Source organism: Phyllobates terribilis, unplaced genomic scaffold (assembly GCF_046119375.1).
Source record: "Phyllobates terribilis strain yellow unplaced genomic scaffold, ASM4611937v1 Scaffold_3__8_contigs__length_932513732, whole genome shotgun sequence".
Classification (NCBI taxonomy): domain Eukaryota; kingdom Metazoa; phylum Chordata; class Amphibia; order Anura; family Dendrobatidae; genus Phyllobates; species Phyllobates terribilis.
Window position 1 is genome coordinate 725,162,096 of NW_027362763.1, and position 72,089 is coordinate 725,234,184.

The 72,089-nt window shown below is 43.4% G+C and overlaps 2 protein-coding genes across 10 annotated transcripts; one reads left to right on the forward strand and one right to left on the reverse strand.

The window, feature by feature from the left end:
- Positions 1-1,273: 1,273 nt before the first annotated feature.
- Positions 1,274-9,498, forward strand: LOC141258311 (homeobox protein prophet of Pit-1-like). The gene is made up of 3 exons (XM_073673320.1): positions 1,274-1,439; positions 6,728-6,969; positions 9,103-9,498. The coding sequence occupies exons 1-3, from the start codon at positions 1,286-1,288 to the stop codon at positions 9,496-9,498; spliced, it is 792 nt and encodes a 263-aa protein (XP_073529421.1). The 5' UTR covers positions 1,274-1,285.
- Positions 9,499-18,367: 8,869 nt separating this feature from the next.
- On the reverse strand, positions 18,368-59,669 carry MCFD2 (multiple coagulation factor deficiency 2, ER cargo receptor complex subunit). Of its 9 annotated transcripts, none has more exons than XM_073672067.1 (5): positions 59,552-59,669; positions 59,376-59,417; positions 22,789-22,953; positions 22,214-22,373; positions 18,368-18,514 (listed from the first exon to the last, which is right to left on the reverse strand). In XM_073672067.1, the coding sequence occupies exons 2-5, from the start codon at positions 59,399-59,401 to the stop codon at positions 18,383-18,385; spliced, it is 483 nt and encodes a 160-aa protein (XP_073528168.1). In that variant the 5' UTR covers positions 59,402-59,417; positions 59,552-59,669; the 3' UTR covers positions 18,368-18,382. The 9 variants fall into 9 exon arrangements, with proteins under 9 accessions (XP_073528168.1, XP_073528167.1, XP_073528175.1 ...); XM_073672066.1 differs by lacking the exons at positions 59,376-59,417; positions 59,552-59,669 and adding exons at positions 29,532-29,637; positions 44,073-44,159; XM_073672074.1 differs by lacking the exons at positions 59,376-59,417; positions 59,552-59,669 and adding exons at positions 29,532-29,637; positions 42,194-42,303.
- Between the last annotated feature and the right edge of the window lie 12,420 nt (positions 59,670-72,089).

Genomic DNA, 72,089 nt, shown 5'->3' on the forward strand with positions numbered 1-72,089 from the left:
TCATGGCCCTAAAGCAAAAGCTTGAACAGGGCCCCAAATTATTACAAGTCTTTAATAGTAATGGTCTTTTCATATGGGCCAAAAGGAGCATTTGTGCCCCCTATGCTCCAGGGCCCGGGTGCGATTGCAACCCCTGCACCTATTACAGTAATGCCCCTGCCCTTGCGCACTGACCACTCAGAGAAGGTTTCCACAAACAAGTGCAACAGAACAAATATATCAAGTCCCTAAATAAAGAGCCCAAAAAAAGCCCACCAAAATGGTCACTATCTGAGAGACACTACGGTCAGTGGTCAGTCCATACTAGTAGGGGGCAGCAGAGTGCAATGTCACCCCCAAATTGTCATTCTGTGTATATCTACAGTGTAATTATTTTTTGCCTGGAGATTAAACAGATAATTGCAGAAATCAATATTTCAGATAAGCAGTGACTTATAGCGCCATTAGACATTGCGTGCAATCATGATTTGGTCATTGTACCCCAACATGGTATTTTTTGTACATTTTTTATCTGCAACATGAGAAATCTTGAAACTCTTCAAATAATATTCTCTTGACTAATTATTTAATAATTCATGGGTGGTATCACGGCTTTTACGTGAATTGTGGCCAAGCTGCAATACCACCTGCTCCATAAGGCATTTCTGACCGTTACACTGGGCGCTTCTTTCTTTATATATCCCCATACACCAGCAATCCGTGTCTGATGAAGGTCGTAGTTTGACGACCGAAACGTTACATTGTATGGATTGCAATTTTTGAAAATTACTCTAAGAACAGTGAATATTTCATTAAAGAATTTATTTCATATCACTATATGAGTGCCGGATTATATTCTTATATTAAGCTGCAATACCAGACACAACCACAGACAAAAGTGGAGCTGTTTGCAGAATAAACTTTTGAGTACCATTTTATCTCAATAAATGTGATTATAATGGTTGTATAAGGTCTGTGTTAGGTCAGGCTCTTCTAACATTTCCAAAATGTGAAAAAAAAGGCACAATCTTCGTTTAGACTTTTCTTTGTCCACCTTCCTCATACCACCCACAGTCTGTTATCTCAACTGTGTGCACCTTACAATGGGGAGAGCCTCCCAGCGGGCTGCAGTCAATGTCTCTGTCAGGTCAGAGGTTGCGCAGAGCCTGTTCTCTCCCTCCCTGATTAGTTTGGAGCTCCATGTAATTAGCAGGGGATGGATAGGATTGGTGGACTCATCAGACGAGGCTTGGGATGACATCACACCTGATAACTTAAAATTGTGGAAAAAAAAAGCAAAAGCTCCATGAGTGCCACAACTGAACCTCCAGCGACCGGACCACAAGCACATGAGATTAGCCAGGGTAAGATGGAGGATGCGAGAATTAAAGTCCCCAAGAAGAAATGCTCAGAATACCACGAAGTCTACACGGAGATCGCAGCAGTGACATCAACAGAGGGTGAGTGCAGGTTAATCGCCAGGTACCAAGATGGCACCGGAAATTTATTATCTATCACATATCTATCTATCAGGATTGCCAACTTGATTTTTAATTTTTTTCTGGACAGCTTCTCAAAAAATCACAGACAGACAGCATTTTTTTTACTGACACATTGGGAAACCATATATTTGGATATGAAGACATCAGCTGCATTCACCTGTCAACCGTAAAATTATAACTACAAGCGTTACTTCGTACGGACTGTCCAGAAAATTCTGGACAGCTGGCAACCCATCTAACTATCTATCTATCCATCCATCTAAACTATGCTTGTATCTATCATTATCGAATCTATGTTTCAATCAATCATCCTCCTATAATGTATATCTATCTTATCTTTGTATCTATACTATCTATCTATCATCTATTATCTATCATCTCTCTATACTATCCATGTTTCTATCTATCTATCCATTGTCTAATCTATGTATCTATCTATCTATCTATACTTGCTATCTATATTATCTATCAATTTATCTACAAAAAACAAAAAGCCTGACCAGCACCTCCATGTAGTGTCTACAATGACTACATAACATACAAAAAAAGAACACAGCAGCACTCTGCAAGGGCCAAGATATATGCAAACTCTGAATACATGAGATCTAAGCTGAATTGTTGCTAAATAAAATGCACTAACAAAGAATAAAATATAAAATGAAGGTTCTTAGCCCATAAATTGGCCAATTCATGTATGCCCATCAACCACGGCAAGGTGACCTCCTTTTGATGGGTACCTATTCTACTTTTTTGTATCTATCAATCTATCTATGATCATGTATCTATCTGTCTTATCTTACCTTTCTATCTATCTATATTATCTTTCTATCATCTACGTATCTTTTATCTATCATCTCTCTATACTATTTATCTATCTATCATTATCAAATCTATATTATGTATATTATTTATCTATCACCTATCTTATCTATCTATATTAGCTATCTACCTGTATCCATCTAATCTATCTTTATATATTAGCTATCTATCTATGAATGCTAATCTCACATATATCTAATATAGATTTAATTATCTATAATTGTCTGTCCGTAAAATCTTTCATTCTGCCTTAGATCTATCATGTATTGCTTCATTATTTTATTCCTTCCTTTCCCTTCTTTATTTTTTGGATTCCATATGAATCAGTGAGAAAAGACCTTTATGACCTTTCATATAAGGGTGAACTATGGTGCAGTTTCATGGATCCCTTTAATACGTATCTGTCATACAGTTGTGTGAACGAGACCTTACACAATCATTCTGTTGCTCTGTTCACTTTTCCGGTTGCTGCATTTTACTAGAATTTACATTGAAATAAACGGGAATAAAAAAGTTTTGACTTCTGACCAGTGAACTTTTAGCAACGCTGTTATGCACTATTTAACTCTTGTTATACCATTGTAATACCACTAACATAGACAAGTCCCCCATAATCTAGCTACTGGTAAACTGGGATTTCACATCCTGATTTGTATAAACTGTCTGGAATTGTTCACAATATCAATTTCTTTATGTATGGATTCTTGAAAGCATAACAAGTCATCAGATTTCATAATCCAGACTGCAAGCATTATTAAATAGATCCCTTAGCCCTGATGAGGCTGGAATACTTTCTGTGAAAATCCGTCATCACAGTGGCTGCATAATCCTTTTTGAAAGTTTTTCTGCCTAATATTTAAATGAGCATTTTATGAGCTTTCACCCTGGTAGCTGAACTCATAAAATGCTCATCTTTATGTTGCAATTATACAACCTTTCTGTTATGGATGTTCAAAATAAGTACACTAGTGTCATCAGGTCTAAGAGATCTATATAGCTGTTTAAGGATGCAGACAATTTTAGTTTCTGTAATTTATTTTTTTTCTTACATTTATTCCAAGAGCCGTAACTTTTTTTTTCCTTTTTCCATTGCAATAGCTGTATGAGGGCCTCTTTTTCGCAGAACTAGTTGAAGTTTAAAAAACAGGGAAAAAAATTTCTAAGTTAGGTAAACTAGTGAACAAAATCCAATTCTGCGATTGTTTGTTGGGTTTTGTTTTTATGGCGTTCATTGTATGATAAAATGACCAGGTTAACAGGAGTCTCCAAGTCAGTGTGATTACAGTGGTATCAAACATTTAGAGTGTTTTTCACTATTTTAGAAAAAATTCTCATACATAAATTGATTTATCACCATTTTCCGAGACCTATAATTTTTGTATTTTTCTGCTGACGGAGGTGCAAAAGGGCTTGTTTTATTTTGCGCTCTGAACTGATGTTTTTAATATTGCCATTTTTGGGTACATATGATGATTTTATTGCGTTTTATTGCATTTTTGTGGAGAAGAACGGTGACCAAAAAAAAGGCAATTTTGTAGTTTCGTTTTTTTTTCTCTTTACAACATTTATCTTATGGGTTAAATAGTTTTATGTTTTGATAGAACTTTTGCAGAAGTGGAAATACCAAATATTCCTATTTTTTAGATTTTCTTTATTTTATTTTAATTTTTTTTAGATTTTTCAGAACCTTTTTAGATTCTTCTCTGTATTTTTTATACTTCATGGGGACTTAAAATTACAAACATTTGATTTGATTTTTTGTAGTATATACTAAAAAACTTCAGTATTGTACTTTGTAGTGAAAATCAAGGTCTCCTATGAAACACAGCTTGTGGCTAGTCTTCACAGGAGTACCAAGATGGCAACGGCCGGTTGAATGCTTCTGGCTGCCATGGCAGCCCTTAGTAACTTCACGATCATGCCACTTAAATGATGCTGTCAGAGACTGAAAGTGCCATCTAAATGGTTAAACCTCAGTGATAGGAGCTATCACCGATGGTTGATGTTAATGGTAGGTGCTGGCTGTACAACACAGCTGGCACCTGCCCTGTATGGAGCTCCAGAGCCCTCTTCATTCATTAGTATAGGGGTTAGTAATGTATACAGCTTATATTGTCAGATCTGCTGACAGTTTTTTCTTTAAATGATGCATAATCAGTAAGTATGGCGAGGCTAAATAACTAGAATATATTTTTACAATTTGTCCTTTGGATACAACACAGGTCCGATGGCAACTCTGATGGTATACATTCCCTACCTTGAAGCTCTTTCTTCTAATGTCTATAAAAATATAATCCAAGTCATTTCATGTGGATTTGTCAGAAGATTTCACAATACAAACTACATTATTATTACTAAGCTCTATTGGACCAGATGAGGCTGGTGTAAATACTTTGAAAATGAGAATCAGAATGGCTGTATAATCCTGAAATTAACATGAGCATTTTAGGAGGTCCAGCTAAATAGGGAAAAAGCTCAGGTATTCAAGTGTATTCATTCTCTGCCCACCGGACCTGACTGACAGCTGCAGCTTGTACTGAGCAGTGTGAGCGCTCAGCAGAAATGGGGAGGCGGGGCGCAGAGGAGCTGTTAATATGGCTAGGTAGGTGAAGATTCAGCAGCAGGGAGGAGGAGTACTTAGAAATTTGTTAACCAGGCTAGGTGGATGAGTTGAAGCTTTCGAAAAGATTATACAGCTATTCTGACATGGATTTTCAAAGTGAGTACACCAGTCTACAGGATCTATTTAACAAGTTTTGAAATTTGGTGACAGTTCTGTTTAATTATTATCCAGAATTGTTGCATGGAAAGGCTTCGAAAACATTGGCTTTGCAATCATATTTGGAATGAAATCTTTTAAGCTCCTCATATGCCTATTTTAGCTTTCATTTACTATTAGGCCTTTTGCACACAGCAGCCATAAATGCTGCACCTCTTTATGCTCATGAATTGATATGGATGTTTTCAGAGGTTTTCTTATGGATATTTGGAATTAATGATATAAATATTGGATGGCATTCTTCTTTCACATACCGTTATACAGAAGTCTGGCTACTAGGGGAGAATGCGGCACCACACTGAGTGCTTGCAGCTCTGTTTCTTTTTTATTATTCTGTTATTTTGGAATAAACTTTTCTTTTGAGAAGAAACCTGCATATAACTAATTCATTCAAATTTTATTAAAAATTTTTTCTCTTTGATGTCTTTGTAAACAAGGACTAATCTGCTAATAAATTTGTGTAAATTTGTACAGGGGTCAAGGAAAAAAAATCAGAGTAGTATTGTATTCTATAAAGCTGAAGGTGTCCTTTATATTTCTACAGTACAGACCAAAAGTTTGGACACACCTTCTCATTTAAAGAGTTTTCTGCATTTTCATGACTTTGAAAATTGTACATTCACACTGAAGGCATCAAAACTATGAATTAACACATGTGGAATTATATACTTAACAAAAAAGTGTGAAACAACTGAAAATATGTCTTATATTCTAGGTTCTTCAAAGTAGCCACCTTTTGCTTTGATGACTGCTTTGCACACTCTTGGCATTCTCTTGATGAGCTTCAAGAGGTAGTCACCGGAAGTGGTTTTCACTTCACAGGTGTGCCCTGTCAGGTTTAATAAGTGGGATTTCTTGCCTTATAAATGGGGTTGGGACCATCAGTTGTGTTGTGCAGAAGTCTGGTGGATACACAGCTGATAGTCCTACTGAATAGTCTGTTAGAATTTGTATTATGGCAAGAAAAAAGCAGTTAAGTAAATAAAAGCGAGTGGCCATCATTACTTTAAGAAATGAAGGTCAGTCAGTCCGAAAAATTGGGCAAACTTTGAATGTGTCCCCAAGTGCAGTTGCAAAAACCATCAAGCGCTACAAAGAAACTGGCTCACATGAGGACTGCCCCAGGAAAGGAAGACCAAACACACCTCCAGGCTGTGTAAGGGCTATTTGACCAAGAAGGAGAGTGATGGGGTGCTACGCCGGATGACCTGGCCTCCACAGTCACCAGACCTGAACCCAATCGAGATGGTTTGGGGTGATCTGGACCACAGAGTGAAGGCAAAAGGGCCAACAAGTGCTAAGCATCTCTGGGAACTCCTTCAAGATTGTTGGAAGACCATTTCCGGTGACTACCTCTTGAAGCTCATCAAGAGAATGCCCAGAGTGTGCAAAGCAGTCATCAAAGCAAAAGGTGGCTACTTTGAAGAACCTAGAATATAAGACATATTTTCAGTTGTTTCACACTTTTTTGTTAAGTATATAATTCCACATGTGGTAATTCATAGTTTTGATGCCTTCAGTGTGAATGTACAATTTTCAAAGTCATGAAAATGCAGAAAAATCTTTAAATGAGAAGGTGTGTCCAAACTTTTGGTCTGTACTGTACATATGTATAATGAGTTTTTTTCTTATTTTTTTTTACTTTTAGACATTGATAGTTCTTATAAGGGGTTTACAGATGTCTCCGGTGTAGATGGCGGTGCATTACTATCATCGAACAGACATGTTCCACCGCATTATCCAACCCCAACCCGACGTAGGCACCGCACAACATTTAGCCAAGAACAGCTGGAACATTTGGAAGGAGCTTTTAGCAAGAATCACTATCCTGACATATACTGTCGAGAGGAACTGGCGAAGATCACCAAGCTGAATGAAGCGAGGATACAGGTGAATATTCATTAAATTACAATAATAGTATTAGGAATGACAAAGGAAATGGAGTTCTGTGCATGTGACTGGTATGTGCACTTGTCGCTTTATCTCCTGTTATCACTGTATCCAGCACAGAACTTGTAAGGTAGTCCCAGCATGTCCTTGCTACATGTGCTGCTCTATAGTACCTTCGTTTGTCACCATCCTCTCCTCTGGAAACATTGACCTGTAGTTATTTACCTATATATTTGTACCTTTTTGGTGCATTTTTTGTTAGAATTGTATCTAAAGAAACTAGGTTTTAGTCATGGTTCATGCGGTTATAAAATTAGACCATTCATTGTGTCTACTACAATACACTATAGTATGTGACAGAACATGCCACATTATTTTTGTCACAGATTTATACTTCGTGTACCCCTGCAAAAAAATTGGCCAAAAAATGCATAGTGTTAGAATTTTACAATTCTACCTGCTGCTACCGGTAGCGAAAACTAAGTTATCCATATATCTTTTATGCACTATATGTAAAGGGGAAGGTGTGTAGCATGCAATCACAGGAGAGATCTGTGTTGCAGTTCGTGTTGGATCTAGTGATATGAGAAGCAATGTAAGATGGATTCCTGTGTAGTGATATATGAAGCAATGTAAGATGGATTCCTGTGTAGCGATATATGAAGCAATGTAAGATGGATTCCTGTGTAGTGATATGTGAAGCAATGTAAGATGGATTCCTGTGTTTTATGAAGCAAGAGGATACAACAAAAACAGCTGCAGAGGTAAAATTTGTTCCAACTTCTCTTCAGTGTGTTGTAGCTCTGTTTGTGTGAAGGGAAAGACTCAGATTGGCCAGTTAGAAAATTAGTCATTTACAAGCATTTGCTCTTTTAGCAGCCATGTCCCCCTCTTGCAGTTTAATCCTTTAAAAGAAAATGTATCTCCTCCATTTTCTGTGCTGTATAATACACAGACACAGGGACATTTTATAACATGGTTGATATATAATATTTTGTTTAAAGTTCATGCCCCTTGATGTTGGGAGTGAGGAAATTGTTAGTATGAATTGTGTTTTGCTGGTTCGCATTACAATGGGATGCAAGAGAAAATAATTTTGTACTCACTTTGGTTAAATGAAAGTAAAACCAGTATCACTACAAGGGTATGTTGACACATTAAGTTTGCTGCAGACATTTTTTAATGGAAAATGTATATCTTGGCAGGAACAACGCTGCATAAAAAATGTGCATCTTTGCCACATTTTAGCATGCATTTTTTATGCTTTCTTTTATGCGGATTGTTTCCCATTTATAAGAATGGATAAAAAAACGCTGCAAAAAAGCTGAAAGAATTGATATGCTGCAGATTTACAACTGCTACAAATCTGCAAGGAAAAAATGAGCATGCATTTGAGACTTCTGAAATTACATTCACTTTGCTAGGAAGTTAAAATGCTATGTTTTCATGACAAAAACATGTGAGAATACAGGAAAAATTAGATGTGTGAACATATCCTAATACTGAGAGAAATTAAATGATTTCATAATGAAATATTTTTTAAAAAAGGCTTATTTAATTTACTGTCACTTTTTTTCCCTGATTTTCTTAGTAGTGATCGGTTCATTTTAAATGGGATGTCCACTACTTGGGCAACCCCTTCTCAATTCAAAGGTTTCCATTTCCCCCTTATAAAATAATAACACTTATGCTCGTCTCCAGTGCCAGTGCTGTTTCATTGGTGTCGGCACTGTCTCTCCCGGGAATCACTTGACATTGTTATGTCACGCGATCCATTCCGCCAATCAGCGACAGCTTCACTCTCCCCGCCTTCGGAGGTATCACATACATACGGAGGAAGTCACAGCTGCTTCTTTCTGACTTCCTCTGGATGTATGTGATAAATCCGAAGGCTAGGAGTGTGAAGCGGCCACTGATCGGCTGCAGGGATTGCGTGACGTAACAATGCAATCCCCGGGAGAGACAGTGCCGACACCAATGGAACGCCGCCAGCACTGGAGGCGAGTATAAGTGTTATTATTTTACTAGGGGCAAATACACGGATTGAGAAGGAGTTTCCGAGTAGTGGACAACTCCTTCAAGGACGAACATTTACGAGAAGTCTAATTTAAGTTTAATTTCTGTATATTTCAGGTGTGGTTTCAAAACCGGAGAGCAAAGCATCGCAAACATGAAAGGACCAATCAGAAATCTGTGACAGCAAGTGGCATGATTGCCTGTAGCGGCCTTATGCCCGGAGTGTGCTCTATGTCCCCAGCGTCCCGGCAGTACCAATATCCTCACACACTAAACCACATCCCCAGATTTACGTCAATGGCCCCTACAGGTTATCAGCCCCCATCTTCTGTTGGCCAGTTTATGTGTTCAAGCACACACCCTCATATACCATCTGCTACCCCTTCCTCCCGCCAGCATGACGACTGGTACAATTCACTTAGGTCCATCAATTCCCCAAGCACAGGATTATCATCTTCCATGATAACCTTAGCACCGATGGCCGCATTAGATCCACCCTCTCACTGGAGTTAAACGCTGACAAATTTATGATGAGAACTTTAGCAAATGCTTCATGAAATATACTGAAGAACGCTTCTTCTTAGATTCTGGTCTTCACTATATCGAGGCAAGGCTAACTGCTTTCTTAGAAGTGGGGTGTTACCAGCATTTATTTAGGCTGAAGCTCTGCTCGAAATTTCTCATGGCGCAACCGCATAACCGAAACCATCAGTGATCAACAGCACTTTGTAGGACTTTAATGCTGGACGCTATGGTGGACCTTCAATTAGGCTGAAGTTTGGAGTACTATTTTTCACAATAATTGACACTTCTGCCTATGAACATACAAAAATTAAAAATATTACTCAATTATTGGTTATTGTTTAAAGGGAAACTATCTTCAAAAAATGAACTAAATCAGGTTCATCTGTTATTTTATTTTTGGGCGTTTTTTTTTTCATTTAACAATAGGTTGGGTAATGACACATTCCCTTTAAAAGAGTAATCCACCCCAGAACATATTCTTCTTGATACGTCCAGCATAGTATAAAATATTTGTAAAAGCAAAATCCTAATGCTTTTTTTAACACATCTCCTGTCCAGGCCTAGAAGAGGTATCGAGGAGGTCAACTCAGAAAGCATTAGGAGCTAGGGTGGATCAATAAGGAAATCTTTGTATTTTTATTATTTTACACCATGCTTGATGGGAGCTGAAAAAAAATTCCAGGATGAACAAACCCTTTAAATTAACCCATGTTTCCGCACAACCCCATAAAAGGGCTAATCAGGTGTTGTAAGACTTAATCAGGTAAAGAAATATAATGTTCTTCCTTTCTACTAGACGTTCTTCTTTCTTTCATCACCATTTTCAAGATTTCTACCACTTGATTATAACTGTAAAGGCCTCGTTTGTCAAATGTTAAAAAGAAAACAACAACAAAATGACCTTGTTACCCATAGCAACCAATCAGAATACAGCTTTCATCTTTGTTAGCGCTGGTTTAAACATAAAAGCTGAGCACTGATTGGTTGCTATTGGCGACATGAACTGTTTTGATAAATGGGACCTAAATGGTGGAGATTTGTTAACCCTGTCCTTCCTGTAAGGGTGTGAGATTCATCAACTCAGTTGAAGAGTCTGGAGTAGGTGTGAAAATTCTCCAAAAACAAGTCAAGCTTTGCATGCATCTGAATCAGTGTTCATTTCTCATTTACAAAATACATTGATAAATATAAAACCGTTACAGTTAAAAAAAAAAAAAAAAAAGGCTGAAACTCTTTACTTTCATCATGTCACTCGCGCAGCTGATAATTTGTCACAATGTATCCCGCCATGTATGACCAGAAGCCACGCCCCCTGTAGCCACCAATGAGTGGAGGCGTACACTGCATACTCATGTACTCATTCGCCATTGCAGGTGGGCGTGGCTGTGCTACAGCCTATGGCAGCGCAGCGTGACCGCGGCCTAATCAGATCGCAGGGATTTCCTACGCGTGACATGTACACTACCGTTCAAAAGTTTGGGGTCACCCAGACAATTTTGTGTTTTCCATGAAAACTCATACTTTTATTTATCAAATGAGTTGCAAAATGAATAGAAAATATAGTCCAGACATTGACAAGGTTAGAAATAATGATTTTTATTTGAAAGAATAATTTTCTCCTTCAAACTTTGCTTTCGTCAAAGAATGTTCCCTTTGCAGCAATTACAGCATTGCCGACCTTTGGCATTCTAGCTGTTAATTTGCTGAGGTAATCTTGAGAACTTTCCCCCCATGCTTCCTGAAGCCCCTCCCACAAGTTGGATTGGCTTGATGGGCACTTTTTGCGTACCATACGGTCAAGCTGCTCCCACAACAGCTGAATGGGGTTGAGATCTGGTGACTGCGCTGGCCACTCCATTACAGATAGAATACCAGCTGCCTGCTTCTTCCCTAAATAGTTCATGCATAATTTGGAGGTGTGCTTTGGGTCATTGTCCTGTTGTAGGATGAAATTGGCTCCAATCAAGCGCTGTCCACAGGGTATGGCATGGCATTGCAAAATGGAGTGATAGCCTTCCTTATTCAAAATCCCATTTACCTTGTACAAATCTCCCACTTTACCAGCACCAAAGCAACCCCAGATCATCACATTACCTCCACCATGCTTGACAGATGGCATCAGGCAATCTTCCAGCATCTTTTCAGTTGTTCTGCATCTCAAAGGTTCTTCTGTGTGATCCAAACACCTCAAACTTTGATCCGTCTGTCCATAAAACTTTTTCCAATCTTCCTCTTTCCAATGTCTGTGTTCTTTTGCCCATATTAATCTTTTCCTTTTATTAGCCAGTCTCAGATATGGCTTTTTCTTTGCCACTTTGCCCTGAAGGCCAGCATCCCGGAGTCGCCTCTTCACTGTAGACGTTGACACTGGCGTTTTGCGTGTCCTATTTAATGAAGCTGCCAGTTGAGGAGCTGTGAGGCGTCGATGTCTCAAGCTAGAGACTCTAATGTACTTGACTTGTTGTTCAGTTGTGCAGCGGGGCCTCCCACTTCTCTTTCTACTCTGGTTAGAGCCTGTTTGTGCTCTCCTCTGAAGGGAGTAGTACACACCGTTGTAGGAAATTTTCAGTTTCTTGGCAACTTCTCGCATGGAATAGCCTTCATTTCTAAGAACAAGAATAGACTGTCGAGTTTCACATGAAAGTTCTCTTTTTCTGGCCATTTTGAGAGTTTCATAGATCAAACAAATGTAATGCTCCAGATTCCAACTAGCTCAATTTTTTAGCTTCTCAAATCAGCCAAACCGTTTTCAGCTGGGCTACCATACTTGTGCAAGGGTTTTCTAAACAACCATTAGCCTTCTTACACAGTTAGCAAACACAATGTACCATTAAAACACTGGAGTGGTGGTTGTAGGAAATGAGCCTCTATACATCTATGTAGATATTGCAATGAAAACAAGACGTTTGCAGCTAGAATAGTCATTTACCACATTAACAATATATAGAGTGTATTTCTGATTCATTTAATGTTAGCTTCATTGAAAAAAAATGTGCTTATCTTTCAAAAATAATGAAATTTCTAAATGACCCCAAACTTTTGAACGGTAGTGTATGTGCTGGGAAAAACATCAAATGTTTCCGGAACCCATAAACTCTTATGTTAAAAAAACATTTACCAAAAGTCCACCCATATGCATTTATTACTGGATATGAAAAAGTGTTGTCTACAAAAATATTTTTTGGGGGTATACTGACGTATGGTATAAAGGCTCGATGGAGGGTAGAAGGACGCCCTTTTGGCCAATGTTTAAAAAACTGGAATTGTTAATCTGTCTCGCTCGCCATAATATATCTATTTTTTACAATTTATCTTATTTAATGCTCAGAATAAATAGCTGCCGCACAAAATTGCTTGTTTCTTTTTTTGCAGTACTAAACAATTAAAATCTCCCCCCAAAAATGCTAAGTTTTCATATAGCGTGCTGTCTGACGGCTAAAGTTTTTTTCTTTTAATGCCTTATCCATTAATGTAATATAATACACATTTTTGACATGTTCGGGAAGTGTATGACCTGCACTGCGCACGTTATTGAAGACATTATTAATAATAATTTATTATCTGTATGGTTGGCATATAACAAATTTTGGGCCTGATTCATCATTTGTATTTTTTTTTATAAGTCGCTTATCTTCTTTTTGTCTTGTGAAATTCACTGAAGTTTTTATTTTCCTCTAAAGTCTTCTAAATGGTGCATATGGTTCACAAATCTTGCGCAAATTTTTTAAAAATGCTCTTTTTGTGTGTATAACCTGTTTTGTGCCTTTTATAGCAATAAAAAAAAGTTGCACGCTCTGCTAAAATGTTGGAAAAGTTGTGCAAAAAAAAACACTCTTTGCAGTACATTGGCACAAAAATATTTGTGACTTTTCAAAAAATAACAATTGATAAATAGCCCACAAACATCTGCAAAATAAAGATCATGCCCACATTGGCAAACATAAAAAAACACAAGCCAGCTGAAAAAAAAAGACTTAAAAAAGGAGCAAATTAAAAGAATTTGGTGCTAATCAAAGACACCAAAAACAAGAAAAATAAAGGTGCAAATGCAATAATGAATCTGTCCCTTTACTCCAATCTAGAAGCACTATGTACAATGGGTGAGATTTACTATTGCAAGCGTTCCTCGACTTTGGGAGAAAACGTTGTCCTACACTAACCGGTCTCTACTTACTCTACACACACACATAGACCTGTCCGTCCAGGGAAACGAAGCCGCCGCAGCTTTTCAGAGTAAAACACACAAAGCGGACATAATGGAGCCCAGTCTGTGATTGATGCTGCCCATAGTTCGAGCCGCATGAATCAGCTGTCAAATTTCCTTAAATGTAGCTCCAACTTAAAAGGGGTATTCCCATCTTCAAGATCATATCCCAATATGTAGTGGGTGTAGTAATAATAATATTAGCAAATACCTCCAATTAGAAATGTAGTATAGTTCTTCTGATAAGCAGTGTCACTTACCCCATGTGCAGGGCATTGCAGTGTTTATTATTTATTAGCTTAGATATTCATAGTTAAAACCACTAACAACTGTCACTATGAGTGGTCGTAACCATGGATACCTAAGCTACTACAATGACCTGCACATGAGGTAAGCAATATAGCTAATCAGAAGAACTATACTACATTTCTAATTGGAGGCATTTGCTAATATTATTATTATACCTACTATATATTGGGATAACATCTTGGAGATGGTAACACTCCTTTAACCTTTTTAGAAAGGCCTAACAGAATTTCAAACTCAGAGCTCAGTAGTCATTTGCTGTCCGTGGTATGTGACTTACACACTCCTCTCTTCCTTGTCATGTAAATCCAGTAGGGCTAGTGCCACGGCATTCATTAATAACCCAAAATGACCAAGATACTCCAATGTGAACAGATCCTTGACTCCATTGTGGCACTTGCTAAACATCCTTGACTAAGAGAGAGGCTGCAGGAGCACCCCTAGAAAGAAGTGTATGGGATCCTATGGATATGTTCACACAACATCTTTTTAAGGGAGTTACCGCCTGAAAAAGGGCCCAGAAAATGCTTAAATGAATGAGCATGGACATTTCTACACTCCTTTAATATTTTGAGCATTTTTTTGACCGCTTCAGGTTCCAAAAGACAACAATGGAGCTAAATGATCTCACCATTCTCCCGGCTTTTTCAGCTCAGAAGACACTCTGTACTTTACTACTCAATGGGAAGGAGTCTTGTTGAGTGTTTTCGCTTTAGAAACCACTGGAGGTTTCTTCATTGTTAAATGGAAAAAAAAAAAAGACAACCGATAAAATTCCAAAAACAAGCACTTAGGAAACGACCAAAAGTAAGACGCTTCAAGGCAGAAAATGCTGACATGTCCTGAAACTTCTTCCTCTTGGAAAACCCAGTGGGTTTGAACCCAAATTTAAAAACTGCCGCGTGCACACACCCTAAGAGTACAAATCTGACTACAAAGAAGACTGATTGTAGTCAGGATCTACTGGTTAACCACAGGATCCTGTACAGCAGTAGCAAATACAACCAAGAGTAAATATGAGTGAAGACCCTGTCACCTATATCGACAATTGCCTGAATGAGCTTTTATAAAACTATTTGTTCCCAGTCACTGGCCCCAATAATCATGGTAGCTGAACATGCATACGCTTGTCAGGTGACTGTTTTTCTTATGGAGTCGGTTATTGGCAGCACATCACCCCCATGTAAAAGGAGGATGTGCTGTCAACAATATGCAAAATTTAGTGGGACCACATGATCATATTAATGACTGTTTGACCCCATACAGTTTATGCTGATCTGTGTATAAGGGCTTTCAATCAAGCGCAGATAGACTTGTTATATTGTCGATCAGCCCTTATTATTGGCATGAATGTACAGTTAGATGCAGAAATACTAATACTTGGACAGTTACAAAAGATTCAAAATATAGTTATATAATCAATATAGGATTAAAGTGTCAACACTCAGCTTTAATTTCAGGGTATTCACATCCTAATTGGAGTAAAGATTTAGGAATTACAGCTCTTTAATATGTAGCTGCCACTTTTTCAAGGGACGAAAAGTAATTGGATAATTATCCCACAGGGCTTTAATGCATGGGCTTTTCCATCGTTAATCCATCATCAATTAGCAGGTAAAAGATCTAGAGCTGATTCCAGGTGTGGCAGTTACATTTGGAAGCTGTTACTGTGAACCCACAACATACGGTCAAAGGAGCTCTCATTGGAATAGAAACAAACCATCATTAAGCTGAAAAAAAGAAAAAATCTACCAGAGAGACAGCAGAAATGTTAGGAGTGGCCAAATCAACAGTTTGGTACATTCTGCAAAAAAAAAAAAAAAAAAGAAGAGGACTTGTGATCCAGGGAACTCAAAAAGGCCTGGATGTCCACGGAAGACAACGAATGTGGGATGATCGCAGGATTTTTCCCATGGTAAAGAAAAAACTCTTCACAATATCTACCCAAGTGAAGAACACTGTTCAGGAAATAGGTGTTTCAGTATCTAAATCTACCACAAAGAGAAGACATTATGAGAGGGTTCACCACAAGGTGTAAAACATTAATCAGCCTTAAAAATAGAAAGGCCAGATTAGACAGCACCTAAAAACATCTAAAAAAGCCAGCCCAGTTTTGGAAAAGCATTCTTTGGACAGATGAAACTAAGATCCACCTGTCCCAGAATGATGAGAAGAAAGTATGGAGAAGGTTTGGAATGGCTCATGATCCACAGCACACCACATCCTCTGTAAAACATGGTGGAGGCCGTGTGATGGCGCGGGCATGCATGGCTTCCAATGGCACTGGGCCACTAGTGTTTATTGATGATGTGACTGAAGACAGAATCAGCCGGATGAATTGTGAAGTGTACAGGGCGATACTTTCTGCTTACATTCAACCACATGAAGCGAGGTTGATTGAACAGTACAGATGGACAATGACCCAAAACATATTGTGAAAGCAACCCAGGAGTTATATTAGGCAAAGAAGTGGAATATTCTGCAATGACTGAATCCATCACCAGATCTCAATCCCATCGAGTAGCATTTCACCTGCTTAAGACAAAACTTAAGGCAGAAAGACCCACAAACAAGCAACAACTGAGGTCACTGCAATAAAGGCAAAGCATCACGGAGGAAGAAACCCAGCGTTTGGTGACACCCATGGCTTCCATGCTTCAGGCAGTCATTGCCTGCAAAGGATTCTCTAAAATTGTATAAAAAATTAACATTTTATTTATCAGAAATTTAATTTGTCCAATTATTTTTGAGCCCCTGAAATGAGGAGGCTTTGTAGAAAAATTGTAGTAACTCCTAAACGTTTCACAGGGTAGTTTTATTCAGTCCCTTTAATTAAACCTGAAAGTCTCCACTTCAATTGTATCTCAGTGGTTTCATTTTAAATAAAAAAACAGTGGCCTGCAGAGCTGAAATCACCAAGATTCTGTCACCGTCAAAATATTTCCGAACTCAACTGTAACTGTGTAAATGAACGGTACCAAAACAAAACAGATTTTTAAGATATATTACAAAGTAATATATATTTATATTTTCATATAAAGTGGTATATATATATATTTTATAGCTTTTGGCTTCAATTTATGCGTTAAATAACCCCATATGGGTTAGACTAAAGTTAACCAAATACGGCGATATCGGATGACAATCTAATGTGTATGGGGGCCTCCCGCCTCTCCCCTTATTGGGGGGACAGAAGGATTTAGCCTGTTGGGATTTCTTGGATCCTTTTGTTCAGCGATAAAATAAACAGCGGCCAGAGGAGATTGGCAGCGGCTGTCTACTAAACAACACAGGAGCGCTCGGCCGAGTATGTCTATGGTGGGATTGGGGAGAACAGCTCTCTCTTGTGGATGGGGGCTTTTTTTCTCAATTATTTGCTTCCTTCCTTATAGTTAATAGTATATAGTACAGGTGTATTATATGATAAATTTTCTTTGTGCCCCCCCCAACATTCCCTGCCATGTCCTCTGGAAGTATAGAGGACATTAGATCAGAAAGCAGCAAATCCTACTTGTTCCTTCATGTCTATGCTCTAGCTAGGTTATGGCCAATAACAGGTTCAGTCTCTCACAAATTATCTCTGATCATCCACACTTACCTATAAAACAACATGTAGCGCTTGTAAGCGGTAATCCCTGATGGAGGACGCTACCTCTGAAACGCGTAGGATCGCTTTGCAACTTGTTTTTTACCCACGGGTAATCCCGTAACGCGTGACGTCACATTTGCTGCAAGTGGCAGTTCCCTTTTTTTTTTAGGGCTATGATTAACTCAAAACGCGTAGGCCTAGTGTTGCATGTTTTTTTATGTTTTTAGAGTACATAAATAAATTGTGTTTTTATTAATTTTCATATAGAAATCCTATTTGGATTTTGGCAGTAGCTGAATGCTTTTTCTTTTTTATTCTACTACTCACCTGGAACCGGAGCCAGGATTTTTCCGTGGATAATTGCCCTCACTCGGGAGTTGATGTGAAACACTTTTTTCTCATTACAGTGTCAACCGTGACTTTTATATATAGGATCCTTTCTTTCATATATGTTATGTTCACATTGTATTGGGTGCACAGTACTATATAACACATGTATAGATGCTTCATTTCTAGATATATTTAAATATATACTTAATAATATTTACTTCATTACTATATATATTTAAAACACATTAAAGGGGCATTTAGAGATACAAATCCATATCCTCGTCCTCCTTCTGTATTCCTGGACCAATAACCAGTGACACTAGGAAATCACGACTGTGAACCCACAACAAAACACTGGGCAATGCAGAGCGTTACACCTCAGAGATAGAAACTGTACGGCATGGTCACATTTAGGAAAGAAAACATCAATCGGTAAAAAGTCTTTATTGCATTGATTTAGCAAATTCTGCATAATCAATGAATCCGTCATTATTCATATCGTCATCCCGGAGAACGTCGTCTATCATGGCTATCAGTTCTAGCTCGGATATTGTCTGGGTGTTGTCATTATTTCCCTGGAAGGAAAAAAACACAGTTTGGATTAGCATACCTATTAGTGGAGGGGGCAGGTACTTTTTCAGATGGTGAATTACTTAAAGGGGTTTGTCCAAAATTAGACAAACATGGCTGCCTTTGTCCAAGAACAGTGTCCCATCTGTGCACAAATAGGGTTTGGTTCAGCAGCTTGGCTCCATTCACTTCAATGGAGTGGAGTTGCAATACCACACACCCAATTTGTAGACAGGTGTAGCGTTGCATTTGGAAGAAAGCTTTCTCTAATCCTGGACTATCCCATTAAATAAATTCTACAGCAATTGAAATACTCAACATTTACACATATATTTAGTACAGAAATCGAAAATCTGCTCCTTGCATCTACAGAGGATTGTTTCCACAGTCTGTACATGTAATCTTTACAAACCTGATCCGATCAATGGGATAGATTTCAGTAATGGAAATCACCTGGGGAAAAATGTATCCTCTAAACCCCTATAAATATGTCTATAATGTAGTATAGGCACACAAAAAATACTCAGCGATCGCCGTTTTCCTGTTTGCACCACCGCAACGGTCCTCTTCTGGGTCGCGTGAGCCCTCCTCATTTTTGCGGGATCACAAAGAGACCGCTGTGTGGGGTGGTGCTAGTTCCACCAATGAAAGCCTATGAGACCTCAGAAGGAAAGCAACTTTCGGGCCAGACATAAACCCCTCTGTGATCTGCGGAGCCGCAGTTGAAGTCATGTGACTTAGAAGAGGACGGAAGTGAAGCTGGAAATCAGGTGAGATGGCGATCAGTGAGTATTGTAATGTACTTACACTATATTACGAATACATTTAGTAGGGATTAATGAACAAAAGGTTTGCTGATCTTCTCTTTTATTTTTTATTACTGCTTCTCCCTTGAATTTTCTTTCAATCCGCCATACCGATCCAAAACTAGGGAACGTTTTTTTAGTGCTACTCTTTAAGGTCTTCACTAAACATGTGTGGCTCACATGGGGATTTTAAAGAGCACCCTAAAATCACATCCTCGGAGAATCCTGTGAGCCATGCCCCCTTTTAAAAACCATAAAAATTGGCACTAAATACACTCAACATTGAAACTGCAACACAAAGAAGGAAAAGTCGTTGAATTATGGAAATCACAGGATGGATAGATACGATAATCATCAGCACAGGATGGAAAAAAGGAATCAACATTTTCAAAACATCTGAATTTATTCAGTCTGGAATATGAGCGCCACGTGCAGAAATTCCCGCATTTACACGCCTCGGCTGCCATCAATAAAGGTATTAATGGTTGTCTGAGGAATGTTCTGCACTGAATGCACTTGGGAAATCATCATGATCCACTGCTGGCAGATCCCTTTGCACTTGCCGACCAATGATGTCCCAGATGTGCGATACTGCTGGCCATGATAGCACGTTTAGCCCACGCACGCTGCTTACAATAGTCGTTGAAAAACGGCTCCTAAGACACTTTCACGTTCTCTTGTGAAGACCTTTTCATGATGTTGCCAAAATGGTTTCCAGGTCAATCTACGGTTAACATTGTGTCCAAGCAAAAAAAGTGAAATTCATCGCTAAGGAGGATAGACCTCCATTCCAGTAGTTGGACGTGCCCAATGTCGTGCAGACACCTTCTGATGGTTTGTGTAGACATGTTTCACACCTTAGTATGTGACGTCCAATTTTAATCACAGTACAAAATGGATCAATCGTGGAACCAGTAGTACGGCTATTTCTCCGCAGAGTCCCAAGAGGAGTTTTACAACACGATAATGCCAAGAAGCATGTTGGTGGAGTTACCGTGAGCAGCCCGTCTGGCCTAAACATGGCATCATGGCCTGCAGGGTCTCCGGACTTGTCTCCCATCGAGCACATTTAGGAAGTCATTGGTCGGAAATTACACAGGAGCTGCCAGCAATGGATTTAATAATAATAACAACCTTGGGCTCTGACACTTGGAGAAAATAAGCAAGGGGTTTTCTCATGAAGTACATTTATCATCTATCCATAGGTAATAGATAATACATGTCTGATCACTGGGGTTCCCATAACCAATGCACATACAATAACCAGAAAATGAGTCCCAATACCCTGAGAGAAACCAAAAATATGTCTTAAATAAGCAAAATGCTACTGAAGACCATCAACAAAACCAAAACAATGCTGCCTGATGTCCTTGTCCTCTTCTTTGAGGTGCTAGGCTCAGTAGAGGTTTGCAGAGAGTTGGGATCGAGTTCCCATTACCAAGGTACCAGAACATTACATGGGCGCAAATGGTGCAGACAGAAGAATTGCATTGTGTCCACAGGGACGTACAAGTTATAATGTCTTTTCATAAAATGTAGTCTCACGAGAACAACGCGTTTAGGGGGAAGCACTATGGGCTCCTGTATCATGCGCAGAATAGACAAACGTCTCTTGAGCTTGACAGGAGCCCATAGCGCTCCAAAAAGACTTCGTCACTGCCGCTGACCGCGAGTATCTCTATTGAGTCTCTATTCTCAGAACGTTTTCAGAGCGAGGCTCAATAGGGTTACATGCGGTCAGCGGCAGGCAGGACCGTGAGAATTTCGGTGCCTGCCACAGTGCCACTGACCGCGAATGAGCTATGAAGTCTCCTTCTGATTCGATGGACGTTATTTCGTTATTGGATTACCGTCAGAACTTCCTTGATTTATTTTTAAAGAATAAATGGGTAAACTAGGGCGTGTGGGGGACTCTTTATTCAAATAAAGTATTTTTTTTGTGTGTGTCTGTGTTTTTCTAACTATTCAATTACTGAGTTAGTAATGGGGGAGTCTGATAGACGCCGCCCCATTACTAACCTCTGGGCTTGATGTTAGCGGACATTACACAGCTAATATCAACCCCAAATATTACCCAGCTTGCCAATGCACCAGGGCAAGTGGGAAGAGCCAGGCAAGGCGCCAGAATTGGCACATCTAATGGATGCGCCTTTTCTGGGGCAGCTGCAGGCTGGTATTTTTAGGCTGGGGAGGGTCAATATCCATGGACCTTCCCAGCCTGAGAATACCAGCATGCAGCTGTCTGATTTACCTTGGCTGGTTATCAAAAATAGGGGGGACCCCATGCCGTTTTTTAAAATTATTTATTTAAATAATAATAAAAAAAAAAACGGAGTGAGGCCCCTCTATTTTTTGATAACCAGCCGAGATAAAAGCAGACAGATGAGAGCTGCAGTCCGCAGATGTTTGCTTTACATGCACTTGTTATCAAAAATAGAGGGGACCCCATGTCTTTTTTTCTTTTTATTATTATTTTATTTTAACATACTGCGCCAACCAATCGCAGCCATGCCAATACTTGTAATGGCTCTGATTGAGCCGGAAGTGCCCACACCGGAAAAGCTTGTTGATTGGCTGCACTGCAGCCTTTCAACAAGCTTTGTTCTGGCTGCCAAACCCGAACAGTAACACGGACATCCGGGAGAAGTCAGGGGTTGGTGCACGAACACTAGGTGTCCGGTACGGACAACAAACTTTACCATTCGGGTTCGCCCATCAATAGTAGTCTCCAGGTAATCTGGGGTGTCATTGGCCTGAAGATATAGACAACCTGTACATATTACTGGTTTAGTAAGTGACACTAATTGGGGCTCCATGTCTGTCATACAGTAATAGCACAAGGTCAGGAGGTACTGGACACAAAACCGTATTCTGCACATATATACTTTGATCACTAACCTCCCGATGGACGTGAGAAATTGCAGTCGCCAGCTCAAGGCCGTCTAATAAATTGTTGCCGTCATAGTCATGCATCTTGAAGTAATGAAGCTGCAGCTCCTGAGGGGACATTTCTGCCTCCGGCTTCTGCACTACTCCTTCTAAGTGTTCCATTATGTGGCTGCGGAAAAAAGGGAATAACCAAATATTAATGGTGCAAACAAAATACATGCAACCTGGTTGACCCATGTCCAATTGTAGCTCAAAGCCTCCATTGTCAACTGATAAATATCTGCATCTGCAGCCGAGAGACAATTCCCAGAGATTTACACATCACTTTACTATCAGCCCTTGTCCGTGTATTATTACTGGGGGTCCCGCCATTCTTGTGCACCACTGCTTGTTTCAATTTCTTTGCCATGGTTGTACTTGGCCATCTCTGCTAGGCCCATAGGATGGAGCGGTAGTGCACATTAATGGCCACCAATGCACTCACATGGGGATCAGCATTAGGACCCTCAGCGATCATACATTTATCACCGAAGGAGATAAACATTTGCCATTGGCCAACCTCTCTAAGGCCATACGTTACTTACTCTTTATCGTGTACCACATTTTTGTCAAAACGACCGCCAGTGTGCGCCTCCTCTTCCACTTTCGGATGTGCATGGTCTTCTGCTACGGCGGACAATATTAATACTGCAGATACCAGAGAACAGAAGAGATGGGATGTGTGGGTCTTGTGGCACGCCATTTTATTCCTAAGGGACAAACAGAAAATAAAAAAGGAGGCCATACATCTCCTGACCAAGGACACTGAGCATACATCTCCTGACCAAGGACACTGGCCATACATCTCCTGACCAAGGACACTGGCCATACATCTCCTGACCAAGGACACTGGCCATACATCTCCTGACCAAGGACACTGGCCATACATCTCCTGACCAAGGACACTGAGCATACATCTCCTGACCAAGGACACTGAGCATACATCTCCTGACCAAGGACACTGAGCATACATCTCCTGACCAAGGACTCGGGCCATACATGTCCTGACCAAGGACTCGGGCCATACATGTCCTGACCAAGGACTCGGGCCATACATCTCCTGACCAAGGACACTGAGCATACATCTCCTGACCAAGGACACTGAGCATACATCTCCTGACCAAGGACACTGAGCATACATCTCCTGACCAAGGACACTGAGCATACATCTCCTGACCAAGGACACTGAGCATACATCTCCTGACCAAGGACACTGAGCATACATCTCCTGACCAAAGACACTGAGCATACATCTCCTGACCAAGGACACTGAGCATACATCTCCTGACCAAGGACACTGAGCATACATCTCCTGACCAAAGACACTGAAGCTACAGTCATTCCTACAGCCTATGGATGTCATCAAGAATGCTCCAATTCACTATCGGCAAGAAGAGATGTCAAATCCATGTATTATTACTATTATTCCTAATTTTTTTTAAGAATCATTTGAACATTTCTCAGAATCATCATTTAGGTACCGTATAGGAGGAACATTGGGGAATTTGCTCGCACTCTATGAGTTGGACAGTGGCCAATTTCTAACGCAAATAATTTGTCACGTTTACTTTGTTCTAAAGTGTGGACTGTTTGCTAAAGGATTTTATGCGCTTCGTGTAATTGCTTTGCAAAGAAGTCAAATCGCACAAGAGAATAGGGATTATCTTATTCCGCTCCAAACAGTTTGTGGGAGAATTAATTGGACAGATCTAACCGGTGGTGGTGATGTGTTGGTACACAGTAAAGTGCTCTCTCAATGGATACAGTACGCAGCAGAATTACTATTTGCAGAGTATAGAAGTGTGAGGTTTTTTTTGCAAAAAAAAATAAATGTCTGGCCATCTACTGCATGGTTATATTCACATGAATGGGGCTGGCTACAATTCCCAGGAGGAAACCAGCAAAAGCAACGCCGTGTTACACCAGCGAACGGACCCCTCTATACTCAGGACTATTGAGGACCCTACAGAGCAGACCCACCAATTATAATGAAAATGGCATATCCTAGATCTGGTGGGTCTCACCCGTCCATGCATTATGTGATCAGTCATTTATACGGATTGCCTTTGTGCAATAAAACATTTTAACCACTGCAGAGTAGACATAGAGAACCTGGGATAAGTAAGTGAATAGTCATAGTATATGTAAATAACATAGGAGACTTGTTGACACTATTGCAATCAAAAGAGCATAAAAGCCATTCTACCACGACAAGGTGTACCCATCGGGATGGACCCTAACTCTTGTAGTTCACCTCACTATGTGCCAGCAGACCTCAATATAGACAGGGGCAGAGCAGGACCCAGACCCCATTGTTTAGCCCCTGCTATAAGAGAGAAGATGCAGAGCCCAAAAAGGGGGAGCCACACCCCTGTATGTGCAAAAAACCAAAACATGGCTCCAACTTTTTGGGCTGTGCATCTTCCCAAGAGTTAGGGACTGTTCTGGTTGGGAACACCTTGTCATGGTGGGATGACTTTTACGCTCTTTTGAGCAAAATAGTGTCAATTAAGTACCCTATATTATTTATATGTACTTGCGATGACCATTTTTTTAGACAAGTGCTAACGCAAGCTTAGGAAACCCCCATTTTTTTGGATGACACGCGGATGGTAAAACCGGGCACACCATGCAGAAACGGAAGAAAAACAGATATGTGAGTAAGGCTTACAGTAATATATTATTTCTATAGCGCCAACATAATCTGCAGCACTTTGCAATTCAGATGAGACGTACAATGTCAGACATTACAGCGTAACAGTGCATTTACACCGGCCGATAATCCTTCAGATATGAACAGTAATGACCCAACGTGCATGATAATTGTGTAATGTGAGTCACACGACTTAAGGATGTGTCCAGAAACGCTCGTTCACCGGGCATGGAATCGTTCATGCAAAGAAAGAAAAATCTCATTAAAACATGATGTAATATAAATAGAGATTGTTCGTTTGTTCAATGATTGGACCAGCAAAACGTAGAAATACAGATCCTAAATAGTTAAAATAGTTATACATGTAAAGCTGTATGAGCCTGTCGCCAGCCAGTATATGTCCAGATATGAAGTGTTACTCAGTGCATGGAGGGTATGGGAAAGGACCAGGAGGGAAAATGTAGAAAGAAGAACTGAGATAAGTTATATTAGTGAGGTGATGTGACAGACCTGCCTAAAGAGATGTGTTTCTAGAACATACTCAAATCTGTGGACACTGGGAATTAACCAGATTGTCTAGGGTAGTGCATTCTAGAAAATTGGTGCAGCATGAGAGAAGTCTTGGAGACGAGAGCGAGTGGTTTGGATTATGGAGGATGTTAGTCTTAGATCATTAGCAGGATGGAGAGCACAGGTAAGGGGGTAGACAGAGACGAGAGAGATGTAGGGTGGTGCAGAACTGTGGAGAACTTTGTGGATGATTGTCATAAATGTATGTTTTATTCTGTTGCAAATGGGCAACCAGTGCAACGTCTGGCACAGGGTGGAGGCATCGGTGTAGCGGCTGGACAGAAATATGATTCAGGCTCCTGTATTCAGTATAAATTTGAAATGGGAGAATTTAATGAGAGTAAGATCAATTAGTAGTAAGGTGGAGTAATCAAGACGAGAATTAATCAGAACACTGGGAAGAAAAGGTCGGGTTCTGGAGATGTCTTTAAGGTGCAAGGTGATATGAGGCTGCGAATAAAGGGCAGAATACAGTGCGCTCCTACACAGAGGACCACTGCAAAAAGTCATATACTATGCCGTACATGTTTCTTCAGGTCTCTATGGTGGACAGATGCCTCCATCCAGACTGTGGCCACTGTCAGGTGTACACCTCATGCGCCTGACAGTGACAGTATCAAGCTGTACAGTCCATACCCCCCACAGTGCCCCCTACACCAGGATGAGTGGCGATGTCTGTGCTGGGTGAGGCCGGGCACTGCAGGCATGTAGTGGCTCAGACAGCACAGGTGAATGGTGGGGCGGGGAGCTGACGGCTCTCTGCCCCGCTATTGTACCTGTGTACTGAAGACACTTATACGGTTGAAATTGGGCCTAGCTGCCGCTCTCCGTGGACAGCTCCCCACATCAGGGCTGGTGGAAGTCATTGATTGGAAACCTCCAACGCCGGTGATTTCTGCAGCTGCTGATTGGACGTGGTAAGATCTCAGCCACGAGCCGGACACGCAGCAGAGTCTCCCATCATTACACTTGGAGCATTTCTAACCCGCGTGCTTTTACTACATACAATATTACAGTTCCCAGCAATGGAGCCCTGACAGATGCATAAAGAAGAACGCGCCATGTTCCATCTGGTGCCTGGCGTCATTTATCCTGGAGGCGCCGCTTCAGGGGAGGATATGGCGCCCTACAGCACACTATACAGCTCCTGCGGCCCTGTATTACCTGCCTATAGGGGCTGACTGTGCCACCATACTGCGTCCATGGCATACACCATTACACGATCACGTAGGGAGGTATTTTTTTTGATGATTTGAATAAATACACAATGGTACATTCCACTATAATGGTACACTCCTCCATAATGGCACATTCCTCTGACTATATAGCTGTGCATACCGGTCAAGTTCTGAGCTGAACCTCAGCAGCCAATGAGCGGCCGTCACTTACAGTTACTAGGTAAAGTACACACAAGTGATGCCCCCACACTGAGTGTATACAGACACATAATGACGCACCTACCGGACACAGCACAGCTCCGTACAGCGCTCAGCCTTATACAGGACCGACCTACTCTCACCCCTCGGTACCGCTGACTACAGCCTCAGCCTGTAACTCTCCAGGCAGTACTATCTGCGCTCCGAGTGCACACACGAACTGTACAGTGGACGCTAGTGACTAATCGTCGCTCTGCTGCTCTGGCCTTGCTTGGGATCTCTTGGGCATGCGCAGTAGCAGATAGTGTTACTCATCTTGACATCAGTGTTAGTAGTGGGTGAAGAGACGTGTTACTATCTCAGTAGGGGGAGGATGAGACCGGAGCGGCGGGGCGGGGTCTGATATCGCGATAATGAAAGGCTGGCTGTGATAGGAGAGGTGCAGCCAGGATAATCATAGTGGGCTCATGTGTGGGAAGTAAACTTGTTGCCCATAGCAACCAAAAAAGTAGCAAAATATGGCAATTAAAGGGGAAGTCCAATTTGGATGCCTCTTCTGTAATGACGAGTGGCTGGGACGTTCATTAAGATGTAGGACTATAGGCGGTTAATCAGAGCTGTTATTACATAGGACACTGGAATAAACAATCCCTTAAAGGGGGTTTCCCAACTAGACAAGTTACAGGTATGGACATTATAGGTGACAACTTGTTCCCACTAATCCTGAGTACGTGGCTCCAAAATGCCCTGATGTCTGTGGCTGCGTAAGGCGGACTGTGCTGTTGCATTCATTTCCCTGAAGACACCAATCGCGTTATGTGTTGTATCGTAATGTGAATAATGTCTTGCGTCTTTTGTAAATATTGTTTCATGCGAATTGTAATGTATAGAGGGTGATAAGGTATTATAGTGTATAGTAATGTAGGACATGATGCAATGCATGGTGTAAGATAGGTAGTGTAATGTATAGGATAAGTGGCGTAAATAGTTGATGATAGGGTGAGTTAGGAGTTAATGTTTGGGACTATCCCACAGTGGGAGGGGTTAGTATTAGGAAAAGTGACTGGTTTCCTGTTAGTTGGGGAGATAGTTAGAGTATTGGAGTGCAACATGAGCAGAGCTACAAAAGGGTGACTGAGTGAGAGGAGACTAAGAAGAAGGGGTTGTGCGATCCTGAAGAAAACGTGACAGAAAGAGACAAAGTGGCCTTCTGGAGACGGGTCCTAGGAGAGGACATCTAGCCACGTGACATGGAGCTTATAACACAGAAGATAATGGGCCTTAGCAGGAATTAGAGGCTGGGACTAGTGAAGGGTCCCGAGCGGTAGATCCAGGGCGCCAATAGTAGAAAAAATAGAACCTCTGATCAAATAAGGAGACAAAGCTGGGTTGTGGCGAAGTAGGGAAAAACAGTGGATATAGAGAGCCCTGGAGTATACTACAGAGGAAGGATACTGTGTGGAAAATGCTCCACACTGTAAAAACTTTGGACCACCTATTCCCTTGTATATATTACCCTTAAAGGGAATCTGTTGACGAGCCCCCTGGGCCGTGGGGTACTCGGTGCCGGGCCGGTCGTTGCTAGGGGAGATGTCACAGTGGCGGTAACCCGGTCCGTGACCCAGGGTGGTCAATCAAAAGGGGCTTATTTACAGGGGATTTATAGTTTTTATATACAGTTCGTGACGCCACCTGTGGTATGCGGCTAGAGAGAGCCGCCGCTGCGGAGCAGGTCCTCTGGAGCTGATGTCAGTGCAGCAGAGTTGGTTTAGCTCTCCACAGGTAGAGCTTAGCTCCAGAGCAGTGTAGATGTTAAATATGTTGCGGTGTAGTGCAGGGGGTGATGGCGCAGCAATAACTTCACAGACACAGTGAGGTGCAGTCTTCAGAGTTTACTCACAGTTGTTAAGTTCCTCAGGTTGCACTGTCCAGCTTACAGCCTCCCACGTCGCGCTGCGTTCACCAGGCAGGGGTTCAGCGAACTCCCAGGTGTTTCCAGAGTGCCTGACAGGACCCCGTTCTATATGACCTTCTCAGCCGTCTTTCTGCGCTGGCTCTCACCCTTCCTGCCCTGCGCCTCGCCAAACAATGTCCCAAGCCGGTATCCTCGGATCTTTCTGGGCAACCTGGAGTTCCCTGAATCCTATGTGGTTACCTTTTTGGCGACTTGAGTGCGGATGTGGCAACTGCACCCTGAAAGTACAGAAGCCTCCGGTTTCCAGTTGAACTTTGTAATTCTCACTGGTCAGGGGCTGGTCCCCTCTGTGACTTGATCCCTCCACCCCCTGGCGTACGGGTGGCCTCCAGCACTGCCCGTACCCCTGGGATCCCTTCTTCACTCCTGGAGCCTTTCTCCTGCTCCTCTCTCCTTCCTCCTGTCCTTCTCAGTCTGTCCTGGGCTTCTCTAGGCCCTCCTCCTGAGCAGAGCTCCTGCTCCCTCTACTTCTCCTCTCAGACTGATCTGTCTTTCCAAGATGGTTCCCTCTTTTATATCACTTCTAACAAGTTCTCTCCTGATCTACGTCCTCCACCCACACCCACTACATGGTTCCCCCGACTTTGGTTCCCCCCACTCCAACCAGGGTCAGGGCTCAGCAGGAAGCGTGACACATCCTGCCCCTCCAGCTGGTCTGGAGTAGTGTAGTGTTGGATGCAGGTGTTAGGGTCCCAGGCAGTACTCCTTCCTTACCTGAGAGTGAGATACCACACCTCTGGGTGAGATGCAGTACGTCTGTGGCGACTGAACCCACAGGGGCGCCACATACCCCCTTGGTAAAACACAGCACGTCCGCGGGCTGGAACAGAGTAAAACACAAAATATTTTAAAGACATACAAAATTTTAGATGCATCACACAGAAGAATTTCCAAACAACTTTTCTTCCCTTTATGGGAGGCACATTACTTAAACGTTACTGGTTTCTATTAGCTTATCAAACATTATAAAAGCATTTGCAATAACATTCTTCACATATAAAACATTTTTCACATAAAACACTTTTCAGCAGATACAGTGAGATATTTTAACCGGGTGTCCATCTCACTGAGGAAGGTGCTATCTGGTGAACATGAGGGACCCGTCCAAAAACCCTCCACGTAGGCCCTGGGCATGGCTGCAGGGCATAGGTGATCTGGTCGTTGGACCACGTCTTCGGCCACGCCTAACGGGTTTTTGTTCTGAGGTCATTTTTGTTGCATAAAACCAATAAGGGGCACTTTAACCCCTTAATAACATCTGACGTACTAATACGCGTCTGTGCCCTGGGACTTAAGAGCCAGACCCGTATTAGTACGTCATCGCGATCGCGCGCGCACACAGGCTGTGCGGGCTCGATCGCCGCCGGGTGTCAGCTGATTGTCACAGCTGACACCCGATACTATGTGCAGGGAGCGGTCCTGCACCGCTCCCAGCACATTAACCCCTGCGATGCTGCGATAGAAGTCGATCGCAGCATTGCGGGGCAAGGGGAGGTGATCGCAGATACTCACCTCCTCTTCCGGCTTCCAGCGCTGTCTGCAAAGGCTTCCCGGGTGTTGCCATGACGACCCGATGTCGTCATGACAACATCCGGGTCACCAGACAGCAGGAAGATTGTTTGGACATGCGCAGTGCATCTCCAAACAATCTTCTAACTGTGCAGCGCTGATAGCCTGTATGACACAGGGATGGTGCTGCATTCCTGTGCCATGCAGGCAATCAGAGAAAAAAAAGTGAAAGTCCCAGAGTGGGACAAAGTAATAAAGTATAAAAACTGTCAGTAAGTGAAAAAAAAAAAAAAAAATTGCAAAAATATAAAAAAAAATAAATAAAATAATCCACCAAAAATAAAAATATAATGTACCCACCAATAAATATTATTATAAAAAAAAACAATAAAAGTACACATATTTGGTATCGCCGCATCCGGAACAACCTGACCTATAAAACTGTCCCACTAGTTAACCCCTTCAGTGAACACGGTTAAAAAAAAAAAAAAAAAACGAAGCAAAAAACAATGCTTTATCACCATACCGCCAAATAAAAAATTGAATAACACGCGATCAAAAAGACGAATATAAATAAAAATGGTACCGCTGAAAACGTCATCTCGTCCCGCAAAAAACAAGCTGACATACAGCTCCATCAGCCGAAAAATAAAAAAGTTATAGCTCTCAGAATAAAGCTATGCTAAAAAATATTTTTTTCTATAAAATTGCTTTTATTATGTAAAAGTGCAAAACATAGAAAAACGATATAAATGTGGTACCGCTGTAAACGTACTGACCCGAAGAATAAAGCTGCCATATCACTTTTACCACACGCGGAACAGAATAAAAAAAAAACAAAAACAATTCCTGAATTGTTGGTTTTTGTTTATTCTGCCTCCCAAAAATCGGAATAGAAAGCGATAAAAAAATGTCACGTGCCTGAAAATGGCACCAATAACAAAGTCAACTCATCCCACAAAAAACAAGCCGTCACATGACTGTCTGCCAAAATCTGGAAAAATTATAGCTCTCAAAATATGGCGATGCAAAAACTAGATTTTACAAAAAATGCGTCTTTTTGTGTGTGACAGCTGTCAGTCATAAAAACCCCATATGATTCTGGTATTGCTGTAATCACACCGACCCGAAGAATAAAGTCGTCTAATCACTTATACCGCCGAGGAACGGCGTCAAAAATAAACTCTTGGGTTAGGATTGGGCTAGGGTTAGGGCTGGGTTTGGGGTTAGGGTTGTGCTAGGGTTAGGGTTGTGCTAGGGTTAGTGTTGTGCTAGGGTTAGGGTTGTGCTAGGGTTAGGGTTGTGCTACGGTTAGGGTTGTGCTACGGTTAGGGTTGTGCTACGGTTAGGGCTGGGGTTGGGGTTAGGGTAGGGGTTAGGGTTGTGATGGGGTTGGGATTTTTTTCAAAAGTAAGAAAAAAGATGACGATATGGCGACTAGTGTTGAGCGCAAGTGCTCGCTACTTGAGTTTGTATCGGGTGCTCTAGTATGCATTGAGTATCGTGGGTATTTGAGTGACATGCTCGAGTCTCTGCCCCATATGCTTCGCGGCCAAAAAAACTTTACGGGGATTGCCTGCCATGCACGAGCGATCCCCGCATGGTTTTTTTTGGGTGTCTAATAACCGTGAAACATGCGGAGCAGGGACTCGAGCATGTCACTCGAGCACACACTGTACATGGTGCATACCTGAGTACCCGATGCAAACTCAAGTAGCGAGCACTTGCGCTCAAGACTAATGACAACTTATTCAATATGATGACCTAATGTAAACAAATTCTGTGTCGTACCTCTGGGTTCAAAATGTTCACTATACACCTTAATAAAATCCTTGAGGGGTATAGTTTCCAAAATGGGGTCACTTGTGGGGGAGCTCCACTGTTTAGGCACATCACGGGCTCTCCAAACGCGACATGGTGTCCGCTAACAAATTGAATGGAAAATCGGCTCAAATTGTTAGCGGACGCCATGTTGCGTTTGGAGAGCTACTGCGTGCACAAACATTGGAGCTCCCCCACAAGTGACCCCATTTTGGAAACTAGACCCCCCAAGGCACCTATCTAGATGCATAGTGAGCACTTGGAACCCCCAGGTGCTTCACAAATTGATTCGTAAAAATGAAAAAGTGAAAAAAAAACACTTTTTCATATTTATGAATCAATTTGTGAAACACCTGGGGGTTCCAAGTGCTCACTATGCATCTAGATAGGTGCCTTTGGGGGTCTAGTTTCCAAAATGGGGTCACTTGTGGGGGAGCTCCAAAGTTTGGGCACACACGGGCTCTCCAAACGCAACTTGGTGTCCGCTAACAATTTGAGCCGATTTTCCATTCTATTTGTTAGCGGATACCATGTTGCATTTGGAGAGTCCCTGTGTGCCCAAACATTGCAGCTCTCCCACAAGTGATCCCATTTTGGAAACTAGACCCCCCAAGGCACCTATCTAGATGCATAGTGAGCACTTGGAACCCCCAGGTGCTTCACAAATTGATTCATAAAAATTAAAAAGTGTTTTTTTTTTCACTTTTTCATTTTTACGAATCAATTTGTGAAGCACCTGGGGGTTCCAAGTGCTTACTATGCATCTAGATAGGTGCCTTGGGGGGTCTAGTTTCCAAAATGGGGTCACTTGTGGGGGAGCTCCAATGTTTGGGCACACAGGGGCTCTCCCAACACAACATGGCCGCTAATTATTCAAGCAAATTTTACAATCAAAAAGTCAAATGGCGCTCCTTCCCTTCCGAGCCCTGCCGTGCACCCAAACAGTGTTTTTTTCCCCACATATTGGGTATCTGCGTGCCCAGGGGAAATTGCACAACAAATTTTGGGGTCCATTTTTTCTTGTTACCTCTGTGAAAATAAAAAAAATTGGGTCTAAAGTAACATTTTTGTGAAAAAAGTTAAATGTTCATTTTTTTCTTCCACATTGAAAAAATTCCTGTGAAGCACCTGAAGGGTTAATAAAGTTCTTGAATGTGGTTTTGAGCACCTTGAGGGGTGCAGTTTTTAGAATGGTGTCACTTTGGGGTATTTTCTGTCATAAAGACCTCTCAAAGTGACTTCAAATGTGATGTGGTCCCTAAAAAAATGGTTTTGTAAATTTTGTTGTAAAAATGCGAAATCGCTGGTCAACTTTTAACCCTTATAGCTCCCTAACAAAAAAAAATGTTGATTCCAAAATTGTGCTGATGTAAAGTAGACATGTGGGAAATGTTATTTATTAACTCTTTTGTGTGACATATCTCTCTGATTTAAGGGCATAAAAATTCAAATTTTGAAAATTGCAAAATTTTCAAAATTTTCGCCAAATTTCCGTTTTTTTCACAAATAAACGCAAGTGATATCGAAGAAATTTTACCACAATCATGAAGTACAATATGTCACGAAAAAACAGTCTCAGAATCAGGGGGATCCGTTGAAGCGTTCCAGAGTAATTACCTCATAAAGTGACAGTGGTCAGAATTGTAAAAATTGGCCTGGTCATTAACGTGCAAACCACCCTCGGGGCTTAAGGGGTTAAGAAGTGCAACTATTTACATGTGAAAGTTTTTAGCTGCTCACCATCCACGAGTTAAATGTCTCTATACCCTTACCGGGTAACTGGATAAACACACACATAAACAACTTGCAGTGTCTCTGCTGTACCCTTCCAGGTAACTATATACAGTACTTTTCAAAGGTAGCAGTTCAATAGTGGTGCTCCCTCCGGGGAAGCACCTGTCCACAGTAGGCTGGCCCAGCCGGGTCATCAGCTCTAGATGGCGAGGGTACACTCTCCTCCACCACCCTGTGGACTTTCAGGGCATACCTGCCCCTCTCACCTCTATGCCTGGTGTAGGTGACGTGATCACCAGGGTATAGATTCCGATCCGGATGTCCTTCCTTTAGGTGGGACTCCACGTCCCTCCTGTTAACAAAAAGATCCGTTTCGGCCTGTGGATCCCGGATGAAACCCCATCCTCCATCCAGGTTGAATTTCACCACGGTCCCCTCGGCACGGGGACCGTGTGTGGCCTCCATGTCTCTGCGGGCCCGGGCCTTCTCCATATTCCGGGCCTCCATCCTCTCCCAGTTCTCCCGCTGGATGCGCCGCTCCTTCTCCAACTGCTCGAGCTCCCTCTTACAGTGCTCCACCCGGCGCGCAGCTTCTGCTTTAGTCTCCCGGGGAAATCCCATGAGGTCCACCCAGGGTTCTCCCACAGGAACTGGTCCACTTCACTCCTGGAGATGGCTGAGGGCTCAGGAGCGGGTACTAGTGGGAGGCTACTGTCCTCCACCTCTGCGGACCAGTCCCAGGGCAGGCGCCCGTACACCCACTCAGGTTTCGGGGGAGGTGGTTCCTGCAGGGGGCCCAGGAGCGTACCAGTGTCGCTGGTGCCCGTGGTTGGCGGTTCCGGGCCCAGGAGTAGGTCTAGGGCGTGCGCTCCCAGAGATGGAGGATCATCCTGAAAGAAGGCTAGGAGCAGATCTGCACTTCCCGCGCCCGGTGATGGAGGGCTCTGAAGGGGGACCAGGAGCGGGCTTGTGTCGGCAGCGCCCGAGGTTAACTGTTCCAGCAGGGGGCCCAGGAGCAGGTCAGCGCTTTCAGCGCCCAGGACAGGGAGACTGCTCTTACCTGCTCCCACGGCCGCTCCTGTGCTGCACTCTGCCTCCCGGCGCTGGTCTGGCTCCGCCAAGGCTGGGGCGCTGCCTGCTGATTGCAGCGCTGGCTTCTTCCTGTTCGCCATCCTCTCCACCATCTCCTTTTTCCAGCTGGCGATGGCATCCTGCTGGGCCCTCTCCATCCTCCAGCTTAGGTCCTCCATCCCAGTATAAAGAAACTCCGAATCCTCCCGGGACAGCTTGGATACCATCTCCTCCAAGGTGAGGGGTGTCTCAGGCTGCTGCATGCCGCTGGCGGGAACTCCTGTCTCACCTCCCTCCATCTTGTCTGCCGGGTGCGATCTGCCTAGACTGCTTGAGACCACACCCGTTTCCCAGTTTTCTTCTTTATTCCTCTCCCCTTTCTGGGGCGGTCCCATGTCTGCTTGCTGTCGGCCACACCTGGGGGCAGCTCCCCCACCTTGATGGACACATCTACGTACATGGTTACTGCTGCTTGGGGCGTGCTCCGCTTTTGGCGCCATTCTGGGACCCGGCCCACGATGGGAGGTTCTATGTTGTCCTTGATAACGCACATAATGGCGCCCGTTCTTCTGGGGCAGGCGCCACATTCAGTATAGAACACAGTCTCTAGGCGCACAATACCCGGTGATAACGGGTGGGTTCATATCCTGTTCGTGACGCCAAGTTGACGCACTCCCTGGGCCGTGGGGTACTCGGTGCCGGGCCGGTCGTTGCTAGGGGAGATGTCACAGTGGCGGTGACCCGGTCCGTGACCCAGAGCGGTCAATAAAAGGAGATATTTACAGGGGTTTAAAGTTTTTATATCCTGTTCGTGACGCCAAGTTGATGAGCCCCCTGGGCCGTGGGGTACTCGGTGCCGGGCCGGTCGTTGCTATGGGAGATGTCACAGTGGCGTTAACTCGGTCCGTGACCCAGGGTGGTCAATCAAAAGGGGCTTATTTACAGGGGATTTATAGTTTTTATATACAGTTCGTGACGCCACCTGTGGTATGCGGCTAGAGAGAGCCGCCGCTGCGGAGCAGGTCCTCTGGAGCTGATGTCAGTGCAGCAGAGTTGGTTTAGCTCTCCACAGGTAGAGCTTAGCTCCAGGGCAGTGTAGATGTTAAATATGTTGCGGTGTAGTGCAGGGGGTGATGGCGCAGCAATAACTTCACAGAGACAGTGAGGTGCAGTCTTCAGAGTTTATGCACAGTTGTTAAGTTCCTCAGGTTGCACTGTCCAGCTTACAGCCTCCCACGTCGCGCTGCGTTCACCAGGCAGGGGTTCAGCAAACTCCCAGGTGTTTCAAGAGTGCCTGACAGGACCCCGTTCTATATGACCTTCTCAGCCGTCTTTCTGCGCTGGCCCTCACCCTTCCTGCCCTGCGCCTCGCCAAACAATGTCCCAAGTCGGTATCCTCGGATCTTTCTGGGCAACCTGGAGTTCCCTGAATCCTATGTGGTTACCTTTTTGGCGACTTGAGTGCGCATGTGGCAACTGCACCCTGAAAGTACAGAAGCCTCCGGTTTCCAGTTGAACTTTGTAATTCTCACTGGTCAGGGGCCGGTCCCCTCTGCGACTTGATCCCTCCACTGCATGGCAGACTTGGGCGTACGGGTGGCCTCCAGCACTGCCCATACCCCTGGGATCCCTTCTTCACTCCTGGAGCCTTTCTCCTGCTCCTCTCTCCTTCCTCCTCTCCTTCTCAGTCTGTCCTGGGCCTCTCTCTAGGCCCTCCTCCTGAGCAGAGCTCCTACAGAGCTCCTGCTCCCTCTACTTCTCCTCTCAGACTGATCTGTCTTTCCAAGATGGTTCCCTCTTTTATATCACTTCTAACAAGTGCTCCCCTGATCTACGTCCTCCACCCACACCCACTACATGGTTCCCCCGACTTTGGTTCCCCCCATCCAACCAGGGTCAGTGCTCAGCAGGAAGCGCGACACATCTTGCCCCTCCAGCTGGTCTGGAGTAGTGTAGTGTTGAATGCAGGTGTTAGGGTCCCGGGCACCACTCTATCCTTACCAGAGAGTGAGATACCACACCTCTGGGTGAGATGCAGTACCTCTGTGGTGACTGAACCCACAGGGGCGCCACACTGTCACCCCCTGGGACTTTTCAGACCGCTAATATGGGCATACAGGTGATAGAAATGTGAATCTATACTTACCTGTCTGGCTCATATTAGCGGTCTGGTTGCTGTGTAAGAGCAGATATAATTTAATAAAAAAGCTAAGCTTCACGTCCCCCGGACGCCGAGAAATGCCCGCAGGCACTGGGAAGGCAGAGTAACTCACCGGCGCCTGCGCACAAGTTCCCTGCTGCAAAACACTACACTGACAGCAGGGAGAAGAGCGCCGTCCGTACAGAGGAAACAGCGCAGGCGCGGGATCCGGCCGGGAGCTGCACGTCACAGGGCCCTGTGATATGCAGGGGAGGTGGGGCGAGTATGGAAATAGGGCTATTAGGCGGGCATTACTCGGTGTCCGGGGGACGCGAAGCTTAGCTTTTTTATTAAACTATATCTGCTCTTACACAGCAACCAGACCGCCAATATGGCCCATACAGGTAAGTATAGATTCACATTTCTATCACCTGTATGCCCATATTAGCGGTCTGAAAAGTCCCAGGGGGTGACAGCTTCCCTTTAACAGGTTACCGTTCAGTAACGAGTTTATTTTGGAAGGGTGGTCTCCCTCATTGAACTTTATAACATCTGGTCCTGGCCAGCCCACAGCATCAGCTACATGCGACCTGCACGGGCGTAAGGCCCTCACAGCACAAGTCCACACACCTGGGCAGGACCCACACTTTCATGTAACATGCCTTGGCGCTGAAGACAAGTGACTCATCCGTGGCTACTGCCTCGTGCAAAGTCACTGCTGCTTATGCACATTAACGCTCCTCAGTGGTGTAACTTGAAGCCCGTGGGCCCCAGTGCAAAATCTCCAACAGGGCCCCCAACTATCACAGCTCTTTATTAATATTGGACCACTCGTATGGGCTCCCTAACCTCCAGGTTTCAGGTGCGGCTCTAAACCCTGCACACAGGGGCATAACTATAATAGGTGCAGGGACTGCAATCGCACCCGGGCCCTGGAGACTAAGGCGCCAAAAGGTCCCTTTGGTCCATATGAAAAAAACATTACTATTAAAAATTTGTAAAAATTGGGGTCTCCATTGGAGCTATTGCTTTGGCGCCCATGAGCTTCAAGTTACACCACTGCCTGCACCTACTATATTTACGCCCCTGTCGCTCCATTCTGATTCAGCATTTCAAATCCCCTTTCTCAAGTTGGGACATCCCCTAAAAAGTTTATCCCCAAAACATTCAAGGAGTTCCCTTTCGGAAAAAAAGTTTTTTTCTAATAAGCTCTGTTAGTAGGGAAAAAAAAACAGTGCTTTACTCACTCTCCCTGGATCTGGTGCCAAGTCTCTGCCGCTGCTCCCTTTGCTGTTATTGTCTGCAGCACTGACGTTAGATCAACAGCACTGCAGCCAATCAGTGAGCTCAGTGGCTCGTGCTGTCTACTCAGGCAAAGCCACTGAGCTCATTGATTGGCTGCAGTGCCGTTAATGGGACGTCAGCGCTGCAAACAATAACAGACACCAGGAGAATCAGCGAAGACACTGCGACAGACCCGGGGAGCGTGAGAGACACACATTGTTTTTCTACTACTAACAACTTATAGATAAACAACTTTTCTGAAAGGGGACAACCCCTCTTATACCCTATCTGGGTGATAGAGTATAACTTACTGATTGTAGGGGGTCTGAGCTCTGCGCCCACTACAATACCAAGATCACAACTCTGGAACCAGGTTCTGCAGAACCCCTTCTTAAATGCAGTGGAGATGATGAGAGTTTGTTATACTTACAGCAGACAAAGGGTTAATCATCTAGCAAATGGATAGCTGTTAGCAGCAGTGATGAACAGGAAACTAGTTTGTAGAGAAATTACAGTCTGTTATGGCAGCGTTTGTAATGCGAACAGCTCCAGAGAAGAGTTTGCTATGCTTATCCGGGCTGTGGAGTCGGAGTCGTGGAGTTGATGTCCATTTTGGTGGAGGCGAAGTTGGTATAAAATGGACCGACTCCAACTCCTAAAATATATAGTAAATTGGGTACAGTAATTCAATGCAGTTTGTGGGGAATATTTTTTCATAAGAATTTGGGAAAGTTCTGAAATGTCCTATAAATGTCTGTCCTATTCCTGATCTAAAGATCTAGGCTTTTAGTTGAGATAAATCTGTTCTCTAGCCTTAACCCCTTAATGACCACGCCAAATATTTTAAAACTGACATGTGTCACTTTATGTAGTAATAACTCAGGAATGCTTCAACTTATCCCATTGATTTTGAGATTGTTTTTTTGGAACACATAATACTTTATGATAATCGTGAATGTAGGTTGAGATGTTTTGCATTTATTTTTAAAAATATCAGAAATGTAACAAAAATGTAAAAAAAAATTGCAATTTTTAAACTTTGAATGATTTTCCCTTTAGTCCAGACAGTCAGACCACATAAAAACCTTAATAAATAACATTTCCCCTCATGTCTGCTTTACATCATCACCATTTATAAAGTGTTCTTTTATTTTGTTAACATTTTAGAAGGTTTAAAAATGTAGCGATAATTTTTCATTTTTTGAAGGAAATTTACAAAACTTATTTTTTAGGGACCTGTTAAGTTTTGAATTTTTGGGTGTCCTATATATTGGAAACCCACAAAAGTGATACCACTTTAAAAACTGCATGTATTCAAAATGGCTTTCAGGCAGTTTATTAACACTTCAGGTGCTTTTCAGGAATTAATGCGAAGTGACATGACAGGAATGAAAAAATGTATTTTTACCATCAATGTTTCTAACTTCTGAACAGGCCACTATAACTGTTAGACTTTAAGGCCATTATTTGGCCATGAATTGTCATGGCAAACATCAGGACCACACGATCAAGATCTCAGGGTGTCCATGGAGTTAAAGAGGAAGCCCCCACACTCTGTTAACCATCTAGATGCTGTAGTTACTATTGCCTGCAGTATTTAAGGGGTTAAACAGCCATGGTCAGGGCCAACACTAATCGTGGCTGATGCAGCAAGTTATCAGCTATAGTGTACAGCTGATATCTGCTGGATTGTCACCTGTTGGGGGAAGATAGCCTCTTATATTGCAGGTCAGTTTTAAGTCGCATTGGCGGTCATTAAAGAGTTAAAATAATTAGATCAGATTTGAGGTCATCTATGAAGGAGGATCTGATGGAGGCGATACTATTTCTCAGAGCAAATTCATAGACTGCACAAATGTTATTCAGTACGTTTTTGTTGAAAACTGTTTTTTCCCATTTACTGCATAGTGTATTGCATATTTACAATTTATTTTTTTCTGTTCTAAAGTTGTATTCCAATAAATATATTTTATGTTCTATCAAAATAGCTTGATTATTGTATCATAATGGTGATTAAAAGCCTAATGTTACCATTTTACTTCAGTAAACTTATCACTTAAACATGAGCCATGTATGAGGGAGTCGGAGTCGGACGTTTGGCTTACTGACTCCACAGCCCTGATGCTTACAGCAGACGAAGTATTAGCAGCCGGTCTGAGCCAAGGAGTAAATGCTGATTGAAGGATAAAACAGGAGTTTGCAGAGATGATTGCCAACTAAGAGAAATGGTTGATGAGATTAAGGGCACATTCAGACATTCATGCAAATCAGTCCGAGATCGAACCGCAATGTACAGTCTGGCCGCAGGTCTCCAGAACTGAGTGTGACAGCCTCATAGAAATATATGAAGCTGTCACACTCGGGGCGGCCAGTCCGTGCATTGCACTCTGATCTCGTTACGATTTGCCCAGATGTCTGAATGCACCCTAACTTCAAGGCACACGGTAACTGGATACAAAGCTTATTGAGTATTTAAAAGGCCTTAGGTGATAATGTCACTGGAGTTTGCCAGACAACTTCTGAAACCCAGCAGAGACCAAGAAGAAAGGGAGCAAGGCCCATCCCTTGAGCCGAGACAGGTTAGTAAAACCAGAGCTGTGAATTCAGTGTCCATTTTGTTGGAGTCAGAAAAGGAGTCGGTATAAAATGGACAGACTCCTAAAATATATAATAAATTGGGTTCCGTAGTACAATGCAGGATGTGCTGTATATGTTTTCTTAAGAATTTGGGAAAATTATGAAATGTCCTATAAATGTCTGTTCTAAGGATCTTGGCTTTTAGTTGAGATGAATCTGTGCTGCACTTTATGTACACGCTCAGTAGCGAGGCAGGGCTGTGGAGTTGGAAGTCAGGGAAATTGAGGAATCGGTGGTTTGGCTTATCGACTCCACAGCCCTGAGTAAAAGTAACACCAGATAGTAATAGATAGCAATATGTGAAATTTTTATTTTTTTATTTTATTTGTTTTAAATTATCAGAAATGTTTAAAGGTTACATTTAAAGGGAGCCTGTCAGATTCATTCTGCTTAAACCGCGGTCAGCATGAATCGCAGTGTGGCTACATGATTGCAGCAAGATATATTACGGAGATCAGACTAGTCCGGCTATTCCCAGCACTGCTGCAGATGAATGACAGGTCTCTCCCTATGTACACATGTTGGAGAGAACTGTCAATCACCTGTAGTCGACCTGGGGAGAGCTGTCTGGGGACAGAGCCGTACTAGTCACGTCTTTAGCCGGATCTTCAAAGTATATTTTCTCTAAAACGCTACAGCATGTCAGAGAATACTATACCTGGCTGCAATCCTGCAGCCAGGCTCTGATTTATGCTGCCCGTGGTTTAGGAAGCATGAATCGCTTGACGGGTTTTCTTTAACGTAAAAACCAATTAATACAATAGGTAATTTTCTGATCCCCCGAATGATACCCCGTTAATCACATTTAGCTCCTATCTAACCATAGATAGGGGCGGACATACCACCGATGCAGCTGCACGGGGTCCGGAGGTTGAGGGGCGCCCTTGCAGGCAGGTGCATACTGGCCATAGCAGCAGCCCACACAGCTGCTATGGAGACACTTCGTAAAGATTACAGGCGGGAGTGAAACGGCCGGTGTCAAGCAGCATGGGGCCCCTCTCACTCCCACCTGTAATCATTCTGATTACCCAGAGCCGGGGAGGAAGGGCTTCAAAAAGGGGGCGTATCCTGCAGGGAGAGAGAGCTGGCCAATGAACGCTTTCCCCAGCAGACTGGTGAGAGTGCTCACTGGCTGCAGCCTCTGGCTTCTGCATGGCACGTCCCAATGGTGAGTACTCACCTGTAGTCAGGGGCCCGGGCCACGCAGCACACAGGGGTGGGGATAACAGTGGAGGAAGAGCAGGAGTGACTGTGTGTATTCTGCTCCCTCCACTGTTCCTTGCAGCAGCATCTCACACAGAGAAGAGGTCGGGGGAGGAGGCTCACTGCACAGGACAGCAGGGCAGCAGCAGGGGCCTATCAGTACAGTCTCCATCCCCCACAGTAGTTTCTGCAGCCCTCTCCTTCTGATCTCTAACCTACACAGCTCATCTGAACACCTGATATAGAAGAGTAGTATTTGTGTATGCATATATGCGTGTTTATCTATGTGTATCTCTCTGCATGTATGTACAGTATATGTACAGTGTGTGTATACATGTGTGTACGGTATATGTGTATGCATATGTGTGTGTATACGGTGTGTGTGTCTGTATGTATGTAGTTTGTGTATGTACAGTTTGTGTATGTACAGTATGTGTGTGTATGTACAGTATATACAGTACAGACCAAAAGTTTGGACACACCTTCTCATTTAAAGATTTTTCTGTATTTTCCTGACTATGAAAATTGTACATTCACACTGAAGGCATCAAAACTATGAATTAACACATGTGGAATTATATACTTAACAAAAAAGTGTGAAACAACTGAAAATATGTCTTATATTCTAGGTTCTTCAAAGTAGCCACCTTCTGCTTTGATGACTGCTTTGCACACTCTTGGCATTCTCTTGATGAGCTTCAAGAGGTAGTCACCGGAAATGGTCTTCCAACAATCTTGAAAATGTACAATTTTCATAGTCATGAAAATACAGAAAAATCTTTAAATGAGAAGGTGTGTCCAAACTTTTGGTCTGTACTGTATATGTATGTGTGTGTATGTACGGTATGTGTGTGTATGTACAGTATGTGTATGTATGTACGGTATATGTACAGTATATGGGTATGTACAGTATATTTGTACGCACAGTATATGTATTTGTGTGTACGGTATATGTGTACAGTATGTATATAAGATGTGTGTTGTATGTGCGGTACATGTTTATGTATATGTGTGTATGTATCTCAGTGAAAAAATATAAATATTTTTTAGAGGTGTGGGGATGCCCAAATAGAACTTTTGCTATGGGGCCTGTGATTTCTATGTTCGCCCCTGCTTGCAGGGTGGCAAGAATGAGGGAAACCTTGCCTTTTGCAGGTAGCCCAAGACTCTGGAGGTCCCATTGCCAGATTGCCCTAATCATAAGCGGCATGCCGGGTACAGAGGGGGGCCCAGACACATTTCTTGCACAGGGGCCCCAAGCTGTCAGTGTCTGTCCCTGAACATAGATGATACTGGCCTCACTTATAGCTCCTCACGCAGATTTGCCCACATTTACCACTATGTTTTGCATTGTGCAACTGTCCCAGTGCAGCGCTCCCTGCCAGTGCACAAAGTAAATTCCAGGGTGGAGCTTTTAAAGGGAACCTTTGCAGAGCTGGCAACTCACCCAATTTATACCCATCATCCCAAATTACTTGGTCACCCAATCTCCACATCTGATCTCCCAGTAAATGTATGGCTAGGTAGCGAAGGCGCACAGGTATAGAACACACTTCCTGAGCACACAGAGGACTGTGTGTTGCAGCCGCACAATCCTGACCGCCATTGATCTCCATATTTACTGCCACAGTCAGTGACTAGACAGTGCTGAAGAGGTGATTGATCGTCAGCAGGTCTCTGAGGAAGCTTTTTCGAGATGGTCATTTTGGGGCATCTAGTGACAATACAGCCACCATTTCTGCCAATTGTCTCTCAAATTTCCTAGACTCCTGATTATCAAATTTGTCTAGTTATGCACTTACAAAAAAAATCAAGGGATACTTTAACATTATATTATTAGGTAGAAAATGCCATACCGGAGACTTGAAAACCCTGATGACAATCACTGCGATAGCTTGAAGTTGGGTAGTAAGTGTGCATGGAGCTAATCATTAAGTACTGTAACTTTCAGATAAGAGAAATCTAAAATCAACACAACCTTTGTGATTTAGTAGCAGCACATCCAACCGCTGAACAAATAACATGGTGACTGTGATGGGGACAAAGAGGATCACAAGTGTAATGATTCTCTCTAAAACCGCTACTTCCACACAAAAACTATAGAAAAGCATTTTCTTGCTGCCTTCAGCCACTACATCACCAAGTTAAAACTGCTTTTATTATATAAACCAGGCTAATAGTGCCAGACACTGTCCCTGTTCTCATGTTCTGTAACTTTAATCCACTCTCTTTTCGAACGGGTGTTTCCTCTTCATCGGCATTCTGCCAGCACTATAGGAGCTGAAACTTCCTTTTCTTTTCTTCCCAGAATGCCTTGCTTTTGCCATAGACCAATGGCTTGTCTGTCTTTAAATGAAATCGGGCTTCTCTCTTGCCTGTATGCAGTTTTACAGACAGCAGAGCACTAGACTGCTAGAAATGTTTCACACTTGACAGCAGGAGGTGGAAAGCAAGTTAGACAGACGGTGGCCGGCACTTTGGAATGATTTTTTGGGGGGGTAAAGCAACATATTTTGTCAAGTGATTTGCAGATTGTCTATACATCACACTTACCAAATGAGATCAAGTGATTGAAAGTAGGGGTACCATTTCATTAAAATTATCAGCAGTCTAAACAGAATAGGTGTCGGATGCCCGGGTGTGTGACCCTCTACACAGTTTGTGTCCTTGGCTTATAGAGTCACTCACAAGTTTGCAAATAATCTGACCCTGGTGAAGTCCTATTGGAGAAAATATCTCTGAGACTCCTTGGTGGGGCAGCTCTTTTGGAATGACTGCTACTTGGTACCCCCCTTATTTTATTTAAAGTTGTTATCTCAGAGATAATCTTTGTACATTTATGCCTGTCAGAGCAGCTCCAACTCGGGTTGACCTGGCAGATTAATGCTTAACGTGGACCGCCATTGATTTGAATTATGCATCACTTTTCTCTTACATAAAACAAGTAAAATATGAGATGTATTCTGAAGACATGTCACATCTTACTGTCATTATTCATTTCACTATTGGACTGGCTTACTAGAGTTCCCACGCATCCTCCATTGGGCCCAGACTCTAACACAACAATAGGCACCAAAAGTCCTGCAGAAGGCAAAACTATTTGGAACTGACTTTTGAGCCAACTTCTTGGCACTAGGATCCATTTCTCTAGAGCTGATAGCTAATAATCTAAGATTTTATTGATGAAATAAGTGGACTTATACATGTACTGTATGAATGGAGATTGAGCTCTTGGTCCACTCGTAGGCTAAACAAAAAGTCCAGTCTTATTTACCTACTATCCTATTGGCTGGTAATGCAGGATATTTGTATCACTATGCACCTGTAACGTGGCGCGGGGTGGTAGCCGTGGACAAGGCACTCGTCTGTTATGCCCTGGAACAATACATGAAGGTGAGGTCCTGGCTGGGTGTGTGGACTTGTGCCATGGGGTGCTATGCCCTTACAAGCAGCATGTTACCGATGACTTTGGTTGGCTAGGACCAGATGTTGAGGACTTCAAGGACGGAGACCACCAGTCAAGAATAAACTTTTTACTGAACGATAACTTGGAGGGGATTAGGTACAGTAGATAGCTTAATGAATGTTTCCTTCACAATACGGAGCATTTTCACACACAGTCTCAGCTCCTTTCTCTTAACTTGCTTGGTTTCTGTCTCCTCTAGTTCACCTGCCTTTACCATAACCCAGCTCAGTACCACAGTCCAGTAAGTGAGAGTCCTATTCTCAATCCTCAGTTCCGCGTCCTCTTAAGTAAACTAGTTTTGCTACTATCGCCGGTATATAGCCTCTCTGCTTCTGATGCCTTGGCACTCCCGCCTGGGGCACTCTCATTGTCTCATGTTCTCTGTCCCGTCCTGGCCCATTACCTCTCAGACTTATAAACTCAGGGCCGTACTGCTAAACGTCCTGTCCCAGGACCAATCTCCGGTTGGCCACTCTGTCCTTCTGTTAGTTTTCCTCTTTATTCAGGATCACGCTATCCCCTGCCTTGGTCTCCACTCACATCAGGGACACCCAAGTCACACAGATCTGCTGACTAGTCTGACCTTAGCTCTGCTTCTGTGGCATGCTGGGCCCTATCTGACTTCCTTACAGGAAACTATCTCTGTCCCTTCACCTTAAACCCCTCCCACTCTGTCCATCTCCTTACACAACTCAATGATTTCTAGGGAAGAAGCGTGACCCATGCAAATCTGCAAATCGCCTGAATTGACTGCAGATGCTGAAAGTGCATATTGTGGAGACACAGGTGCTTCTTGCAAGATCAAAAGTGCAAGGAAGGACTTTGTATCTACAAAAATGAAACGAAAGATGAAATATTCACCTTGCTTCATGAATAGGACATCTTTGGAGTGCACATCCTGAGAAGAAAGGGGCTTCAGCACTGGCATATTATTCCATCCGCCTCAAAATGTAAGGGCCCCATGCCCGTTAGACTAATGTCGGCCGAACCTGCCAATATCCACTGTTTCGGCCAGCAATCTAATGTGTATGGGGGCACCGGCCAACGATGGTCAGGGGAGAGGTCGATTGAGCGTGTCCAATTTGACTGCCGATTGTATTGTTCTCCCATAGATAAGCCATGAGCTGAAGGCTTTCTTACAAAGAATATAGTAGCTCGGCTGAACGAGCGCTCCTGTCTATGAGAGTGTTGACTGAGACGATGGTCAGCTGAACAATTGGCCAAAGCAGTGTTCGGCCAACAGCCATCTAATGTGTTTGGGGGTCTTTACACTGCACAGTGGCACTCCTGGCCACCTAACTCTACAGGGAATTGTTGCATGTCCAATTCAATTGAACTCCAATGGATCATAATCCTAGTGAAATGCCATCACCATACAGGATTGGAATACCCCTTCAGATGGAAGGAAAACCAAAACGTGATCAAAGCTTGAGGCAGGGAGTGCAAAGCAAAAAAATAAGAGGTTACAGGGGAGCTTCTGGTTAAGGAGGAGGAAAGCTAAAATTCTAACCCTCTTGTCTCGCACAGTTGCTTCACAAGCAGCCTTTTGTATTACGAGTCTGTTTTCTTTGGCTCAGCTTTGCCATCAGTACAATTTTCTTCTCAGGTCACTCCCTTCTAAACTTATTCCTAATCAAAACCCTTGTAAATCCGGACTGCCTTCTAGATAAATTAGTCCCATTGTCAGCAGCCACCGCTATGCGCGGTCTGTCCTTTCTCACGATATTAAATTATTGGAAGTGAAACCAGCGAGCGATCAATTTACCATTTAGCAGAACTTTGTGAAAGTCCTTCTAATCCACAGACGGAGGAGAAACGCTGGCATTTTGCTCAAGGCTTGGAGTTTAAATGACAAATTAGAAATAAGTAATTTTCTCTAATTCTTTTACATCGACCTGATCTGCACAGATCAGCAAAACTATGTGTGTTTGAGGCCAGGGACAAAGAAGACAAAGCTCAGCAAGCTAAGTAGTGTCCTCGGGTTTCAGCTATCTCTTGCCGGTGTTCGTAAGGCTTTAATGCCGGTATTGGTGACATGACGTCATGAATGCAATCCTGAAGTGAGCTGCACTGTTTGTCTATCAAACAATACTGTGTATTATGTGTCTGGAGTCCAGGCCATAATCACCATGTGACACCCTGCAAAGTTCCCTGCTTACTTAGTGCAAATGTTATGTCAAGATGGTAAGTTTCTTTCTTCACACAAGTAAAATCGGTAAACCTTTACTCATCCGGCTCCAGAATTTAAATATTTTTCTTCCCGTTTTTACATTATTTTCTTGCCATTATTGCTCATATTTATCAGAATAAGAACAAATTAAATATAATATTAATCCGTTCCTTCCCATCATCTTTACGAAACTTACATTTGTGAAGCTGGAATTTATATTACTGCTGGACAGCAGGGATCAGAGGGGATCGGAGATGACGCTAATTCTGGATGTTTAACCCCTAAGATCCAACAATCAATAGTGACTGCAGCATGTAAGCGGTTAGTCAGTAGGAGTGGGGCTCCTTCTGCCACTTGATGTTGCTACTTCCTGATCCCGAGGTCCTGATGGGTTGTCTGGGAGCTAGCGGCCTTAGATCTGCCATCTTTATACACCTATTACACCCTTCAATTATCACATGTCAAAAGAAAAGGTACATCACTCCAGGAATCAACCTTGAATGTCTATGGCTGAGTAGTGTTGAGCCACCCCCGTAGTGTTCGGGTTCGGTTCGTCGAACACCGGGATGTTCGTGGAACTGTTCGTCGAACTCCTTAGAACACTGTCGAACACCGTCGAACACCGTTAAAACCAATGGCAGGCAAACAAAAACACCTAGAAAACACCTTCAAAGGTGTTCAAAATCTGACAAACTGCTCAGAAGACACTCCCTTTAAAAAAGGCGGCCGGCAATTCAGCATCAGTACCTGACAATTTAGAACAGAAAGAATAGAGCATCACACATAGATTAGATAGATAGATACATGTCAGTCACATATACAAGAAGTACAGTGACAGTGTTGGTTACTGTACTTGTCATTTAGTGTTAAAGGATTTATTAAAAAAAATAATAGTGTTTTCATGCACCGTCTCTTTAAAAAAGCCGGCCGGCAATTCAACATCAGTACCCGACAATTTAGAAAAGAAAGAATAGAGCATCACACATAGATTAGATAGATAGAAACATGTCAGTCACATATATAATAAGTACAGTGACATTGTTGGTTACTGTACTTGTCATTTAGTGTTAAAATAAAGGATTTATTAAAAAAAAAAATTGGCGTGGGGTTCCCTGTAATTTTAGTCTCTAGCGGAGGTTAAGCAGACAGCTGGGGCAGATGTATGAAGCCTGGGAAGGGGGTAATACCCACAGAGCTTCCTGGGCTATTAATATCAGCCCCCAGCTGTCTGCCTAGCCTTTACTAGCTATTAAAATGGGGGACCCCCCAAAAAAATGACGTGGGGTCCCCCCTATTTTAATAGCTAGCAAAGGCTAGGCAGACAGCTGGGGGCTGATATTAATAGCCCAGGAAGGGTGCCATGAATATTGGCCCCCTCCCAGGCTAGAAACACCAGCCGTCAGCCGCCCCACAAATGGCGCACCCATAGGATGCGCCAATTCTGGCACTTAGCCTCGCTCTTCCCACTGCCCTGTAGCGGTGGCAGTGGGGTAATAGGGCTGGGGTTGATGTCAGCTTATAATGCCAGCTGACATCAAGCCCAGGTTAGTAATGGAGAGGCGTCTATAAGACACCCCCATTACTAACCCCATATCAAAGTTAAAAAAAAACACAAACACCTGGAATAAAGTCCTTTAATTGAAATAAACACACAATTCTTTAATGTTCTAAATTAAACCATACTTACCGTCACGCCCATTCCAGCTGAAGCCAATGATCTCCTGCAATAAAAGTAAAATAATAAACCAATCTCATCCTTACCTTTCCATGGTACCCAGGACGTCTCCAGCTCTGCTAAATTCACATGGGATGTTCGTGGAACTGTTCGTCGAACTCCTTAGAACACTGTCGAACACCGTTAAAACCAATGGCAGGCAAACAAAAACACCTAGAAAACACCTTCAAAGGTGTTCAAAAGCTGACAAACTGCTCAGAAGACACTCCCTTTAAAAAAGGCAGCCGGCAATTCAGCATCAGTACCCGACAATTTAGAGCAGAAAGAATAGAGCATCACACATAGATTAGATAGATAGATACATGTCAGTCACATATACAAGAAGTACAGTGACAGTGTTGGTTACTGTACTTGTCATTTAGTGTTAAAGGATTTATTAAAAAAAAATAATAGTGTTTTCATGCACCGTCTCTTTAAAAAAGCCGGCCGGCAATTCAACATCAGTACCCGACAATTTAGAAAAGAAAGAATAGAGCATCACACATAGATTAGATAGATAGAAACATGTCAGTCACATATATAATAAGTACAGTGACATTGTTGGTTACTGTACTTGTCATTTAGTGTTAAAATAAAGGATTTATTAAAAAAAAAAATTGGCGTGGGGTTCCCTGTAATTTTAGTCTCTAGCGGAGGTTAAGCAGATGGCTGGGGCAGATGTATGAAGCCTGGGAAGGGGGTAATACCCACAGAGCTTCCTGGGCTATTAATATCAGCCCCCAGCTGTCTGCCTAGCCTTTACTAGCTATTAAAATGGGGGACCCCCAAAAAAACGGCGTGGGGTCCCCCCTATTTTAATAGCTAGCAAAGGCTAGGCAGACAGCTGGGGGCTGATATTAATAGCCCAGGAAGGGTGCCATGAATATTGGCCCCCTCCCAGGCTAGAAACACCAGCCGTCAGCCGCCCCACAAATGGCGCACCCATAGGATGCGCCAATTCTGGCACTTAGCCTCGCTCTTCCCACTGCCCTGTAGCGGTGGCAGTGGGGTAATAGGGCTGGGGTTGATGTCAGCTTATAATGCCAGCTGACATCAAGCCCAGGTTAGTAATGGAGAGGCGTCTATAAGACACCCCCATTACTAACCCCATATCAAAGTTAAAAAAAAACACAAACACCTGGAATAAAGTCCTTTAATTGAAATAAACACACAATTCTTTAATGTTCTAAATTAAACCATACTTACCGTCACGCCCATTCCAGCTGAAGCCAACGATCTCCTGCAATAAAAGTAAAATAATAAACCAATCTCATCCTTACCTTTCCATGGTACCCAGGACGTCTCCAGCTCTGCTAAATTCACATGACACACTGGATCGCAGCCGAAAGCTGCCATCCAGCTTGCCATGCCGCAGACACTGAGAAGCGCAGGCATGCTTGCGCTCCTCAGTGTCTGGCTGTGACGGCATCCAGATGAGCCGAGTTCATGTCCAATGAACTCAGCTCACCTCATGCACGTCAGTGACAGCGTGGGAGAATTCTCCTGCGCTTGCGGTGAGCATGAGAGAATTCTCCTGCGCTCACGGCAAGCGCAGGAGAATTCTACCATGCTGTCAGTGACGTGCATGAGGTGAGCTAAGTTCATGACTCAGCTCACCTCAGCTCACCTCATGCAGAGAATTCTCTCACACTCACCGCATGCACAGGAGAATTCTCCCACACTGTCAGTGACGTGCATGAGGTGAGCTGAGTTCATTGGACATGTCCAATGAACTCAGCTCACCTTATGCACGTGTGGCGCCCCTGAGGGTTCGACCGCTACAGGGATGTTGCACTTCTCTAGTGGAGTGTGGTGTTCCTCCTCTGAGGTAAGGACAGTGTGATAGTCGTGACCCAACCTTTTGCATCCAACACCACATTTCTCCACCAGAGGGAGCTAGTATGCACTAGGTGCTGCTCCCCTGGTTACAGGGAGACTGGGGAACCAAGAGTTAGGGGAACCAGTTAGTGGGTGAGGGTGGAGGACTTACAAGTTAGTTACACTTTAAATTTCATATTTAATTAAAAGCCATCTTGGTTCTTGGTCCTTGTTAGTTAGTTGGTCGTACTGTGCTGTCAAATACTGTGTGTAATGTGACCTCCCTCCGGGAGCGCAGCTCCTGTGTGGGCCTGCAACGGCAAGGGACACAGCCCTCGTACCCTGGCCTTGGGACGAGAGGTAGGTTGAAGACAAGGAATGTCTCAACCCGGCCAAGGACCAGGATCAAGAAGGCCCAGAGCTTAAGAGTGTGGCTCCAGAGCAAATGGATCCCAGGCAGGATGCAGACGGAGCAGTGTACGCCACCTGTCCTCGCCATGCTGATATATTCAGAGGGACTCCGGCTGCAAAAGGGGTACCGGCCCCCGACCTTGCTACTCTATGTCCTGGTTGGGGAAGCCCGGTAGGCCCAGAGGATCCCACCGGGTATCGGACGGAGCGGAGCTGCCACCCGTACCCTTGTTCTGAGAGGAGCTCAGAGGGAGACCCGGCCTATTTGCGCACACACGGACAGGAAAGGATTCGGTCTGTAGGTCAGGAAAACTCTGCAGTAGGGTCCCCACTGAATGCTGGACTTACTCGGAGGTTGTCGGACCCCCGTCCCTGGTAACCGCAGGACTCCGCGGGGAGCAGGGAGTCGCCTTCCTTTGCCATCTATGTGAGTAAAGCCTTGGAAGTTCACCCCTATGGCCTCCGGACTGTTTATTCTGCGCCATACCGCGGGACGCGGCGCCCGTCTCCCTCTACTACTACCCCCATCCTCCTGTCCCTCTGCCCTGAGGCCTTGCTCTGCCTGTGGGGAGAAGTAAGAACTTTTGCCGCCATGACACCATGCCTCAGCGGACTGCAGCGGCGCTGGTAGCCCTTCACCAGGCACCACAGGTGGCGTAATCGTTAACCAACCACTCAACCCGGATAAGCCCACACCATCTCCTTTTAATGTGACGGCCCTGAGCACGGGTCGGGTCCGGCCCACGGCTGCATCCCATCTCTCCATCACAGGACCTGATACCGAGTCCCCCATCACCCAGGGTAAACTAAAAGGGCTTCCACCGGAGAGGACGACACAAATCTGGCGTAGTCGGCAGGATCTCGTGCCCGCAGCAACGGAGAAGAGTGCCCATTGCTACCGGGTACTGCGCGCCTTTCTAAACAGACTGTCGCCTTTTCACCTAAAATGGCGCCCACCCAAGAAGAACAGACGCCATAATGCGAGGAAAGGACAGCGTCTCAGCACCTCCTATCGTGGGCCTGGCTCCCCAATGGCGCCAAAAGAGAAGACCGCCCCTTCAATTAGAGACTGTCCGCGAGGTAGTATCCATAACCCCAGAGGGGACGTCGGGCCTGCAGCCTTAGAGCCGCCCCAAAAAGAGGTGGAGACGAAGAGGTGCAGCCATTTTTTCCAGTTCCAGCATTGTCACCACGAGCTGCGACTATGGATGCCGGTGGAGACAGAGACAGATTCCTCCCACACCTGGGAGTCCCTGCGGTCCCCAGCTACGGACCGGGCAACCTGGCCCGGGAGTTCATGGAGGCGGCTGCGCGGCAGCAGGAGGAGCAGCGGCGGAGGAGTGAGGCCTTTACCCAAGGAGCGGCGGCCCAAGAAGAAGAGTCCCTGGAGGGCGCCTGCGGCCTAGGACCGGGTGAGTCTAAAGCCCTTACCCCGGCCGCGGAACAAACCGAGCTCCTCCTGGACCTGTGGTCCGAGTGCCGGCTCCCAGGCGCGGTATCCTGGGAGGAAGCCTTCTCTGCAGAGCTCCAAACTGCCGCCATGTCCGGAGACCTCCGTGGTCTTTCACCTCCCATCCCAGAGGAACCTGGATCTGCATGGGGATCCACGGCCCCCAACCCGGAATGGTCCACGTACTCGGGCCTGCTGCAGCAACCACTAACGCCGCTTCCGGCCCCCACAGTTACCTGCCCGGCGGCAGAAGAGTGGGCCTGGGACAACCAGGGAGGCAACCTAATGGGCTTCCCCAGGGAGACCCGAGCTGAAGCTCAGAGGAGGAGCGAATACTGCCTCCAACAAATTCAGCAGCTGAGTCGGGAGCAGCAGGAACGGGAGCTCCGCTGCGAGCAGCTTCAAGTTAGGGCCAAAGCTGCAAAGTCCAGGGCCCACCAGAGGGAGGCGTCCAACCCAAGCCCCCGTGAAGAAGGGCAGGTGGTCCGCTTCCACCGTGAGGCAGGATGGGGCTTCATAAGGAGTCCCGGGCTGGAGCAGGACGTCTTCTTTAACCGTCGTGACGTTGAGCCCCAGCTCAAAAAGGGACACCCTGGCCGGAGCCTCGCTGTGGGCGACGTGGTCACGTACACCCGCCACAATGGAGTGTGAGGCTGGTATGCCCTGGATATCCATAAAGTGTCCAGAAGCGAAGCCCCTGCGCACTCACCTGTGGAGGGCCGGCTAGCCTCCGTCGGGAGGAATGAGCCCTTTCCCCGGCGGGAACACATGGACTGAGCAGCCCCCGGCTGCTGTTACAGTTAAGTTGAATTGGTTGTTTTGCTCCATTATGTTTATTCCGGTTTTCTAGAGACATGTGTCCCTGCGGACTGGCAGCAGACAGACTCTTTCTATTGTAAATAGTTTGCATCTCTTTAGGTGCTCCATATTGGTTTTATACAAAAAACGCGTATATTTCTACCTCAAGACCTCAGAAGAAAAACCTGTCAGGGTGGCTCTGTGGGAGGTCCAACTCGGGATCTTCATGCCCTGCAGCCACCCCAGGGCCCACGTTGAGGGTTTAGGGCAGGTCCCTCGCACTTCTGAACTGACTCTGCGTCTTTGCACTTTTACCTGTTTGCACAAATGTCTCTGGAAAAATGCTAGCACTTTTATAATTTTATACTTTTGTAATTTTATATGTAACCTGTTATGCAACGTTTAAGAAAATGTGCCTCCCATAAAGGAAAGAAAGTTCATGTTAATATTAAAAAGAAAATTTCCTGGGTGTTACTTCTTTTGCAGCCCGCGGATGTGCTGTGTTTTACCAGGGGGGAATGTGACGCCCCTGAGGGTTCGACCGCTACAGGGATGCTGCACTTCTCTAGTGGAGTGTGGTGTTCCTCCTCTGAGGTAAGGACAGTGTGATAGTCGTGACCCAACCTTTTGCATCCAACACCACATTTCTCCACCAGAGGGAACTAGTATGCACTAGGTGCTGCTCCCCTGGTTACAGGGAGACTGGGGAACCAAGAGTTAGGGGAACCAGTTAGTGGGTGAGGGTGGAGGACTTACAAGTTAGTTACACTTTAAATTTCATATTTAATTAAAAGCCATCTTGGTTCTTGGTCCTTGTTAGTTAGTTGGTCGTACTGTGCTGTCAAATACTGTGTGTAATGTGACCTCCCTCCGGGAGCGCAGCTCCTGTGTGGGCCTGCAACGGCAAGGGACACAGCCCTCGTACCCTGGCCTTGGGACGAGAGGTAGGTTGAAGACAAGGAATGTCTCAACCCGGCCAAGGACCAGGATCAAGAAGGCCAGAGCTTAAGAGTGTGGCTCCAGAGCAAATGGATCCCAGGCAGGATGCAGACGGAGCAGCGTACGCCACCTGTCCTCGCCATGCTGATATATTCAGAGGGACTCCGGCTGCAAAAGGGGTACCGGCCCCCGACCTTGCTACTCTATGTCCTGGTTGGGGAAGCCCGGTAGGCCCAGAGGATCCCACCGGTTATCGGACGGAGCGGAGCTGCCACCCGTACCCTTGTTCTGAGAGGAGCTCAGAGGGAGACCCGGCCTATTTGCACACACACGGACAGGAAAGGATTCGGTCTGTAGGTCAGGAAAACTCTGCAGTAGGGTCCCCACTGAATGCTGGACTTATTCGGAGGTTGTCGGACCCCCGTCCCTGGTAACCGCAGGACTCCACGGGGAGCAGGGAGTCGCCTTCCTTTGCCATCTATGTGAGTAAAGCCTTGGAAGTTCACCCCTATGGCCTCCGGACTGTTTATTCTGCGCCACACCACGGGACGCGGCGCCCGTCTCCCTCTACTACTACCCCCATCCTCCTGTCCCTCTGCCCTGAGGCCTTGCTCTGCCTGTGGGGAGAAGTAAGAACTTTTGCCGCCATGACACCATGCCTCAGCGGACTGCAGCGGCGCTGGTAGCCCTTCACCAGGCACCACAGGTGGCGTAGTCGTTAACCAACCACTCAACCCGGATAAGCTCACGCCATCTCCTTTTAATGTGATGGCCCTGAGCACGGGTCGGGTCCGGGCCACGGCTGCATCCCATCTCTCCATCACAGGACCCGATACCGAGTCCCTCATCACCCAGGGTAAACTAAAAGGGCTTCCACCGGAGAGGACGTCACACACGTCACTGACAGCGTGGGAAAATTCTCCTGCGCTTGCCGTGAGCGCAGGAGAATTCTCTCACGCTCGCCGCAAGCGCAGGAGAATTTTCCCACGCTGTCAGTGACGTGCATGAGGTGAGCTGAGTTCAGTGGACATGAACTCGGCTCATCTGGATGCCGTCACAGCCAGACACTGAGGAGCGCAAGCATGCCTGCGCTTCTCAGTGTCTGCGGCATGGCAAGCTGGATGACAGCTTTCGGCTGCGATCCAGCCTATCATGTGAATGTAGCAGAGCTGGAGCCGTCCTGGGAACCATGGAAAGGTAAGGATGAGGTTGGTTTATTATTTTACTTTTATTGCAGAAGACATTGGCTTCAGCTGGAATGGGCATGATGGTAAGTATGGTTTAATTTAGAACATTAAAGAATTGTGTGTTTATTTCAACTAAAGGACTTTATTCTGGGTGTTGTATTTTTTTTAAATACTTTACTAGAAATTCATGGCGGTCATGTCTAATATTGGCGTGAACCCATGAATTTCGGGCTTAGGGCCAGCTGATAATACCAAGCTGGCCCTAACCCCTTTATTACCCAGTGAGCCACCGCACCAGGGCCCTGGATGAGTTGGGTACAGCGCCAGAAGATGGCGCTTCTATGAACGCGCCATTTTCTGGGGTGGCTGCGGACTGCAATTTGCAGCGGGGGGGTGCCCAGAAAGCTTGGGCCTCCCTGCGCTGCGGATTCCAGCCCCCAGCTGCCTAGTTGTACCTGGCTGGACACAAAAATAGGGCGAAGCCCCACATCTTTTTTTTTTTAATTTATTTCATGAAATTCACGAAATAATAATAAAAAAGGGCTTCCCTATATTGTTGTGTCCGGCCAGGTACAAATAGGCAGCTGGTGGTTGGGGGCAGCCCGTTCCTGCCTGCTGTACCTGGCTGGACACAAATATAGTGCGAAGCCCCACGTCAATTTTTTTTTAATTATTTCATGAAATTCATGAAATAATTAAAAAAAGGGCTTCCCTGTATTTTTGTTTCCAGCCAGGTACAAATAGGCAGCTGGTGGTTGGGGGCTGCCCATTCCTGCCTGCTGTACCTGGCTGGACACAAAAATAGGGCGAAACCCCACGTCAATATTTTTTTAATTATTTCATGAAATTCATGAAATAATTAAAAAAAAAAATACGTGGGGCTTCGCCCTATATTTGTGTCCAGCCAGGTACAGCAGGCAGGAATGGGCAGCGTGGGAAAATTCTCCTGCGCTTGCCGTGAGTGTGAGAGAATTCTCCTGCGCTCACGGCAGTGTGTCATGTGAATGTAGCAGAGCTGGAGACGTCCTGGGAACCATGGAAAGGTAAGGATGAGATTGGTTTATTATTTTACTTTTATTACAGGAGATAGTTGGCTTCAGCTGGAATGGGCGTGATGGTAAGTATGGTTTAATTTAGAACATTAAAGAATTGTGTGTTTATTTCAATAAAAGGACTTTTATTCTGGGTGTTTGTGGTTTTTTTTTTAACTTGGGGTTAGTAATGGGGGTGTCTTATAGACACCTCTCCATTACTAACCTCGGCTTGATGTCAGCTGGCATTATAAGCTGACATCAACCCCAGCCCTATTACCCCACTGCCACCGCTACAGGGCAGTGGGAAGAGCGAGGCTAAGTGCCATAATTGGCGCGTCCTATGGGTGCGCCATTTCTGGGGCGGCTGACGGCTGGTGTTTCTAGCCTGGGAGGGGGCCAATATTCATGGCACCCTTCCTGGGCTATTAATATCAGCCCCCAGCTGTCTGCCTAGCCTTTGCTAGCTATTAAAAAAAAATGATGTGGGGTCCTCCATTTTAATAGCTAGTAAAGGCTAGGCATTCAGCTGGGGGCTGATATTAGTAGCATGGGAAGCTCCATGGGTATTACCCCCTTCCCAGGCTTCAAACATCTGCCCCAGCTGTCTGCTTAACCTTCGCTAGAGACTAAAATTATGGGGAACCCCGCGCCAATTTTTTTTTTTACTAAATCCTTTATTTTAACACTAAATGACAAGTACAGTAATCAACACTATCACTGTACTTATTATATATGTGACTGACATGTTTCTATCTATCTAATCTATGTGTGATGCTCTATTCTTTCTGTTCTAAATTGTCGGGTACCGATGTATGCCGCTGCTGAATTGCCGGCTTTTCATGTTTCACTGTGAGCACTGTTCCCATGAATTTGGGCAACCACTGTAATGCCACAACCACCATGGCTGTGACATTACAGTGAGTGGCAGACAATCCCTGCATAATGTGAAAAAATCCAGCTACGCTTTTGGTGCACGAACAGTTATCGAACATAACCTCGAACAGCCGAATTTTTTGCAAATCGTTCGCATTCGTCGAACGACTCGAACACCGCCCAAAACAGCTCGAATTTGAGATTGGCGAACAGTTCTAGTCGAACACCGCTCATCTCCATTGCTGAGCACTTGCACTTTATATATCCATTGTTGATAGATTTTCATTATGAGGCAGTAGCTTTCATTTAAAGAGATTACCATTAATCTTTGGCCCCACTATTGTAGTGGAGACGCATTGAAGATCTGCATAATGTCGCTGTTTTTTGAATCTGTTAATTTATATCATCTTGAAGCTCAACTATTCAGTAACTGGATGGATCCCTACCTATAAAGCCCTGTGTAGCTGACATTATATTTTCCTGCTTAATTTTAATTTTTCGTTAATAATTTTAATCTTGATCTAATAAAATATTGGGATTTTATATTCTTTGTCTCAGACTCCATTATACCCACTAATATCGCCTTCAGTGGGTAATGGGTTAGACCTATTACACCCCACCAGAAACAAGGCAAGATAAGGCCTTAGATATGTCACATACTGAAGCGCAGTTTCTCACCATGCATTCATGGTTTGAACATTATGCCGGCACTGTGAGAGAGAGCACTTCCGGCTGCCCATATATATGATGACCTATTACACCCTACCAGAAACAAGGCCTTAGATATGTCACATACTGAAGCGCAGTTTCTCACCATGCATTCATGGTTTGAAAATTATGCAGGCACTGTGAGAGAGAGCACTTCCGGCTGCCCATATATATGATGACATATACATTGTGGAAAAGTCTGATCAGGGGAAAATCATGTGCATAGTGTATGGCACATAGATTGGGACGTCACCGGAGGTAAGGGCCGAGCCTCACATGATCAGTGAACATGTAATTATTAAGGTATATTAAAAATATTAACTTTTTCAAATTCACACAATGAGTTGTGCTTTAGTGAGACAAGGGCAATCTTGTGACAAAACTTGTCTTACATCATTGCTGCAAGGTAGGCCAGTGAAAAAATTGAATAATCTTATCCTAGAATATGTTTGATACATTTGGTGCATTTTAAGACTATCCAGACTAAGTTTACTCTGTCTTAAAGTCAAGTTTAATAAATATACCAGTGTGTTATAAGGTGGACATTCACAACAAAAGAGTCCTAACCACAAAGAATATGGTCATACGCACAATGTAGAAGAAAAGAGTAGCTCCATCACTTTTCTAAAAATTCTGTGAATAAAAAAGAAGATGTATTTAGAAAATAAAATTTAGCAGTACAAAATAAAAGAAAAAACATGTTGCAGGAGATTGTTACGAGTTCCAAACATAAACTCCAGGGTTATTAGTCATAATTTATAATTTACCTTTAGCTGCAGATTCTGTGGCTGCACAGAAAACAGGACGCTGCAGGAGAGGGGATCCAGCTGTCCAAGAATTCCCATAAAGAAGGCTTAGCTTGGTTTCAGACATCCAATGTTTGTGTCGGGACTGCAATGTCCAAACCGGTCATTGATCTTTTGACCTGAACTCAATAGTCTCATACAGCGGGTGAAATAAGTATTGAACCCATCACCAATTTTCTAAGTAAATATATTTCTGAAGGTGCTGTTGGCATGAAATTCTCACCAGATGTTAGTAACAACCAATCCAATCCACACAGGCAAAGAAATCAAACCATAGAGATGCCCACAAATTAAGTTATGTGTGATAATGAGAAATGACACAGGGAAACAGTATTGAACACATGAAGAACGAGAGGTGCAAAAAGCCAAGGAAAGTCATGACACCAGCTGAAATCTATCAGTAATCAGAAAGAAATCCTGCCACTTAGTGAAAAATAATATCAGCTGGTTCAACTGATGGCCTATAAAATATGTCTCATCACCAAGGTGGCACATAAGAAACATCTCATGATGGGTAAAACCAGTGAGCTGTGTCAATACCTTCGCAACCTTATTGTTAGAAAACATACTATTGTATTCTTTACAGAAGAATTTCTAAGCTACTGAAGCCCCGTTGAAGTCATAATCCAGAAGTGGAAAGAACATCATTTCCCCCATGACCAGGTGCTCCCCGCATGATTTTAGACAGAGGAGAGAAAAGAATTATCAGAAGAGTTGTCCAAGAGCTAAGGACCACCTGTGGAGAGCTACAGAAAAATATGGAATCAGCAGGTACAATTGTTTCAAATAAAACTATAAGTAAAGCTCTCAACCTCCATGGCCTGTATGCACGCTCGCTCACCACACAAGACTCCATTGCTGAACAAAAACATGTTCAAGCGTATTTAAATTTTGCTCAACAACATTTAGACAAGCCTGTAAAATACTGGGAGACTATAGTCTGGTCAGATGAGACCAAAATTGAACTCTTTGGATGCCATAATACACACTTCGTTAGGAGGCCCAAAGGCATGGTATATTACCCCAAGAACAACACATCAGTTTGGAGGTGGGAACATCATGGTGTGGAACAGTTTTTCCGCATAAGCCACTGGCAAACTTCATATGATTCAAGGAAGGACGAATAGACAAATGTACCGAGACATTCTTGAAAAACTCTGCTGCCATCTACCGAGGGTAGACATTTCAGCAAGACAATGATCGCAAACATCCAGCCAAGGAAACTCTCAATTGGTTTCAGAGAAAGAAAACAAAGCTGCTAGAATGGCCCAGCCGATCACCTGACCTGAATCTAAGAGAAATTTTATGAAAGGAACAAAACCTCAGAGTTCATAGAAGGAGCCCACAAAAGCTTCAGGATTTGAAAAGTGTTTGTGTGGAAGATTGGGCCAAAATCACAGCTGAGCAATGCATGCGACTAGTTTCTCCATACAGGAGGCGTCTTGAAGCTGTCATCACCAACAAAGGCTTTTGTATGAAGTATTACATTTCCGTAAGCGTGATCAATACTTTTCCCAGTGTCATTTTCCATTATTACACATAATATAATTTATGGACATCTATGGTTTGATTTCTTTGCCTGTGTGGATTGGATGGGTTGTGGTGAAAATTTCATGTCAATTTCACCTTTAGAAATATATTTACTTCATAAATTGGTGACGTGTTTAATACTTTTTTCACCCGCTGTATATTCCTATGAGGCTGTAGAAGTTTGGGTCAGTAAACTTTGCGGTCCGTACAAAAAACATGAATGTCTGACTGAAAAAATTCAAAACTGGCGTTCACAGAATGCTGCCTCTCCTGTTTGGGCCTCTGAACTGACACTGGATAATCATGGTGGCGTGCTCATAGTGATAGTGCGGGTGCGCACACAAGGGCTGCGGGTGTATACACTTCCGGGTGTAGTGAGCGGTGGCCACAAACAGGCAGGAGTCAGACGTCAGAGTGCGGCCTCACCTGTTGTGCGTGCACTCACACTGACACTATAAGGGAGCCGCTGAGATTATCTAGTGTCAGTGCACAGGCACAAAAAGGAGAACCAGCGTTCGATTTGGGCATTAGAAACAAGTCAATCAATGTGAGATACCAGCTTTATTATGCAAGTAGGAGAGAGTGACAGTGCACTAAGGCATAAGCCACGCTAAGGGTTCACTCTTACTTGCATATCAAATAAAAGTTGATTTTTAATTTACTATAATGTGAACAGGGGAGGAAGTATCTAAGGTCTTAGGGAGGGCAGAGAAAACTAGCTACAGGTAATGAGGAAAGCACTTGAAGAGGAAATGCGTACAGTAATTAGAACTTTTCTGATAAATTAAACTAAGTGAAGACAGCAGCATCCTGGATACACAAAGATATAATATCCAGCCTATATTACAGGGAGACACATTCCCATAAATCTGAAAGTTGGATCAAACTGCAAACTTCATATTAGGGGGTCTGAATGGAGGAAAGATGACTGTAGACTGAAACTTAGTGCAATTTTATTAATTAAAGGTAACATTTCAAAAGTGTCCATAGTCTTTAAGATGACAGTAGGCCCCTTAACGACTGGGTGCTTGTGCAGCTGAACAAGTTGCACATACAGTGTGTCTGCTCCTAATTCTTACAGAACTGTATTAAGCATTGCTTCTAGTGGAAAATGGCTCCCCTTTAACACACGATTCATGATGCACAGATATGGCAGAGAAATATAGGTATAGTACAATGCCAAAGATTTCACTTACTTCTTACATTACATGAGTGATATCTATTGTAAATTCTACAACAGCTCAAAAACCGGAGAATCCTCACAGCGCACAATGGTGTCATGGGGGGAGTCAAAAGTTTTAATTTTATATCGGACAGTGTAGTCCTCCATACAGTATAATGGGCCCCACATAGTCCTCCATACAGTATAATGGGCCTCACATAGTCCTCCATACAGAATAATGGCCCCACATAGTCCTCCATACAGAATAATGGGCCTCACATAGTCCTCCATACAGTATAATGGGCTCTACATAGTCCTCCATACAGTATAATGGGCCGCACATAGTCCTCCATACAGTATAATAGGCCTCACATAGTCCTCCATACAGTATAATGGGCCTCACATAGCCCTCCATACAGAATAATGGGCCTCACATAGTCCTCCATACAGTATAATGTGCCCCACATAGTCCTCCATACAGTATAAAGGGCCTCACATAGTCCTCCATACAGTATAATGGGCTCCACATAGTCCTCCATACAGAATAATGGACCCCATATAATGCTCCATACAGAATAATGGGCCCCATATAATGCTCCATACTGAATAATGGGCCCCACATAGTCCTCCATACAGAATAATGGACCCCATATAATGCTTCATACAGATTAATGGACCCCATATAATGCTCAATACAGAATAATGAGCCCCATATATTGCTTCATACAGAATAATGGACCCCATATAATACTCCATACAGTATAATGGACCCATATAATGCTTCATACAGATTAATAGACCCCATATAATGCTTCGTACAGAATAATGGACCCCATATAATGCTTCATACAGATTAATGGACCCCATATAATGCTTCATACAGATTAATGGACCCCATATAATGCTCCATCCAGAATAATGGACCACATATAATGCTTCATACAGATGAATGGACCCCATATAATGCTTCGTACAGAATAATGGACCCCATATAATGCTTCATACAGATTAATGGACCCCATATAATGCTTCATACAGATTAATGGACCCCATATAATGCTCCATCCAGAATAATGGACCACATATAATGCTTCATACAGATGAATGGACCCCATATAATGCTCCATACAGAATAGACCCCATATAATGCTCCATACAGAATAGGCCCCATATATTGCTCCATACAGAATGGGCCCCATATAATGCTCCCTACATAATGGACCCTATATAATGCTCCTTACATAATTGGCCCTTTATAATGCTCCCTACATAATGGGCCCTATATAATGCTCCATACATGAATGGGCCCCATATAATGCTGTGTACAGGAAAAACAAAATCAAATACTTACCTCTCCTCGTTCCTCACTGGCGGCAGGTCACGACTCCTCAGCGTCGTGGTCTTCCCACTCTCTGCCCTGTGACACTCATAGAAGAGGGTGCGCTAAAGTGACGTCATCACGCCCTCTGCCCTGAGACGTCACAAGTCAGCAGACGCGGAAGAAGCTAGAGCTGCAGGGAACAGAGAGAAGTAGGTATTCCAAGTGCCTGGGCCCTCAGCAAGCGGGGGACAGCCACTCGCGCGCGCTGGCACTGGGCTCCCCCGACTCACTGGCCCCATAGCGTGCGAGTGTCCCCCACAGCGAGTGGGCCCCCCCGCTGGCTCAGGGCCCAGACACTTGCCCGGGTGCACTGGGTGTTGACGCTGGCCCTGAGAACATGGCATAATTATTTTCCTCACTTAGTCTGTGTGAACCTGTCAGAAAAATACATTTTGTGTTTCCAAGGGGGCGTTGCTTACAGGGTTGTCTGGGGACGGGTCTTTAAGGTGCTCTGCATAATTACCCAGTGAGCCACACCCTCTTAGTAAAGACCGTAAAAATTAGCACTAAACAAAAATAAAAAATACCCATTTCTCTGGAACCTTATGGTGGATTAAAAAAAAAAAAGCAGTGGGAATAAAATAAGAGCAAAAGCTGGACACTTTTGACCTGGTGACATGCCCTTTTTAACTCTTTAGTGAATATCTCAAACAGTAGTTTTGCTGAAAGTAAACGAAGGAACATAAGTCAGTAAGAATGGCAGCAATTCAACTGTATGCAAAGTCTCCGAGGGGAAATGGTGGGAACTTCTTTATAATTGAACTATGTCGTTGTCTTGTACTGACAATTAAGGACACATATTAAACTCGAATAATGGGAACTTCTTATATCAGAGCAAAACACTGTCTATAAGGTGTATCAACTGCTAGTTTAACTGAAATAAGATAAGCTGACCTTACTGTTAGTGGTGTTGTTGGTACCCCAGGTGCCCTCTCAATGTCTCAGGTTCTCCAGTTTTTCTTGCTGGCTTTTCTTAACTCTTTTGTTGATATCTGGTTTAAACTTCCACAGGACTGTAGAAGATCTCATCTCCTCTAAAAAAACCCCCCTATGGTTAATACCTATGGGCAGGTGTCCTCTGTAACCAGATATCACGAGTGCACACAGGACTAGCACACCGAACACACACTGGAGGAGGGTGTTAATTACTGACTTCTGTCACTTAAAGCACCACTCCAGCACCACTTTTTTGGAATGGTGCTACTAATCTAAGTTATCTGCCCCTTGTTTTATTCTTACCAGCCTCTCTTCCCGGTGTCGCTCCGGTCGGTCTCCAGCAGTGTATGACCTGCCGGATAGCTTTACTGTTTGCTGGAGTAAGCTGGAGGTCCCTTCTCAATGTAAGTCTTTAAGAGTCAGAACGTGGCTTTCATAGACTCAGGCTATGTTCACACATCTTGGTTTTTTCAGCGTTTTTTTTATGCGCTTTTTATGCAAATTTTCAGCTGCGTTTTACAGTACAAGAAAAGTCTATGAGATTCCAGAAATCTCATGCACACATCTTGTTTTTTTTTATCAGGATTTTGTGCTTTGCATGGTTTTCTGCAAAATAGAGCAGGTCACTTCTTTTAGCGTTTTTTCAGTGTTTTTTCAGCCATTGAAAATAATGGGTAGTGAAAAGTAGTGAAAAAACGCCTAGTGTGAACATAGCTATCAGGTTTTGCTGCGTTTTTAGCGAAAATAAGGAAGTACAACAGTATGTGAAACACATTTATTTTTGTGATTTTGCCATCTTGTCTTGGTCACTGAGATGGTAGTTTGTATTAGGAGAGTTTATTTAAATTAGTGATGTGTCCAGAGTAAACATTGGCTGAGCTAGGCGTGAGATTGAACAATACCTGTGGCCCAGGAAGGTGAGAAATTAAACAATGCCCTGAGCAACTGTATGGCAGACCCCTGAGTGTGAAAGTAAATAGTGTCATACAAACTAAATGCACTGCCAGTGTCTTAGTTAAACTATTCCTGAACAATTCACCTCCCCTCCACTGTTACATTTGAAATTCTGGTTAACATGGTTTCACATATGTCTTGCATTGGTGACCTATGTTCAGAAGTCAGTAGCTAACACGCTCCTCCAGTGTGTGTTCTTTGTCCTAGTCCTGTGTGCACTCGTGATATCTGGTTGAAGAGGATACCTGCCCATATGGATTAATCATTGCTGTGTTCAGAAAAGTCTAATCTTTCAAAATATAAAGTAAATTAATCCGCTCAGTAAACAGTGTAATGAGAAAAAAAAATCAAAATTCCAGAATTGCGTATTTTGTGACCACCGCAACATTGCAATAAAATTCAATAAGGGGCGATCAAAGCATCGTATGTACCCCAAAATGGTATCAATAAAAATGTCAGCTAAGGGCACAAAAGATAAGCCACTTATATACACTATATTTCAAAAATTTTAAAGTGTTACGGGTTCCAGAAAATGGCAACGCAAGCAAAGGTGGTTTTTTTTTTAGAAATTTCCGAATTTTTTTTCACCACTTAAATGAAAAAAATCCTACACATATTTTGTATCTGTGTAATCGTACTGACCACTGGAGAATCATATTGCCAGGTCAGTTTTACAGTGTAGTGAAAAACCTAAAAAACCTCCTAAAAATTTGTGAAATTGCACTTTTTTAGCAATTTGAATGCACTTGGAATTTTTTCCCGCTTTCCCGTGCATCACATGATAAACTGAATGATGGAATTAAAAAATACAACTTGTCCCATAAAAAAACAAGCCCTCATATGGCTATATGGATGGAAAAATAAAAAAGTTATGGCTTTTGGAAGAAGGGGAAGAAAAAAACAAAATGAAAAAACAAAAAAAAACTCGCCTGGGGGTGAGATGGATAAAAAAGTCAAGAAGAGATGCATTAAAATCTTGGCATAGCATATTGAACTACTTGACTCTCATTATTTTTGTATAATGACTCTGTATGGAATATTTATTATTAAATACTCCACAGAATATAGACGAGTGCAATCAATGGGTGGAAAAACAATATTGTGGGCTGTGTGAATAGAAATTATGTAAATAGTCTATCATTAGGTACACTAAGGCAGTTGTCTACTATAATAACAAGACAGAGTGGCCCAACCCAGGGTTTCGCCCACAACACTTCCTTCTTCAAGGACTCTGTTCACGCCCTGAAATAAGCTAGTATTGTGAGCGAAACCCGGGGTCAGGCTAAGTGATCAGAGTTACCACAAGGTGGTCGTCTATGGATGTTATCCATTGTTTTTATTGGTGGTGCTTTTTTACATAATTTTCTGTGTATAGCTAATAAACCGCTACTTTGTGTACATATTATCCGGTGGTTCAGCACTAAGTCATACACTGCTAGGTACACCATTGCAGAGATTTTATTTTATTGTTCACTTGTTTCCTAAAACCAAAGGCATGCAGCTTTCTAAATAGTCTTCATTAAAAAATTTCTACCATTTTGCTGCTGAAGAGTGTCTGTAAGTACTTAATCTAGTTTTGCCAAAATGTTACAAATTTGCCAGTGCTCTTGCTTAGTTCTGGTGGCTCTCTCTTCTCTTCCCTCTCTGATCTCTGAGTGTTTGGGGTAGTAGCAGGGAGGGGGAAGGGGCTTATATTCACATCTTCACAATGTGGAGAGGGGAGAAAGAATCTACAGTCTCAGGGAGGGCAGAGAAAACAGGCAGTATATGAGGAGGAAATCACAAAACGTGGAAATCACTACCGGATAGCAGCTGTACTGATATGTCAGCTAAGGAAGACCGCTGCATTCTGGATACATACAGCTCACATCCAGCCTGTATTACTGGGAGGGACACTCCCACAAAAGAAAAATCTGAAACCTGGATCAGGCTGTAAACTACATTTACAAGGTGTCTGAAAATGAATGAAGGAATGAAGATTGCACACTGCCCGAACCACGGCAGCAAGAATCATTCATTATAAATATATGTGTATGAGAAACATAGTTGAAAGCACAGGGACAAGGTGACTTGTCACAGACGTATACCCTTACAGGCTACTCTCCGCCCACTCAGCTAGACTGATGGGTCTCTTCCTATACATACATAACTTTATTTATTTCTTACAACACCCTGGACATATTAAAGTTAACTTTTAAAGTAGTGGACAATCCCTTTAATATATCTCATCTGATTAAAAAATGTAAACTACAAGTTGAAAATGACATTTTTTACAATACTCTTGTTCTACAAAAACTAAAAGCCACTTGTAGCTTCCTACAAACCCAGCAGTGACAATCTTAATTAATACCTGGAGAAAGCAAAAGATCAATATAAACCTCAGAGTGAAGTTTGATTTTATGCTAAGCAGATTAGTCAGCCAATTAACCAGTTTAATTGCTTTTTACATCTCCATACACTTCATTCGCAGGCTGAATAAAATGACTGACTGAACAGAATGTACTCAGAAGTATAGGCACCCCAGGGCACGGAAAGTGGGTTAACTCTTTAACTACAGGCAGAATTTCCAATACTAAGAAGAATAACAAGAATGTTTTATTGATGTTTCCTGTAAATCTCTGCAGATGATTAACCTCTTGTATTTAAATGGGTCTTTCACTGTTTTTCTTTTTTTAGACCAGAGTGAAGAATGGACACCCTAGGCTCTACTGGCACCATAACTGTACCATAAAAAAATGCAAAAATCCCATTTATTATATTTATATATATTTTCATATGTTTGTATTATGTAAAGAGAACTTCCATCAAAAATGTAAAATTTGTGATAGTCAAAACTAAAGTTTGCAGCTAATATTTCATTAGAATCACACACATACTTTAATGTTTTCAAACGTAATAAATTAGATAAAGCAGTATGTTCAGTACATACAACTAGGAAATGTTTATTTGGTACTAATAATAATTGAAAGCTATATTCCTAATGACTTGTACAGGCATGTCTTGCACAAGATCACTGATGTCACTGATGATCACTAAATATCATATTTATGGCACTTTTTATATTTGCCTTTATATTCGACACTTACACGGTTAATACCTTAAATTGCAAGACAAAGCGGATTTACAACTTGCTATTTACTACCATCTGGTGGAATCTGTTAGTATTGCATGTATTTCTTTTTATCCCTTATTTTTTGGAGAATGTCTCCTAACCATGAAATTAGAATCATTTAATGTCTCTATCTAGCTAAAGTTAAAAAAAAAAAGAGAAAAACAAATTTGCCTTTGGGAAAAAAAAAATCAGATACATAGTTACATAGGTTGAAAAAAGACCTAGGTCCATCAAGTTCAACCTTTCTCCGCCAATTATACATTTTATCAATTTACTTTTTTTTTGTAGAACGTGTCTCTTATATTAGACATAGCCAATTACCTAACATTGCCTGTGTCTATGTATGATAATGGAAACATTCTCCAAAAAGAACATTTATGATTCATAAAAAAATTTGATAAATACACAGACGATACAACATTGATAGCATCAAGCGTAGATAGAATAAAGGACTTATTACAGAGTGTCAAGATGGAAAGCTCAAGCATGGGACTCCTACTCAACACAAAGAAGACAAAGATATTGACCACTGCCAGGATCGACCAGAACTCATTTGAGATGGACGGCGACGGACTGGAAGTCGTAAAGGATTCAACTTACTTGGGAATAAAAGTACCTTATGGGAATAAAAGGGCTAGGAATAGGAGGAAGCCAATGTGGCTAAATAAGGAAGTCAAGAGGGCAATGAAAAACAAAAAAAGGGCTTTCGGTAAACTTAAAGAAGAAGGCAGCGAGGAAGCGCTAATATCTTATAGGGAAAAAAACAAAATCTGTAAAACAAATAAGAATAACAAAAGAGACAGAGAGACTAATTGCCAAGGAAACTAAAACGAATCCCAAACTGTTCTTTAACTATATAAACAGTAAAAGGATTAAAACTGATGGCGTTGGCCCATTGAAGAATAACCTGGGTAAAATCATAGAGGGCGATGAGGGTAAAGCAAACCTACTCAATAGCTTCTTCTCCACTGTTTTCACAAAAGAAAACAATTTATCGGAGGAAATGCAGAGTGATAAAGTAAACCCTCCGCTAAATATCACCCACCTAACCCAGGAGGAAGTTCAGAAACGCCTAAATAATATCAAAATAGACAAGTCACCAGGCCCAGATGGCATACACCCCCGGGTACTAAAAGAATGTGATAGACAGACCGCTGTATCTTATATTCAAGCACTCTTTATGGACACGGACTGTCCCACTAGACTGGCGCCAAGCAAATGTGGTACCAATATTCAAAAAGGGGTCTAAAAGTGACCCTGGGAACTATAGACCAGTCAGCTTAACGTCTGTTGTGGGTAAATTGTTTGAAGGATTTCTTAGAGATGCTATTGTAGAATATCTTAATGATAATAACTGTCTAACTCCATATCAACATGGATTCATGAGGGATCGCTCCTGCCAAACAAACCTGATCGCCTTCTACGAGGAGGTGAGCTCACAGCTGGACCGGGGAGAGTCAGTGGATGTTGTATACCTTGACTTCTCCAAAGCGTTTGATACCGTGCCACACAAAAGGTTGGTATATAAAATGAGAATGCTTGGTCTGGGGGATAATGTGTGCAAGTGGGTAAATAGCTGGCTGAGTGATAGAAAGCAGAGGGTGGTTATCAATGGAGTAAGCTCAGGGTGTGTCAGGGTTACTAGCGGGGTGCCTCAAGGGTCTGTCTTGGGCCCTATATTATTTAATATATTTATTAATGCTCTAGTGGAAGGGTTGCATAGTAAAATAGCAATATTTGCAGATGATACTAAACTTTGTAAAGTAGTTAATACAGATGAGGATAGGGCACAGCTACAGGAGGATTTAGATAAATTGGGGAGTTGGGCCAAAAAATGGCAAATGGGTTTCAATGCCGATAAATGTAAGGTCATGCACATGGGAAAGAAAAACAGCAGTCACCCATACATATTAAATGGGAAACCGTTGGGGAAATCTGACATGGAGAAGGACCTGGGCGTCTTGGTTAATAGCAAATTAAATTGGAGTGCCCAGTGTCAGGCAGCAGCTGCGAAGGCAAATAGAGTCATGGCATGCATCAGAAGAGGAATAGGGGCATATGATGAGAACATTGTTCTTCCTCTGTATAAAGCGCTGGTAAGGCCGCACTTAGAATATTGTGCACAGTTCTGGGCTCCAGTGCTCAGAAAAGACATATTGGAGCTAGAGAGGGTACAAAGGAGGGCGACTAAGGTAATAAAGGGACTAGAATACCCAGAGAGGTTGTCAAAATTAGGCCTATTTACGTTGGAAAAGAGAAGGCTTAGGGGAGACCTCATAAACATGTATAAATACATCAGGGGGCAGTACAGAGATCTCTCCCATGACCTGTTTATACCAAGGATGGTGACAAAGACGAGGGGGCACACTATGCGTCTGGAGGAAAGGGGTTCCTGCACCAGCATAGAAGGGGATTCTTTACGGTCAGAGCCGTGAGACTCTGGAACTCTCTGGGAGAGGAAGTGGTGATGTCCAACTCACTTAATGAGTTCAAGAGAGGCCTGGACGCCTTTCTTGAGAACAATAAAATTACATCTTATGCTTAGTGATAGTTAATTAATCCAGGGATTTAATCTGACTGCCAGATTGGTGTCGGGAAGTGAATTTTTCCTCAATGATGTAAATTGGCCTATACCGCATGGTTTTTTTTTTGCCTTCCCCTGGATCAACGCTGCGGAATAGCTGCAGTGCACAAGAAATAGGCTGAACTGGATGGACGCTTGTCTTTTTTCGGCCTTATAAACTATGTAACTATGTAACTATGTTGATAACTCATGATGCAGCGATGAAACCGGAAGTCAATATGAGAAAAGCTATGGGGCAAATAAACAATGAAGTCACTGGACAAGGTCTTCAAATTGAGGAACATTTCACTGACGATGAAGACACGGCTTGTACATAGTCTGGTCTTCTCTGTGGTAACCTACAGATGTGAAACCTGGACGATAAAGAAACAAGACAGGAGACAAATCAATGCCTTCGCAATGTGGTGCTGGAGAAGGATGTTCTCAAGACCATGGATGGCGAGAAGAACAAACAAATCAATTTTGGAGCAAATCAAGCCAGACATGTCACTCGAAGCAAGGATCACCAAGCTACGACTTGTATACTTTGGACACATCATATAAAGAGAACGATCACTGGAGAAGGACATCATGGTCGGAAGAATAGAAGAAACAAGGCGAAGAGAAAGACCAGCTTGATACTATCAAGATAATGACAGAGAAGACCCTGGTGGACCTATCTCGGCTTGCACAAGATTAATCCTACTACAGATCGTATATCAAGTCGCCATAACTCAAGATCGAGCCGGAAGCCCATTAAAAAAAGAAGCAAATCAAATTTGATAAAACATAATGACATAATGCACTCCCACTGCAAAACTTGGTGAACAAACACCCTGTTTTCTTGACAGGTGGTGGTCC

Bases quoted from the DNA above. Each gene is read 5' to 3' on its own strand.
- MCFD2 (XM_073672066.1), bottom strand. From the start codon at position 44,148: ATGATTAGCTCCATGCACACTTACTACCCAACTTCAAGCTATCGCAGT. The intron at 22,374-22,788 runs GTAAGTAACGTA...TTTTTTCCGCAG, and splicing joins AATGTGGTACACGATAAAGA to CCACATAATGGAACACTTAG. The intron at 18,515-22,213 runs GTTAGTGATCAA...TTTTCCTTCCAG, and splicing joins TTTCTCACGTCCATCGGGAG to GGAAATAATGACAACACCCA.
- LOC141258311 (XM_073673320.1), top strand. From the start codon at position 1,286: ATGAGTGCCACAACTGAACCTCCAGCGACCGGACCACAAGCACATGAG. The intron at 1,440-6,727 runs GTGAGTGCAGGT...TTTTACTTTTAG, and splicing joins AGCAGTGACATCAACAGAGG to ACATTGATAGTTCTTATAAG. The intron at 6,970-9,102 runs GTGAATATTCAT...TGTATATTTCAG, and splicing joins TGAATGAAGCGAGGATACAG to GTGTGGTTTCAAAACCGGAG.